The sequence below is a fragment of the Lynx canadensis genome, chromosome D4 (assembly GCF_007474595.2).
Source record: "Lynx canadensis isolate LIC74 chromosome D4, mLynCan4.pri.v2, whole genome shotgun sequence".
Taxonomy (NCBI): domain Eukaryota; kingdom Metazoa; phylum Chordata; class Mammalia; order Carnivora; family Felidae; genus Lynx; species Lynx canadensis.
The window spans coordinates 86,505,855-86,574,938 of record NC_044315.2 but is presented as its reverse complement, the minus strand read 5'-3'; the positions used below and the strand labels follow the sequence as shown (position 1 = coordinate 86,574,938).

At 52.0% G+C, this 69,084-nt stretch overlaps 3 protein-coding genes and 1 long non-coding RNA gene across 6 annotated transcripts; 3 read left to right on the top strand and 1 right to left on the bottom strand.

Moving 5' to 3' along the window:
- Positions 1 to 3,873: 3,873 nt before the first annotated feature.
- On the top strand, positions 3,874 to 9,162 carry PTGES2 (prostaglandin E synthase 2). Its single transcript, XM_030293968.1, has 7 exons — positions 3,874 to 4,146; positions 5,388 to 5,585; positions 6,271 to 6,329; positions 6,721 to 6,870; positions 7,148 to 7,348; positions 7,756 to 7,873; positions 8,541 to 9,162. The coding sequence occupies exons 1-7, from the start codon at positions 3,877 to 3,879 to the stop codon at positions 8,661 to 8,663; spliced, it is 1,119 nt and encodes a 372-aa protein (XP_030149828.1). The 5' UTR covers positions 3,874 to 3,876; the 3' UTR covers positions 8,664 to 9,162.
- A 9,742-nt stretch (positions 9,163 to 18,904) lies between these two features.
- On the bottom strand, positions 18,905 to 54,257 carry SLC25A25 (solute carrier family 25 member 25). 3 transcript variants are annotated; one of them, XM_030293042.1, is made up of 10 exons: positions 53,926 to 54,257; positions 26,700 to 26,826; positions 26,521 to 26,608; positions 25,462 to 25,573; positions 24,134 to 24,292; positions 22,473 to 22,625; positions 22,086 to 22,193; positions 21,805 to 21,972; positions 21,135 to 21,285; positions 18,905 to 21,031 (listed from the first exon to the last, which is right to left on the bottom strand). In XM_030293042.1, exons 1-10 carry the CDS (start codon positions 54,178 to 54,180, stop codon positions 20,847 to 20,849), a joined length of 1,506 nt encoding a protein of 501 aa, XP_030148902.1. In that variant the 5' UTR covers positions 54,181 to 54,257; the 3' UTR covers positions 18,905 to 20,846. The 3 variants fall into 3 exon arrangements, with proteins under 3 accessions (XP_030148902.1, XP_030148904.1, XP_030148905.1); XM_030293044.1 differs by lacking the exon at positions 53,926 to 54,257 and adding an exon at positions 35,807 to 37,297; XM_030293045.1 differs by lacking the exon at positions 53,926 to 54,257 and adding an exon at positions 29,232 to 29,465.
- A 1,098-nt stretch (positions 54,258 to 55,355) lies between these two features.
- NAIF1 (nuclear apoptosis inducing factor 1) lies at positions 55,356 to 60,117 on the top strand. The gene is made up of 3 exons (XM_030293046.1): positions 55,356 to 55,892; positions 57,579 to 59,294; positions 59,378 to 60,117. Exons 1-2 carry the CDS (start codon positions 55,382 to 55,384, stop codon positions 58,049 to 58,051), a joined length of 984 nt encoding a protein of 327 aa, XP_030148906.1. The 5' UTR covers positions 55,356 to 55,381; the 3' UTR covers positions 58,052 to 59,294; positions 59,378 to 60,117.
- Positions 60,118 to 67,545: 7,428 nt separating this feature from the next.
- On the top strand, positions 67,546 to 68,799 carry LOC115499928. Its single transcript, XR_003964322.1, has 3 exons — positions 67,546 to 67,632; positions 67,978 to 68,196; positions 68,762 to 68,799. It is a non-coding gene; the product is annotated as an uncharacterized LOC115499928 (long non-coding RNA).
- The last annotated feature ends 285 nt before the right edge of the window (positions 68,800 to 69,084 follow it).

The window sequence follows — 69,084 nt, the reverse complement described above, 5'->3', positions numbered from 1 at the left end:
GGAGGCCAGTCACGGCAGCAGGAACTCTTGGTGTCCACCGATGAGCCCTCCTTGCTCACTGCAGGTCCAAACACACTGGAGGGGGAAGGCCTACTCCTCCAGAGCCTTGGCTTGAGTTTCTAGTTTTCAGGAGTCTTCCAACTCCCACGCCTCACCTGTCATACTAGGGCTCACCAGGGGGCCTCAAGGATCTCCCGGCTCCTGCCCCTTCCACGGTTGGGGACCGTGCCTATGGAAAGGCTCTGAAAGGCAGTCCCTCCCTACCTCTCCCATAATACACCCACTGGGTTCCTCCCTCTGCAAAGGTCCTTTGGGCCCACAGGGCAGTGGGGAGCGGGCCCTGCCATACAAGGTCTGGGCCTTGTCAGTCTGGGCCTTAGGTACCTGGTCCAAGCACGCCTCCTAGCTGGACACTCCTGCCTTTCACTCCAGGACCTGAACTCCCACGCAGGCTAGAGGGCCTATGAAGACCACAGTGGGGACTAGAGGCCACTGCCCTGGGCAGGGTCTGCGGTGGACATCCCAGTGCTTAGTTTATCAGGTCTGTGGCTGAGCCTCTCCCTCTGGGGAAGGGGGTCATGAGCAAGGTTGTGACAGGCAGTAAGGACAAGGTCAGACCCCCAAGGGAGAGCTCGTCCAGCTTTAAAAGAAGGGGCTAACTTGGGATCAGTGGAGAGCGGGGTGAAGGGCCAGGAGGCTGGTGCAGGGGGTGGAAGAAATGCCGAGAACATGCACTGAATCCTCTGCAGAGGCCAGAGTACAGAGCACAGGTCTGGGTGCCTCCCTCTGGGCCCAGCATCCTTCAGGTCTTGGGTGGGCACTGGCCTCCCACCAAGGCAGTGCAGCTGCAAGCATCCCTCCCTAATTGTTTAGCCGGGTCAGCCAGGACTGGAGTTTCCCATGGCTCCTCGCTTTCTGCCCATACCCCTTGGTCCCCAATTACGGGACTGAAAGCTTAAGTCATAACCAGCCCCCCGAATTCATATGTTGGAACCTAATCTTCGGTGTAGTATTTGGGAGTGGGGGGGAGGGCCTTTGGGAGGTAATTAGATAATAGGGGTGGAGCCCTTGGGAATGGGATTAGTGCCATTGTAAGAGACCCCAAAGAGCTTCCTCGCCTCTCCTGCCATGTGCACAATGAGAAAGCAGTCATCTATGAACCAGGAATCGGCCCTCACCAGACACTGAATCTGCCAGTGCCTTGTGGCAATGCCTTCCCAGCCTCCAGAACTGTGAGAAATAAATTTCAAAAAAATTTTTGAGGGGCACCTGGGTGGCTCAGTTGGTTAAGCATCCAACTTCAGCTCAGGTCATGATCTCACGGTTCATGAGTGAGTTAGAGCCCTGCATCGGGTGAGCTCATGCCCCGCTCTGGGCTCCACCCTCTGCACTCTCTCTCCCTCTCCCTCTGCCCCTTGCTCACTCACACTCTCTCGCTCTCAAAACTAACTAAATAAATAAATTTACTTAAATAAATTTTTATTTGAGTAAAGCTGACACACAATGTTACATTAGTTTCATGTGTACAACACAGTGATTCAATGTCTCTATAAATTACCTTATGCCCTCAAGTGCAGCTACCATCTGTCACCAATCTGTCGCCATGCAAGATCACGGACTCTAGTCCCTATGCTGCCCTTGAGAAATAAATTTCTGTTGTTTATGAGCCACCTAGTCTGTGGTATTCTGTTAGAGACTGAGATAGTCACCTCCCCATGCCGCTGGATCTCCCTGTCCTGGGCCACCTTCCCTCCAACGCCCCTGGAGACCCATATTGGGCCACCTCTTCCCCCACATCCTTTGGTCTCCTGTTTAGCCCATACCCTTGACCTTCTCTCCAGAGCACCCTCTCCAAACAGTGAATTTCCTACTTTTAGGATCTTCTGGAGAGGATGCTTATTTCCCAATCATCAAATCACTGCAAAAAATCACCACGAACTTTTTAGGTTACATTAACACATTCCAAAGGCCAGAATCGAAAATCAGAAGTTCACTGTGCTGGGGTGCCTGGGTGGCTCAGTAGGTTAAACGTGGACTCTTGGTTTCGGCTCAGGTCATGAGCTCACAGTTCAGTAGTTCGAGCCCTACATTGGGCTCCGCGCTGATGGTGCAGAGCCTGCTTGGGATTCCCTCTCTTTGCCGCTTCGTTGCTCTCTCTCCCTCTCAAAATAAATAGTCTTCGAAAAGAAAAATAAACAGTTCACTGTGCCAAATCAAGGCGTGGGCAAGGCCGCACTCCCTCTGGATGTTCCAGGCGGTTATTCCCCACCTCTTCCAGCTTCTGGTTGCTGCTGGCCTTTGTTGGCTTGCGGCCCCACTGATCCAACCTCTGCCTGTCTTCCCATCACCTTCTCCACTGTGTGTGTAATCTCACTCGCCTCTCTTCTGAGCCCACCCAGATAATCCGGGATGACCTCCTCCTGTCACAATCCCACCTCATTTAAAAGGTGGAACAACAAAAGGCAAAGAAGTAAGGAAAGAAAGTAGGAGAAGGAAAAGAAGGGAAAGGCCAATCATTAGTTTTGAATACCTGTCTTCTACTATCAAAACATCCGCGAGTTATGAGAATCATTTTCTTCTTCTCTTAGACATTTAAAAACCGAATGCACTCTGGGTCATATTATGAATCCGGGGTGGGAGGGCTCTGCGGTCCCTTCCATGCCCCCAGCGCGGCCCAGATTCCCCTTCCCAAGGAGGCAGCCCTGAGAAAGCGAAGGTCCGTGTCACCTGCTTCCCCGAAGCCACCATTCCCGCCTTTCGCGCCCGCCTCCGCCGGCCCGCCCAGGTCCCCGTCGGGGCCCGACATCGCGGGCTCCGGTGCCGCGGCGACCATCCAGCCGACAGCCGGTGGCGGGCGGAAAGTGGGGGCGCCTGACATAACGCGGAGCGCGGAGAGCGAGATGAGGCAAAGGAACGCTACCGCACCGCCATGTCCGCGCAGCACCAGCCCCGCCCTGCTCCCGCCAGACTCCGCCCTTCACGCCCAGCGTTCTGTCCCGCCGCAGCCCAGCTCTCGCGCTTTTTCCCGCGAGCCAAGCTCTGTCCCCGCCCCGCCGTCAGACTCCGCCCCTCCCCGCCCACAACGTGACCCGCCTTTCGGATGGCAGCGTATTCTCCAAGCCCCGCCCCTCCCCCGGGTGCCGGGCGGGGCCATCCGGGGCTGCCCGCCGAGAAGCCTAGGTGGTGGTGGGCCGGACCCTCAGCTATGGCGAGCGAGCCCCGCAGAGGGGCAGAGACAGCCTCCACTCAGCCCCTCCGGCCGCTGGGGACCTACGGGTCAGTCAGTGAGCCGGCGCCTCCACAAGGGCGAAATCCGAGACACGTGGTTTCTAAGGCCCCTTACGTGTATGGAAGAATTTATGGTTCGGGACGCAGAAGAAACCGTGCAGCAGCGCGGGAGGGCAGAAAAAGCCAGAGTTGGGGCACCAAGTCCGGTTCGGCTGTTTCCGCGGCCCTCCTGGACCAAATGCTGTGGCCCTTTTTCTGACACTCTGAAGGGTTCAGTATCTTTCGATTGGGTGCATGAGGTAGAAGTTAATAAACACACATTCCGGAAGACCCTGGGATCCGAAGGCCACACGGCGAGTTCCTGCATTCGGCCCGGGGTCACCACCGAGACCAGTTATATCTCATGTTCAGAAGCCGGGCCTTTAGCGACTTCCATACATCCCAGGGTGTGTTTGAGCGGCTCTGATGGGTGCGTGGAAACTGGGCGCCCGGGACGCAAGCCCATTCCCTCCAGAGTTGTCCTTCCCCGCTCGGCGTCACTGTCACCCCTAGCAACCCTCCCGCGACGGAGACCCGTCCCTTTAAGGGGAGCCTGAGCCCCGGCGATCTTCGTTTCGCGCGCCCGCCCGCGGCGCCGGCGGAGCGAACATGGCCCAGGTTGCGCGGGCGCTGTGGCCGGTCCCGCACGCTCTGGCCTGGAGGCTGGGCGGTCGCCTCCAGTCGGCACTCCCCGCGCAGAGCCGGGCCGGCTTCGCAGGAGCGGCAGGAGGCCCGGGTCCCGCTGCTACCGCCCGCAAGGGGAGCCCGCGGCTGCTGGGGGCGGCGGCGCTGGCCCTGGGGGGCGTCCTGGGGCTGTACCACACCGCGCGGTGGCACCTGCGCGCCCAGGACCTCCGCGCAGAGCGCTCTGCCGCGCAGGTAAGCCCGGACCGGATCGAGCCGCGGGTGGGGGTGCTGGGGGGCAGCAACGAACTTCGGGACTTCTGGCGGGGTCAGGTATCGCCTCCTCCGTCCGTTCGTGACCTTGGGCGACTGACTTGGTTTTAAGTCTCTGAGCCCTTAGCGTCCTCATCTGTGAAATGGGGTCGCTACTAATGCCTGCTAACTAGAATTGTTGTCTTTGCCCTAAAGTCGTTTTCTAACGTGTTCTTAGACTTTTTAACGGAAAGCTTTGGAGATCACAAGAAAGGGAAAGAAAGCTTGCGGAGTTTATTATTTTCCATACTTTTTTTTGTCATTTGTCATTTGGAAAGTAATAAACGTTCCCTAAACCCTTCCACTGCCTTCAGATCCTAAAGCTGTGTATTTATTAGTGTTAGTGTTTTTAGGGAGCCGATGACCCTTAGATTCCAGGCCCCCGGAGACAGAGAGGGACAGGGAGGTGTCCCATAGCCGAGTGGTGGCCCAGCTGCCCTCGCAGTGCTCCATACCCATCACCAACACAGCCTTTCTCTGCTGTGGCACCCACCATCCATCCACAGATGCCCCTTTTCTGGACCCAGGGGGAGCAGGATGGTGGGAGGGGAGTGGCCTTCTCTGTATCTCTCTGCCCACCCCCATTGGCCAGCTGCAGTTTCCCATCTGAATGGTGAGGAAGGTGGACTGCCGCTGTGGCTTTCCAACATGAATACGCAGCGGCAAAAGCTCACCGGGGGCTGCGGAACATGCAGATCCAGGGCCGAAGCCCAGCTACAACCCTCCCCACTTGGAGATCTGAGCTAGACCCCACTCTGACAAGTGCTGGGCTCCGCCCCCTCACCCAGAGTCCCTTGGGCTGAGGGAGTGGCGGTGGGCACTCCAAGTTGAAACAATTGCTCTGCATCTCGGGTGGCACACCTGGGAATGTCTGATGTCCCCTTGGGATAGGAGGGAGAGGAGAGGTATCTAATGTTGAACAGAGACCGGAAGATGCTGCCTCCCCATACTTCCTACCTGGGTGGGGGGGGGGGGGCGCTGGATGGGCGCTTGAGGCTGGAGTGCCCACTGCAGGAGCCTGCTCCCCACCTCCCTGTGCCTCCCTTTCTCTCTGTCACCTACCCCGGTTCCTCCTGATGTTCCCTAGAAGTCATCCTAGAAGACTTCCTTGGGAAAAGTTTGCTTGGGGGTGGGGCCTGGGCGCCAGGCTTCAGAAGCCCCTCCTCCCTCTGCTCCCCACCCAGCTCTCCCTGTCCAGCCGCCTGCAGCTGACCCTGTACCAGTACAAAACGTGTCCCTTCTGCAGCAAGGTCCGCGCCTTCCTCGACTTCCATGCCCTGCCCTACCAGGTGGTGGAAGTGAACCCCGTGCGCAGGGCCGAGATCAAGTTCTCCTCCTACAGGAAGGTGCCCATCCTGCTGGCCCAGGAAGGAGAGAGCTTGGTGAGCCTCAGGGAGCGACCCCCCATGTCCTGGGTTTTCCTGGAGTACCCCCGAGTTAGGCCCTGCTGTGCAGCTCTGGAAAAATGTGGGGTCTTTGGACCTTGTTGAGGATTATGAACCAGCTGGGCCAAAGGAGGCAGAGCATCACAGAACTCAACAGTGAGCTCTGAACTCAGGGTGGTCTGGGCTCAGGGTGGGGCTTTGTCACTCCCTGGTTGTGTGACTAAGGGCCACTTAGTCTCTCTGGGCTTGCTTGTTCATTAATCAAAGGAGGACAATACTCTCGGGTGGTAGGAAATGGTTGGCACAGTGCTTGGCTCCTAGCTTGTAGCTTCTAGAGTCCACCCTGCCCCCCACTGTCTGGGAGGCCGGACAGGCAAGTGGGGAGGTCCAAGATGTTAGGTCCTCCCCATACCCTCCTTCCCTTCAGTCACACTTGGGCCTCCCTTACCCAAGATGGGCCTCCCTGAGGATGGGGACTAGGTCCTTGGGGAGGAGAAAGCTCAGAGTGGACATCAGTTTGGGGGACGAACCCCCAGGAATGGATATAAACAATGCCAAGCTTCCCCCCGACCAGTTTCCTCGAATGCCTGGGGGTTTGTTTTAAGAGGACCCTGGTGACCCTGCTGGTGGCCAGACAACCCCTACCCACGCCCCCAATTTAAACCAACCTCTCGTTCTTCAGCAACAACTGAACGATTCCTCTGTCATCATCAGCGCTCTCAAGACCTATCTGGTGTCGGGGTAAGGAGCCCCTCAGAGGCCCAGTCTGGGGTCACATTTCATCCCTTTCATCTCCAGGGAGGCCTCACCTGGGTTCCTACAGGGGCGCAGGGTAGGGCTGCTGCCCGGGTTTCCAGAATGAGCCATGGGCTTTTTACTCTGAGATACCCCCTTCCTTTCCTCTGCACGTCTCCCTCCACCAGGGAAGTGCTTCTGGTGTTTGCCCCAAGTCCCTCTTGCTGCAGGACCTCCTGTGGCACCCACGAGAGGGTGAAAAGTTTTGCGGGTTGGTGCCGGTTCCATCCCGGAGCTGGGTCAGGCTGGGGTAGATACTTACCCTGAGGAGGTCACGGCTCAGCCCCCGCGGAGGAAGAACTACTTGGGATGAGACTCTGGATGTCGTCTCCCAAAGGCAGCCCCTGGAAGACATCATCACCTACTATCCACCCATGAAGGCCGTGAACGACCAGGGCAAGGAGGTGACCGAATTCTGCAACAAGTATTGGCTCATGCTAGATGAGAAGGAGGCCCAGCGAATGTATGGCGGGAAGGAGGCGAGGACGTAAGTGGGGTCGGCGCAGGTCCCAGGAGGTGGCAAGGGCGGGGCCTTCCCAGAGGGGACAGGCTGAGCGAGACACTGTAAGGGGGGAGCACTATGGGAGACCAGGAGGGCTGGGGCCACGGCCAGGGCTGAGTCTCCTTAAGGACCTCCTGCTCGGGCCTCAGCTTCCCATCCGCACGCTGCGCGGTCTAGACAGCGTACCTGCTTCCGCGCCTCCCAGGCCCCAGGCTTCCTAAAAGCCCACCTGGCCTGCCCTCTGTCCCCACTTTGTCCACAGGGAGGAGATGAAGTGGCGGCAGTGGGCAGATGACTGGCTGGTGCACCTGATCTCCCCCAACGTGTACCGCACTCCTGCTGAGGCCCTGGCCTCCTTCGACTACATTGTCAGGGAGGGCAAGTTCGGGACAGTGGAGGGTGCCGTGGCCAAGTACATGGGTGCAGCTGCCATGTACCTCATCAGCAAGAGGCTTAAGAGCAGGTGATGATGGTGGGTGGGTGTGTGTGTGTGTGTGTGTGTATGTATGTGTGTGTGTGTGTGTGTGGCCTGCTGTCTCTCAGTCCCTAGTATAAACCGAGTCAGGACTCGAACTCAGAACTTCCAGTTGCCTTCACCACCCCAGGGGAAGCAGGACTGGCCTCAGAGTCCAGAGCTGGGTGCCTGCCTTCTGCCTTCTTCTGTTTCCTTCTCTGTGGTCGGATCTCTTTCCTCCTCTGCCCACGGCCTCCCTGTCTGGGACAGGATGATGACTGATTTTTGCAGGGGTGATGCCCCTCGGGGGAGCAGCCCTGCCCCCCCCCCCCCCCCCCCGCCGTGAGCCTTGCTGCTGTCCCAACCTGGGCTGAGGTTTGGAATTCCCCTGATGGACTTCCCCCTTCCCCACCCAGGCACCACCTCCAGGATGACGTTCGTGAGGACCTCTATGAGGCTGCCAACAAGTGGGTGGCAGCCGTGGGCAAAGACCGGCCCTTCATGGGGGGCCAGCAGCCAAATCTGGCTGATCTGGTGAGTGTGGTGGTGGCAGGGGGTGCCCGGACCTGAGGGGCCTGTCTGGGCAGAGAAAGCCCGGATGTAGGCAATACCTCCATCTCAACAGCCCTCCCACTCCGGAGGCACCTGGCTCCCTGCAAGGAACTGTCTTGATTTACATAACTGACAGGCTCAGAGGAGGGGTTGGCTTCAGGCCCAGCTTGATCAAGGGGCCCAAATGGTATTAGGTCTCAGCCTCTCCTGTTTCATCTCAACCCCTTGGGGTTGGCTTTAGCTTGAGGCAGGCCTGGGTCCAGCGCTCCAAGCTTGCACCCAGCAAAAGTCCCGGGACGGTGTCTTGTTGGTCTGGCTTTGATGCCAAGCCTTGAAGCCGTCCTTCAAGCCAAGGTGGAATATGTTGATTGCCAGGTCCGGGTCTTAGAGCTGGGGGGCGGGGGGGGGTCCCCTCTCCTCAGCACATTTTCCCAAAGGAATCTCTGGAGGTGAGGGTTCTTGCCCAGATGTGGGGTGTGGGTGAAGGGCAGGCAAAACCTATAGAAATCCCACACACTTCACTCAAAGCCCCAAGTGCAAAATTGGCTGTTCAGTGAGCGCTTTCAGAGAGGAGAGGTGACGGGCCCCAGGGCACACAACTGGTGGAGGACAGGGCAGGTCTGGACACCCCCTCTGTACCCACCCCCAGGCAGTATACGGCGTGCTGCGCGTGATGGAGGGCCTGGAGGCTTTTGACGACCTGATGCGTCACACCCACATCCAGCCCTGGTACCTGCGGGTAGAGAAAGCCATTGCTGAGGTCCCCCAGTGACCTGAGTGTCCCAGGAGGGGTGCGAGACAGCGAAAGACACCAGCTGCCAGGACCAGGACCATGGGGTCAGCACCTGGTGATGCTGTGCGGTGGGGGACAGGATCGTTCTGCATCTTGCCCCCCCCCCACCCTCCCAGCCCCAACATTCTAGCATTGGACACCTGCTGAGGCCGTGGGATGCTGGGGGACAAAACCTAGGTTTGATTTCTGTTCGTAGTCCCCCTGAGGGGCACCCCGGCCCCAAGGAGCCAGCCCCCACCCCTGCCTCCCGTCCTGGGCCTCCCTACTTTCAGCCATTCTCGGGGGCTCTCAGTGGCTGCTGTGTCCACACCTTGTGGGTGGGGATTGGGTCGGGCTCCTGCCCTGGACGGGGGAAGTGGGAATAGTCCGGTTCGCAGAGGATTTCATCCCTGGCTCCTCTTGGCTCCTGCCCTTCCCAAGTGCCCCCGAGACTCTGTGTCATGTTGGCAATAAAGAAAAGGTTTGCGGCTGTCGTGGAGATCTGTGGCGAAATGCTGCGTGGGAGGCTTCAGAAGGAGGCCATGTCCAGCCCTGGTGGTAACTGCTATCTGTCCAGTGCCTTCTAGGTGTCAGGCCTGGGGTGAAGGACTTAGCAGGCTTTGTGTCACATAAACCCTGGCACGCCACCACAGGATAAGCAGCAGGGAGGCTTGAGGTGTCCCAGGGCACGGGTCCAGCTCTGCCCCTCGCTGACCGTGGGACTTTGGGCAGTGGCGCCCCTCCCTGAGCCTCAGTGTCCTCATCTGTCGAGTGAGCATAATGATAGTCTCCACCTCGAGGGGAGGTGGTGAGGGTTTGATGGGGAGGTGCAGGTCAAGTGTGGAGAAGGACACCGGGCTCAGAGCAGGGGCTGGACGGATCTCATCCTGCTCTACACATCAGGAGAGAAGGTTCCAAGAACACTGTCCCTTTCAGGGCCCTCTGAGGCAGATGGGCACCCAGGCTTCAGTCCCAGGCCTGCGACTTCACAGGTAGGGGACTCTGGAACAAGGGGTCTAGAGGGAGAAGCCAGCTCTAGGAGCAATGGTCGTTGGGGGGGGGGGGGGTTAATGAGTGGCGCCCCCTTCTGAGCAGAGCACCCTGGTCGGGGGTCCCCATTCCCCTGGTTTCAGCAAATGAAGAGCACAGTGGCCTCCCCAGGCCAGACAGGTGGCTAGTGGGCAGAACTCTACTCCCTGGGCTCTCCCTGCCAGGGCAACTGGGCAACCCCTTCCCCCAGACCCCTTCAGGAGAGTTTTAAAATTTTATTTTCTTTATTAGTTTTTTTTTTTTAAACGTAAAAATAATTTGGGGCACGTGGGTGGCTCAGTCAGTTGAGCGTCCAGCTTCGGCTCAGGTCATGATCTCACTGTTTGTGAGTTCGAGCCCCACATCGGGCTCTGTGCCGACAGCTCGGAGCCTGGAGCCTGCTTCCGATTCTGTGTGTGTGTGTGTCTCTCTCTCTCTGCCCCTCCCCCACTCGCAATCTGTTTCTCTCTCTCTCTCTCTCTCTCAAAAATAAACATTTAAACATAAAAAGAATTCATGTGCCTTGTGACGGCAGACGTTGAAATAAGAGGCCTGAGGAGCATTCTGGAGGCAAAACAGCCTAACATTTGGAAGCAGCGGCCTCAGTCTCTCCTGCAGAGCTGGTCTGCTACCTGCTTGTTCTCATTCCCATCACAGGCTTCTGTCCTTGTCAGCACATGTGACGCTGGCTTGTTGTTCACAGCTGCAGAGTGCTTGCTGCATGGATAAGCCATAGCCCGCTGGCCAGGCCAGCCCCCCTTCCTGTCTCCTGGGAGTGCCTCTCCTGTGGGAGGAAGCAGAGAAGCCAAGGCCGGAGGCCACATCAGTCTGTGGCATGAGGCCACCTCCAAGAGCCACGCTTGTGTCCAGAATACTGTTCCTCTGAATCAGTCAGGCCTTAAGTCCTCAAAGGCCTTTGCTCCAGGGACCCGGGCCTGCGGATCCCAGAGCCTCCCTCAGGCAGGATAGGAACTAGGCCGGCAGCGCTGTGGGTCCCCCGGGGAGGGCCTTCCCTGCATCCCTGTCCCTCTTCCCATCTCTTCACAGACAGCCTTCTCCTGCCACCCAGCTGTCCGTGACGCCGTGGCCAGGGGAGGGTCTCACCGCCCACATCTCCACCCTATGCTCCCTGCCCCTTCTCTCCTGCTCAGCCCAGGGATCGTGTCTCCCAGCGCAGCCTTCCCCACTTGAGGCCTGGTCTGGCTAAGGAGGCTCAGGTACAGGCCAGGCCCCGGCTTCCAGCTACCTTCTCCCTGTTTTCACAGATTCAGATATTTTCTTCTGTCTCTGCATTTCACAGAGGAGGATATGGTTGTGGCAGAACCATGTGCTGGGGACAGGGACCTGGCTGGGGGCTTTTTCCCTGGGGCCGCTGCAGGCCGAAAGGCACCCAACCGGCACCCTCCACACCCTCCTCCACTGACTGGTCACCTTGATGAAAAGGCCAAGGACGATAGTAGCTAGACCTGTTCCCTGCGACTGAGGCTGGAGAATGGCCAGTCAACCCAAGGCCACCGTGGGACACCAACTGAGTGTGCTTCTTTCCCTGAGTATCCTCCACCGCAGGTGACAACCCTGCCTCAGTTTTCCCAAATGCTCCTTGGCCAGCCCCTGGGTATATTTTCCCATAACCACCAGAGGGCAGTAGAGGATGCGAAACAGGGCCTCATGCTGCCACCTCGTGACCAGCTTCAGAATCGCATCTCTTGTCTGGCTTGTCTTTGTTATCCAGCGACTCTTGGCTCATCTATAAAATGCGTTGAGCAGGTAAGGGTCCGAAAATGGGCAGGCAGGAAAAGCCACACCTCTCGGAGGAAAGGGCCCCAAGCCAAGAACCTCTGCCCCATTTTGGTCAGGCTCAGATCAGGGCAGATGCCCCGTGGCCTTGATGACAGCAGAAGGCCTGAGGTGGGAACCTTGTCACTACCTGCTGTGACCTTGGACAAGCCCTCGGAGGTCAGTTAACCTTCATGGGGTTGATGTGGTTGGAGATGGGAGCACTACACAGAGTCAGCGTGCACAGTTGACATGTGATGGGCGTTTTATGCAGCCGGTGGGGTCTGCTGGCCTCAGAACACTCTCTGTTCCCAACTGGGCTTTTAGGTCAAGAGCTCCAGGAAATAAGAAGAGTCGTGAGAACAGCGAGATCCTTCTGCCCTGGGAGTCAGGGAGGTCTCTGGGGAGGACAAGCCACAGCTGGGGCTTCAAGAGTCAGGAGGATTCCGGTTTGCTTTTTTTGTTTGTTAGACTGTTAAATTTTAAAATTTCACTTTGATTATGCAAATGATGAATGTTTATTGTACATAAATAGAACTTTCAGATAAGCAAAAAGTTGATACCAATTATTCATGGTCCCACCAACCTAGAGATATGAGCACTCAAAATTTTTTTGGAGTACAGCCTTCTAGATTATTTTTTATGTAGCCCACATATAGTGCATATGTGTGTGTGTGTGTGTGTGTGTCACACACACAGATAGGTATAGATAAAATTTATATTTTATAAATAAATATCAGCTAAATGGGGCCTATTTTACGGCAAGGATTGTTTTGAGCACTTTACATACTTTACCCCATTTAAGCTTTGCTACCCCACGTTACAAATGAGGAAACTGAGCCATCAGAGAGGTTAGGTGACTGGCCCAGTGTCACACAGAGCTAGTGGGTGGCAGAGGTGGGATCTGAACCCAGGTCTGGCTCCAGAATCTGTAATCTATTTAGGTATGTATGTATGCATGTCTGTCTGTCTGTATGTATTTTAATGTTTATTTATTTTTTGAGAGAGAGAGACAGAGACAGAGTGTAAGCCAGGGAGGGGCACAGAGAGAGGGAGACACAGAATCCGAAGCAGGCTCCAGGCTCCGAGCTGTCAGCACAGAGCCCAACAGGGGGCTTAAACCCATGGACCATGAGATCATGACCTGAGCCGAAGTTGGACACTTAACCAACTGAGCCACCTAGATGCCCCTCCTTTTTTTTTTTAAGTTTATTTATTTTGAGGGGGAGAGAGCGAGTGTGAACAGGGGAGGAGCAGAGGGAGAGGGAGAGAGCATCCCAAGCGGGCTCCTCACTGCCAGTGCAGAGCTGCATGTGGGGCTTGAACTCATGAACTATGAGATCATGACCTGAGCCGAAACCTAGTCGGACACTTCACTGACAGAGCCACCCAAGTGCCTCCCCCGAATCTGTGATTTTTTTTTTTTTTTTTTTTTTTTTTTTTTTTTAAGAGAGAGAGGGCCCAAGTGAGCAAGGGGCAGAGAGAGAGGGAGAATCCCATGAGGGGCAGAGGGAGAGAGGAGCGAGGCTCACCTGAAGCGGGGCTTGTGCACACCCAATGGGGAACTCAGACTCACAAACCGTGAGATCATGACCTGAGCCAGTCAGATGCTTAACCAACTGAGCCACCCGGGCGCCCCAGAATCTGTGATCTTAAAAAAAAAATTTTTTTAACATTTATTTATTTTTGAGACAGAGAGAGACAGAGCATGAACGGGAAGGGCAGAGAGAGAGGGAGACACAGAATCAGAAGGCTCCAGGCTCTGAGCCATTAGCCCAGAGCCCGATGCGGGGCTCGAACTCATGGACTGTGAGATCGTGACCTGAGCTGAAGTCGGACGCTCAACCGACTGAGCCACCCAGGTGCCCCCAGAATTTGTGATCTTAACACAATGCCTTACTGCTCCTCTCTCTCTAGGTAATTTCTTTTTTTTTTTTTTTTTTCAATTTTTAATGTTTACTCATTTTTGAGAGAGACAGAGTGCTACTGGGCTGGGTTGGGGGGTGGGGGGCCGAGAGAGAGGGAGACACAGAATCGGAAGCAGGCTCCAGGCTCTGAGCTGTCAGCACAGAGCCCGACGTGGGGCTTGAACTCACTGACTGTGAGATCATGACCTGAGGTGAAGTGGGACGCTTAACCGACTGGGCCACCCAGGTGCCCCAAGTTTTTCCCTTTTTTAAAATAAAAATTCAGATCGTGAACATATTCCGGATCAGTAATTGCTCTACAAGCCTGAGTAGTCCTCCACGGTAGCCACCTTCCGTGGGATGACTGTTCCCTAATTTACTTCACCAGTCGAACGGGAAGGATTTTGAGGGCTGAGTGGCAGAAGGGGGTAACGGGGAACAGGGTGTGCAGCGGGGGAGTGGCGTGGTGGATTGAGTAATGGCCCCCAAATGTGTCCAGGTCTTTGTCCCGGGAACCTGTGGCTGTTACCTCGTTGTGCTCAGGGGAATTTGTAGATGTGATTAAATTAGTGATTTTGAGATGAAGGGATTTTCCTGGATGGGGTCTCAGGATTCGGCCCTAAAGGTAACATGATCACAAATGTCCTTGTAAGAGGGAGGTGTGACTCCAGAAGAGAGGAGAAGGAAGCAGAGGCCAGCGGGGGCGGGGGGACATTCGAGAAAGCTCGACCAGCCAAGGGATTCTGAAGCCTCCAGAACCGGAAGGAGCCAAGAGGCGGACTCTCCTCGGGAGCCTCCAGAAGGAAGCAGCCCTGCGGGCACCTTGATTGCAGCCCAGTGAAATAGAGATCGGACTTCCAAGCCTCTAGAACCGTGAGAGAACAGATGAGATGAATCTGTCATAAGACACCACGCTTGTGGCACTTTATAACAGCAGCTATAGGATACTAATACATAGGATAGAAGCCAGTGTGGCCTGGGAAGAGAATCGGCTACTGGGAGGAGCCTAGTGACCTCCGGCAAGTCCCTTGTCCCGTCAACTCTGTGAACTGAGAGGTGGGGCTGGGCTGTGTGGTGAGGAGGGGGCGGAGCCACTGAGGGGTGGAGCCAGCCCCCTCGGTCTTCAGCATCTACATCTGCTGTGGGGAGATAACAGGTCGTGTTGATGGGCAAACGGTGAAAAGAGATGGCTCCTGGGTGGCCGCCCCAGCCAGCTTCGGTTCCAGGAAGCTCCGAGCAGGAGGCCCGGCTCAGTCTTGCTCCCCTGGGGGAACTGCGGCAGGCCTCTGGCCCTCCCCCAGCCTCAATTTCCTCATTCTTGGTTCTTACCTGGCCTAGCCCATTGTGTCCCTCCTGCTGGCCCTTCCTAGCCAGCCCTGGCCAGCCAGTGTGACCAGGCCTGGCTGGTCTGCTCCGGCCTCCTCCTCATCAGCCCTGGAGGGCAGGGACCAAGGTTCACACCTGGGCAGCTGGGCCCGGCACGCAGGTGCTCCCCTCTGCCTTCCCCTACATTCCAACCTGCTCAGACCAATGAGATCTGGATGGGGGGCGGCCCGGCCGGGAGCCAAGGTTGAGAACATGGCTTCAGAGTGAACGAGCTGGTTTGAATCTCACTTCAACATATACTTACCCTTTGTATGAACCCGGACAAGTTCCCTCTCACTCTAAGCCGTCAGGAAGGTTCTGTGCCCATCTTGCTTGTGAGGAAACTGAGATTCAGGGAGGCATGAGATTTGCCCAAGATCATATCACCAGGTGCTAGGATTTAAGCACAGGCTTGCCCAACGAGTTCTAGGTTCTCTGTGGCCTCCAGGCTCAGGAGAATAACCAGGGACCGGGTGCCACCTGTCTGGAATCGAGACAGAGTGCTCCTGGGTGAAAGTCCCCACGGGTGGGTCGCAGCATGGGCCTCCTGGCGGGCAGCCTCAGCAGAGCCCAGGGGTCAGCTGACGTGCATTTGAGGCCCTGTCAGCTACTCACAGTGAGGCCTTGGGCAAGTCATTTTTCCTCCAGCCTTAGTTTCCTCATCTGTAGAATGGGGCCGTGGTGACAGAAACACCTCCTAAAACCACTGAGGGCTAAGTCCTGTGTGTGCAGTGCTCCAGCTGGTGCCCTCAGGATTAGAGATGGAAGGGTCCATCTAGCTTCAGGAGGGAGACGGGTAGAGGAATCACCAGGCCCTGCAGCACAAATTGCAACCCCCACCCCACCCCCAGGTTGGGTTTCTTCAGATGCCAGAGACCCCAGGCCTGCACGAGCCTCCCAACACTGGAGGCTAGAATGACAAGCGTTGAGGGGGTTACTTACTGTGTGTTTGGCTGGGGAAAGGGAGCTGTTTTTTAAGGACCAGTCTTGTCTTTTCCTGATCTCATTTCAACTTTTTGTTATTATTATTTTTTTTAATGTTTATTTTTAAGAGAGAGAGGGAGAGGGAGAGAGAGAAAAGGAGACACAGACTCCGAAGCAGGCTCCAGGCTCCGAGCTGTCAGCACAGAGCCCGACACAGGGTTCAAACTCAACAACCATGAGATCATGACCTGAGCCAAAGTTGGACGCTTAACCGACTGAGCCGCCCAGGCACCCCTAATTTCAACTTTCTTTTTAAAAGAATTATCATTGGGGCACCTGAGTGGCTCAGTCGGTTAAGCATCCAACTCTTGGTTTCAGCTCAGGTCATGATCTCACGGTTCATGAGTTTGAGCCCCAAATTGGGCTCTGCATTGACAGTGCAGAGCCTGCTTGGGATTCTCTCTCTGCCCCTTGCTTGCTTGTGCTCTCTCTCTCTCTCTCTCTCAAAAGTAAATAAATAAATATTTAAAACGATGATCATTGAGGGGCACCTGGGTGGCTCAGTCAGTTTAGCATCTGACTTGATTTTGGCTCAGGTCATGATCCCAGGGTCATTGGGATCAAGGCCTGAATCAGGCTCTGAGCTGAGCCCAGAATCTGCTTGAGATTCTCTCTCCCGCTCTGCCCCTCCCCCTGCTAGTGCACATACACCCACTCTCAAAAAATTTTTAAAATGAGTATTTTTAAAATTTGAGTATAGTTGACACAATGTTAAATTTCATCCCAATTTTATTTTTATAATTGATGTCTCACATTTTTTTAAACAATTTGCTTTCTTTTTTTTTCTTTTCTTTTTTTTTAGAGAGAGAGGGCACCAATGAGCAAGGGTGGAGAGAGAGAATCCCAAGGGAGGCAGAGAGAGAGGGAGAGAGAGAGAGAGAAAGAGAGAGAGAGAGAGAGAGAGAGAGAGATAGAGAGACAGAAGCAGGGCTCGTGTTCACCCGAAAGCGGGACTCAAGCTCACGGACGGTGAGATCATGACCCGAGCCGAAGTCAGATGCTGAAGCAACTGAACCACCCAGGCGCCCAAGATTTGATTCTTAAGTAATCTCTACACCCAGCCTGGGGCTCAAACCCACAACCCTGAGCTCCAGAATCGCACACTCCATTGACTGAGCCAGCCAGGCCCGCCCCCCCCCCCCCCCCCCCCCGTCCCTTTCCAGCTTTCTAACAGCCCTTCCAGGCAAGTCTTAATTCTTTTTATCTAACAGACAGACAGGCTCAGACAGGTGCTGTGACTCTCCCAAGGCCAACCTGGGCCACACTGGGGCAGGGATTTCCACTGTCCCACTGTCAACCCATGAAAAGTCAGACAGGCTTTCTATATTTGTTCCCTATTGCTGCTGTAACAAATTAGCACAGACATAGTGACTTAACCAATATAAAAGTATTACCTTGCAGTTCTGGAGGTCAGAAGTCTGAAATGCGTCTCACCAGGCTAAAATCAAGCAGGGCCGTGTTCCTCCTGGAGACTCTTGGTGGCGAATCCATTCCTTGCCTCTTCCAACTCCCAGGGGCCACCCACATTCCTTGACTCGTGGCCTTGACAACGACCTTGGGCCGAGTCCTTCCTGTGCCGGCTCCCTGACTCTCCCTGATCCCCCATTGAAGGACCCGTGTGATTACATGGGGTAATCCAGGATAATCTCTCTATTTTAAGGTCAGCTGATTAGCAACCTCGATTGCCCAGTGCAATGTAACCTAATTCACAGGGTGTGGGAATTAGGACAGGGACCTCTTTGGGAGGGGGCGTAATTCTGCCTACGGCACTCGGGAACATTTATTTGGTTGGGAGAGCAGGTTCTGGGTGAGGGGACCCACTTGCCAAGACCTGGTCAGGAAATGGTTTATGCCCGTTACCCTGGCAATGAACAGCTGAAGCAGGTGCCATATTAGTTTCCCAGCTGCTAACAAATCACCACAAACTTGGATGACCCCGAACAACAAAAACTCATTCTCTCATAGTTCAGGAGGCCCAGAGTTTGGGATCCAGCTGTTGGCAGGGTTGGGTCCTTCTGGACAGTCTGAGGGAGAAACTGCCTGCCACTCTCTTTGCCTTGGGTGGCCCCCTGCAATCCGTGGTATTTCTTGGCTTGTAGATGCATGCCCTGTGGTCACATGGCCTTTTACCTCTTTCTGGGCATGTCTGTCCAAATCCTCCTGTTCTATAAGGACACTACTCATTGGGCCTGGGGCTCACCATAATCCAGGTTTTGTTCTTTAATAAAAATTTTTTAATGTTTATTTTTGAGAGAGAGACAGAGTGTGAGCGGGGGAGGGGCAGAGAGAGAGACACACACACAGAATTCGAAGCAGACTCCAGGCTCTGAGCTGTCAGCACAGATCCCCACACGGGGCTCGAACCCACCAACTGTGAGATCATGACCCAAGCCGAAGTCGGATGCTTAACGACTGAGCCACCCAGACGCCCCCACTGTAACCCACTTGATTACATCTGCAAAAGTCCTATTTCCAAATAAAGTGACATCCTGAGGTTCCCAGGGGACATGAATTTGGGGGGGATGCTATTCAACCCAGTACAAGTGGTATATACCAGTTTCAAAAATGGGCACACTTCCGTGCCTCCCTACAGCCTCTGAATGCCACAGCCCCCTGATGGAGTCCCCAAGCTGCTTCATACTGTCCCCTGCTGCCCTGACATACCTGGGGCCATCAGGGACAGAGTGTGGATTGTTATTTAATGAAAATGGTACCAGGCACGGTCTTAAGTGCTGGAGACAATGCTACAAACGCATTCCGTGCCCCAGAGGGCCTCACCCTCTCCCGGGGAGACAGGCAGAAAGCAAATCGAGAACATCAGGCAGGGCCCCACAACGTCTCTGTGTGCCAGCTGGGTGGGAATGAGCGGTGAGGCTGGGGAGGGGCACCCAGGGCAGTGGATGATGGCACTGCAGCACCTGGAGGGGCTTCAGGGGCAGGGAGTGACCAGCTCTGCCCGAGACTCAGAGGAGGCCTGAGGAAGAAACATCAGGCTCAGGGGGCTCTGGTGACCTGTGCAGAGCACCCCCAATCCCATTTTAAAGAGGGAGTGCCTCCGAGAAGCCCGGAGAGGGTAGCTTTCTCATTTCCTCTGATGAGAAAGGTGGATTCTTTCTCAGACGTGCAGTTGCCCCCCCACCCCCCCAGCCCCTACCAGAAAAAAGTCACGTGGCTCCATCATCAGCTTTGAAACAACTTTATTAGAAGGCTGTTTTAAAGGACAACTTCCAATTCTGTCTTAATTTGCTTTTTCACAAATTCCAGTTATCCCTAGATTTAGATAAAACAGTAATTTTTGCATTGATCTTTGCATCCTATTTGAGTTGTCCTCACCAGGCCATTCTGGTGGAACAGAAGTGCGACCGTGAAGTCGCCAAGTTGACCAGCATTGCTGAGCAGGAGTGGTGGGGGGGAGGGGGGGCCTGGGGGGGAGGGAGCCCACTTCACAGGGGGGGGCGGGGAGCTGGCCGCCCTCTCCTGGAGCCCCCACCCCAAACTCACAGTGATAGGCCCCTCAGCGCCTAGTCAGTCTAAAGGCTGAAACAAGAGATCCTCCCAGCCCAAGAAATGATCTGGACTTCCACGCTCAATGGAGTGGAGATTTCTGCCACTCTTCCTGCCCCCGGTCAGACCCTCAGATCCTGAGGCTCTTCCTGGGTGCAAGCCCTGCTCCAACCTGCCAGGAGCCACCTCCCCATGACCAGGGCCCTCCTGCCCTGACCTTTCTTCTGTCGCCAGTTCCGAGGCATTTCTTTGGACAGACTTGACGACAGTGCGGCCAGCGGCGGGAAAGATCACTCCCACGGCCCCTCCTTCCTCTCCCCACCCCACCTGGAGGGTGCTAGGAAGGTACAATCAACCATGAACATAAATATGAATACAAAATGAACTTGAAAATGACAGGCTATTAATTAAACAAATCTATAAAAATAGTTAGGACAGAACTCTGTTCAAATAAATATGAAATAAATAGGCTCCAAGCACTGTGACGCCCTGCATCGGTGGAATGTGAGGCTGGTCCCACTTTGCCCCGATTGGGATTGGACACAAATCCCCAGGGGGCGTCAGAAACAGACTTTAATGCAGTCGGCCAGGCTTTCTACCCCCTTTGTCTTCCCTCTGGAAGCACAGAACTTGCACATTTGTCCAGTGTGCCCTTCTGAACAAAACCCTTTTCCCAACGATACATAATTAAGGCCTTCAAAAACCTTTTCCTTCTCTCCCCAGGACGCGCGGACCCCCGGCAGCGGCTCCCCTTCCCGCAGCTACATGACGCCTCACCGCTCTCACTCCAGAGCAGGGGACGGGGGTTGGTTCTGAGTTGGTGCCAGTCCTGACGGAGTCTGGGGCCCGCTCAGAGCACCAAGACACCCCGGCAGCAGGAGCAGAGGCTTTCTGCGTTGCGAGACCCAGCGCGTGCCTTCCGTGAAGCCATGCACCAGGATGCCAGGCGGCCAATGGCGGGGCGTGGCCTTGCCCCCTGCATGCACACGCACACCCAGGTACCCGTCTGTTGGTGAGCTCAGAAGCCAACAGCAGGGCTCAGATGAGGGTGCGCACAAAAGCCAGACTCCTCCCTCTTCCCGGCACAACCTGGCCAGAGGTGACACTGTGGGCCAGGAAGCCAGGTGTGAGGTCCCCACGGACTGAGGCGAGAGGAGCAAGCAGTAACATGGGGAGTGGGCTGGTAGCCCTCCTCCTACCATATTAACACAGCAGCGAGGAAGGAAGGAAGGCGGGCGCGGGGTAGGCGCCCAGCAGGCCAGGGGGCAAGGCCCGCGGCTGGTGGTCTGGCTGCAAGATGGAAGAACCGAGCCGGTTCCGAGCCCTGCTATCTCGGCAGGCACCGCAGGAAGCGTCCTGTCCCTGTGTGCGTGTGCCTGTGTCCTGCTACCCCCCCGCCGGAGCGGACGTGACGGTCGGCCAGGGTCAGCGGGACACAGCCGGTGAGCCTGCCAGGCCTTCCCCTACTCCCTTGCGGGCGCACCCCAGGCTTTTCACAGCTTGGCTTCAGTCAGCTTAGTGTTGGCACATTCACAGAATGAGACGGCTAAACATCCCGGGGCTGCAGGCCCAGGATCCGTGAGTCTGCCGAGCGAGGCGGGGTCGCACCCCCGTCCCATCACCGCGACTGCACGCCCAGGGTGATCTTCAGGTTCTCGTAAACCACGTAGCTGATGCTCACGGCTGGGATCACCTTCATGAAGTTGGGGGCCAGCCCCCGGTACAGGCCAAAGGCGCCCTCGGTCCGCAGGATCTGTCTGAAGAGGCTGCTCATGGTCACCTCCGGGGCGCCCTCGATGGAGGCTGTAGCGAGAGAGGCACCCATCAGAGGCTTGCCAGCTCCTCCCGAGAGCCTGACCTGCCCTGGGAGGTGGGCCCCTGGGCACTGGCCCAGGACCAGCATTACCTTGGGCCTGCATCCGGGTCCTGACCAGGGCCAGTGGGTAGCTGGCCAGCTGCCCACAGGTGCTGGACATGGTGCCACAGGCCAGGAGCACAAATACACCAGGGTCGGCGCTGTTTACCGCATAGCGCTGCAGCCAGGCGTTCTTGAGCGTCTGAAAGGGGAAAGGGGAGCAGGGATGAGCCCAAGTGCCTCTGAGCCTCACAGAGACCTTGTGAGGCCACAAGAGACAGGGGCGCTGGGGGTGGGGACACAGTTACTGGATCCACACAGGAGGCACTTCCTTGTCACATGGGATCCTCGAGGCTATTGTAACCTGATTCGCTTGGCCTGCCTGCCCTTTGTTTCTGCCCTCACTGGGGGCTCCTGGATAAGACTGGGAGCAGGGATGACGCAGGGGCAGCAGCACCTTCCCTACACAGAGGGCCTGACTCCTGGGGTCTGAAGTCTTCCGGGGGCACAGTGGACCCCCACAGAGTTGTGCTCTGACAATGTGCCCACTGAATCCCTGAGGGCGTAGGACTTGGGGGCTGCGGTGTGACAGGAGACCCTTGCAATGACTTGATGACTCTGGGAGGAGACACTGGTGTTCCTTGTCGCAGTCATCCCCAGTGTCTTTCAGGAAGTGTGACAACAGATGGGGGGGGGGTCCTGGCTACTAGGGGTTCCTCACCTCGTAGACGGCTAGGTCTATCCCAGCGTAGGGGATGATCCCCAGCATGTTGGGAACATAGCCTTTGTAAAAGGCGGCCATCCCTTCTCTGGCCAGGATCTTCCTGGCACAGTCCAGCATGCCCGAGTACTGGCCTGTCTTGCGCAGGGCCATCCGGGTCTTCAGAACCTGGAGAACCCAAAAGGAGCGACGGGAGGGTGAGCATGGTCCCCTCCTCGCCCTCAACCCCGCGCACACTGCTTGTTCTAAGAGGCTCTACCACAGACCAACGTGGCCCTCACCTCCATTGGATAGATGCTACTCTGCGCGATGGCCCCAGCCAAGGACCCTGCCACAAGTCTCTCGTGAATCCTCAGAGTCTCCTGGTCACTCCCCACAAGACGCTTGATCTAGAACAGAGAGCAAACGGACTGATACACCCCAGAGATCAGCGCACTGGCCCCTGCCCCACCGTTCCTCCTAGAGCCAGTCAAGTTTAACCAAGACCCGGTGTCCCTGGCACCTGTGACACCGCCCCAAAATAGAAGGAACTGACCCACAGTGGAGCTGGCAGCAGGGTGGGGGCCGGACCCAGCCGCCTGCCCCGCCCTGCTGTCCCCAGTGACTGGCTCCAAGTTCCAGGGCATCAGCAGGGCAGGGACCTCAGCCCAGGGAAGCTGGGTCCTCACCTGTTCATAGGCCATGAATTTGATGGCCGACTCAGGGGCAATTTTGAGGACATTGATGCCGTTGCCCCGCCAGAGGGATTTGGCCCCACCTTCTCGAATCATCTGGGTGAACCCGCCCACGATGCACATGTTGTTGCTTCGGGAAGCGTGGACCTGAGGAGGGAAGGACAAGCGGTCAGAAAGAACCCTGCGGCCAGAGGGCTGCCATTGATGGACAAAGAGGCTCTATCACAGGCCAACACACCGAGGTCAGCGGGCAGCTCTCTGTTTCTCGGTTTTCAGAAGGGTAACGCAACACCGTGACAATCAAACACGGCTACCCCAGCTCCTCACTGTGCACCCACTGTGTGCCAACATTGTGGTAAACACCTTCACAATGACTACCTTAAAACGTTTCTTGGGGCGCCTGGGTGGCTCAGTCGGCTAAGCGTCCGACTTCGGCCCAGGTCATGATCTCACGGTTTGTGAGTTCAAGCCCCATGTCAGGCTCTGTGCTGACAGAGCCTGGAGCCTGCTTTGGATTCTGTGTCTCCCCCTCTCTCTGCCCCTCCCCAGCTCATGCTTGCACTCTGTCTCTGTCAAAAATAAATAAACTTTAAAAAACAATTAAAAAAACAAGTTTCTTAAACTGAGCTTTTTCTTATCGCAAAATTTCAAACACATGCAAAAATGCACAGAGATATCATGGGCTTTCGTGAGCCCATAATCAGCTTCAACAAGCATGAAACCACGGCCACTCTACATCTGCGTGCGCTCCCCACCCCCACCTGTTGGATCGCTTTAAGGCACATCCCAGGCACGATCATTCCACCCACGCACCGCTTTTCATCCCTACCTCGTTTCCTGGGAATTCAGTTAAGAAACACAAATCGATGAGGCAATTTGCTGGAGCCCCTTGGTTTTTTTTTTAGAGGACCTGGACGTCCCGGCACTAAAGTGACTTGCCCAAAGTGCCACGGCTCTGAGGATGGGGGACCCCCTAAAGCTCTTCTCCCCACACCATTCCGCCTCCCCACTTGGGCACAAGAAGAGAGTTCACATTTAACAGGCTTCAAACCAATGCAGGCTCAGGAGGGCAAGGAGAGGGGCGCGGGGGAGGAAAGGATGGCACCTTTTCTGAGCAGGGCTCAGAAACACAAGTGTCAGCACACAAGCAAGGGGACAAGCAGGTGACTGGCCATATTCAGGTGACACTGAAGTCCAACAGGGCGTCCTCGTGCAGGTCGATTTCACAACCCTGTCCCTGACACGGGCCTAGCTTATCTCTGCCCTGTGGACGTGGAGTCAGGCACCCGGCCAAGGTAAAGGTCTCCGGGCCAGGTGGGGGTCCACTTACTCCGACCCCGTGTGATGTCTGTGCAAGATGCACCCAAGGAAACAGGTTCCTGTCACACCCGGTTCTTGGTGGCCTCACTTGCCCCCATCACGGCCCTGTAACGTGACCCCTGGCTTGCTTGACCCAGATAAAATGAGATAAACTATGTGCAAAAGGGCACCTAGATCTGGATCTTATGCTACCCTGTCTGAGCAGTAATTCCGATCTAATTTAATGGGTTAGAAAACTGTAAGCCAAACAGGGTTATACAAAGGAGGGGAAAACCAACCCGCTGAGGAACCAGGGGATAGAACCCAGGCAGTCTGAGGCCCGCTTCCCCACATACCTGCATAAGCACCTTGAGTCTGTCCAGGGGTGCCGTGCAAGTTCTGGACACGGCCCCTGCCCCGCCTCCAGCCACGAGGTGTCTCCACCACATCCCCGTCTGCCTCTCCTCCACTGTGAATTCGTCGGGGACCGTCAGATTCTCACCCACATCGAAGATCTGCGAGGAAGACCAACAAAGATAAAATAAGCAGGCTCCCGACTCTCGTGGCCAAGCTGCTGGCAGACAGCTAGGTCCGTAACGTTCCACCGTCTAGAAGGGCCGAGCCTGAGGGGCCACACAGATAGTGAGAATGCCAAGGGCCCAGGGTCGGAGACGGGTGTGCCCCTCCCCCTTCACCGTGTGAAGGTGGCACAGCTCCGATCCCTGTCGGAGCCGTGCAGAGGCCCAGGGATAGAATCTGAGAGTGCAGCTGGAAGAAAGCAGTTATAAAACCACTTGGACGGCTTTTCAGATACTGCCCCTGGCTCCTGTAAGAATGGCTTACAGAGGCATTTCAGCTGAGGATCACCAGACTGCCTGTACTGAAAGGGTCAAGTCAGGGGTAAAAATTCTTCTGAAACCCGATGTGTAACCAGATCACGCTGGCAGAACATTGTGCAAGGGCCTCAGCAAATATCAGAGGGGTTGCGATGCCTACGTAATGGCCTCTCTCCTGGGCGGCATCCTGCCGAGTCCGCACCAGCTCTGCTCTGACGCCTGGAGCAGGGCACCTAACTTCCCCCATTGAGAGCCAGGCGCGCCCTGAGGGTGAGGCCCTGACCTGGACACAGTGGGAGACAGATTGGAGGTGAACCCCAAGCGAACGGGCTTGCAGGCGGGGCACCAACATGGCCACGACCAGGGAGGTGTGGGTCTTTCTGAACAGCGGCGCTGACAGGCGTGAAGGAACACTATGAACAGGACCGTGGGGATGTTTTCTTTTGATAGAGAGAAAGGACACAAAAAGTGGGGAGGGGGGGAAGAAACTTAATGGCTCTGTATTTGTTCTCTGTACAGTGTCCCCCGCCGCCCAAGGCACACTCCAGCTTTGGGAGAATAAGCCGGATCGGGGAAGGGGTGTTAGGAGTGGACCCTGAAGAACAGGCGGTGTGTGGGGCAGGAGGGCACCCCTGGCAGAAGGAACCCATGTCTGGGGAACGGCTGCGTTGGCCGGTATGTGGGAACGGAGGGTGCACGTGGAGGGCTCTGGGGGGCCGCCGGCGGAGTGAGCAGGAGGCAAGCCAAAAACCCCGCCCTCACCCCCACGCCGGGGTGGGGGCTGACGCCACACGAGGGGACCCTTGAACGGAAGAGGCAGAAAACGCCTCGGGGGACAAGGGACTCACCGTGGAATGCTTCCAGTACAGGATGATCTCGGGGATGTTTTCCACGGGATGCAGAAGGTGGTAGTCTCTCCACTCGTTCCAGTCGATGGTCATCGTGCCGTTTTTATCCATGCTGCAAGACAAACGCACGGTCGGTTTCCCCTGGTAAACAGGCCCATGTGCCAACTGCACATCCCCCCTCCAGGCGAGCCAGGGGCAGGCGCGGGGCCACTGACGAACCCACAGGAGGTGCCTCTGCCCCAGTGAAGAGGCGAGGTGGCTCCACACCCCACTTTGCACAAAAACGGGAATTATCGTGGCCCACAAGAACCCCGTTCCGATCAGGCACAGAGGTCAAGGAGGGAGGCAGTCACCAGGGTGACACGGATACTTACTAGGTGACAGGGCCCCAGAAGTGGCCCGTTCGTATTCTGACAGACAGACAAAGGAGGATGCAGAGGAGAGAGGAGAAACACAGATAAGTGCTCGGAGCAGATGTTAGTGAAGCAGACACACGCCACAGCACAAACGCCCAGGGAGCGGTACGAGAGGCAGCTGGCCCTGACCAGCCCCTTCCGGCCCCGGGGATCTGGAAAAGGCGCAGGCAGGACGGGAAGCCGCTCCTAACACAAACCTGCATGACTTCCTGGCAGAGTCACTACGCTAACCCCCCAGGACCAGGGCTCCCCTGTGAGCCGTCTCGGGGCAGCACATCTGAGGACAGTGGGGAGAAAAGTCGGCCTTCTCAGGAAGAAGTCCACCGTAAACAGGCTGCCCGAGCCCCTTCCCCGCCAGGCAGTGCTCGCCCTTCACCCACTTGAAACGCCCCCAACTAGTCTTTGGTCTTCACAGGCCACCGGTGAGCGGGCACGCTTCCAAGTGATCTGTGACCCTGGCCTGGAACCCGGGGAGCAGCGGCTCTCGGGGAGAGGCTACCTGGGGCTCGCGTCAAACCACCAGAAGCCAAAGTTCAGAGAAACAGGGTCAGTACAGTGAAGGGCACCACAGAGTTGGTCGGAGAACGCCTTTCTTTTGTCACACGCTTGTTAAACCAAACGCGGAGGCTGACGAAGCGCTCACCTCTTGAGAATTTTTTCTGCCTGCTGTTCGGAGATCTTGACTCCCAGGTCCCGCAGGGACTGCATGATCTCCTGAGCGTCGATTCGTCCTGCAACAACAACAAAGGCTTCAGCCGGGGGCCGGGCCCCGCAAGAGGCCTGAGACCCGGGGCAGCCACTGGCTCTGGAGGCAACGCTCACCATCATTCTTCTTGTCCAAACTCTTGAACACCAGCCTCAGCTTCTTCTCATGATCTTGCAGATAATGGACAAATTCTTCAAAGTCGAGTTGCCCGTCGAGGTCTTTATCTCCAGCTTGCACAATTTTCTACAAAACAAAAGGAAGGTTTGGTCCATTAGCTCGTGCACTAGCTCTCCCTTGTCCCTCACGGTGCCCCGTCCCCAGGAAACAACTGTGCCAGCCCACGAACAGAACAGAGGTGGCCCCAAGGACCTGAGAGGCTTCCCTCGCTCTACTCCCAGAGCCACCATTCAGACTCCTGGGGGCTGGCCAGAATCCAAGCAAGAGCGCATCCTGCTTCCCTCACAAGCAAAGAGGAAAAAGCACACCCAGGAGAAGCCCTTCCGCAAGAGGCTAACAGTGGCGGGCTTGGCACTTTCTCATCCCGAGTGTCCTGAAGACTAACTTGTTGTACCCCAGGGTCAGCTGCGTGGCTCCCCGGCAGCACTGTCCCTGGCACCAGGCCTCAGCCTGCATGCTCTCTGCCCAAATGTGGGGACGGCCCTGGGTGCTCCAGATTCCCCCAGCAATGCTGTAGCCTGCTCTTTATCCCTATAGGTGGCACTGGCCCAAGAACAAATGGGTGACCAGGGTAAAGGTATGGGGCAGAGCTGGTCCCTGCCAATGCCTGCTTGCCGGAAACACTGCGAGAGAACCCTGGTATGAGCCAAGGGGGGACTATTCTGGGGCTTGGGCTTCATGGCACCTCCGGCCTCTGATCCCAGGTGACATAACGGACCTCAGCTCCCTCAACGAGGTACCAAAAGGCAGGCCAGCTCTTCTTAGTAGTTTACTGACCCAACAAGGCTTGAAGAGACCCCGTTCCTTAACAGCACTCTGTGCCTGCCCTTAGAGGTGAGCCTTGCTCAGCAGCTGCCATTGGGTTTTGGATGCCCAGCACCTGGAAATTCTCCCCAGACGAGTGAGCACTTGGCCTGTGCCATAGGACCTGCTAAATGCTTTACTTCTAGTAACCTGCTGAACCCTCTCAAGCAGCTCTAGGAGGCAGGTACTGTCATTTCCCCCATTTTACAAAAAAAGGAAACAGAAGCTCAGGGAGGTTAAGTAATTTATCCAAGGTCACACAGTTAGGGAAGTGGTGGGCGGGATTCAAGCTGGGCCTGCTGGACTGCAGAGCCACCTCCCTAGAGATCCTGCTGCCGCCCTAAAAGTTAATCTCAAGAAGGTGGGGGACACACATGAGTCACTGCAACCCAGCAACACCCCAAAATCTAGACCGAGAATCCCCTAAGGAAAATGGTTATAATCTTCCTGTGTTGCCCAATTCTCTCAGTGAGAAACACATTCACCATTCACGAACCAATATGGCTTTAAAAGTCTCTGAGCCAACGGGTTAGGAAATGGATGGACCATTGGGCGAGCTGGTGCCCTCCAACGATTACAATCAGGGTTACTCTCCGAACTAGCTGATGGCTCTTTGCGACCGCTCAGCCACTAAGGGTGCTAGGAGGAGGCCTGGACAGATACCATGTCACCTAACATGATCCAAAGAACAACTCTGGGGGTGTGGCTGGAATGTGAGACAGATGCTGGTACATATTTTATCTGTTATCTGGAGTTAACTTCCTGCGGACATTTGCGCTCTCAGCCAAGAATGGTACGAATTACATATAGGGTTATCAGTCTAGATTTATGACAGAAATGGAAATAGACTCTAGGAGGCTTTGGCATCTGGGCTGTTCTGCCACCAACGCAATCCATGTGCCTTGGTGTGCGGGGTGCCTTGTGATACAGAAAACCCAAGGTTGTGTTCATGGCAGCTGATTTCAAGATATCTTCAAAGTCATTGGTTCTACCTCAGAACTACTGGGCCTACTTTCTGGCTCCTTCCTCGGATATGCTAATCACCACCCCTGGCACACCATCCGGCCTCCACTGCCATCAGGAGCACTGAAGGGACAGCGTGAGATGTAACAGAGAAGTCAGGGTGCCCCTTCAGGAGGCAAGCAACCCCCACAGGCCGCGTAGCCATCTCCCCGTCTTTAAAATGTAACGATTTCTGCTGCCTCCCTGCTCCCAAGGGAACTCTCCCCCCTTCCCAGGGCACAGCACCCCCGGCTCCGACCTCTGTAACACGACTTCCAACTCCTGGGCATCCAACAGGAGCTTCTCTGCCTATCCGTCCCTCCGTTCCCCCAGCTCGGAGAAACAGCCCCACAGCATGTGGGCTGTGCCCCCACCCCCGCCTGCCCTGTACTTCTCCGGAACTACCCCCCCCCCCCCCGCAAGAGAATTCCTTTCCGTCTCCCACAAGTATCTTCCCGGTAATTCCGGCCTTCCTTGGAAGTCACATGAAAGCCAGTCATTCCCGCGACGTGACATAGCCCTTTCCCGGCTGCAGCCGCAAGAACTTGCACATTTCACACATTCTTTCCCCCACGGCGGCGGGGAGACCCGGCAGTTAGCGCACGCGCACCGTCTACCACCACTCGCGCATTCATTCACTCCGCCGGCCCCGAGGCCGCACAGACCTGCTTCCACTGGCGGTAGGTGGAGAACTCCTGGGAGGGGATAAAGACGCTGAGTTTGAAGATGGACTTCAGCTCGGCGGGAAGCCCCTTGGACTCGAAGTACTGGAATTCGGTCTGGGTCTCCCCGATGAGCGGCACGTAGAGGCACAGGCAGAGCATGCTGACGGGGAGCCGGGCGCGCCGCCGCCTGCGAGCCAGGGAATGCTTGCCGGCCGGGCACACACGCACCAGATCTGCCGGGGCGCAGCTGTCATTGGCTGCTCAGGCCCTGCCCTTTTACTTAATTGAGAAAAGCCTGCCCACAGGAAGCCCTGCCCACAGCCAATGAGCACCGGCCCCCGCGAGGAGGCGGCGATTGCTCAAGCGGAGGCGTGTAAAGATCAGGACTGACGTCACCTGCGCCCCGACTTAACTCTTCGCCAGCGGGCCGCGAGAGCTGTCGGTCGGAGCGAAACTTCACCCTGCGCTGCCAAGCCCGCCAGATGAACAAACAGCCTTCAGCATGTTTTTCCACAAGGTCCCCAAACGCGTCACACAATACAATGGTTTTCTCCCCTTTAGTAAATCATTCCCGACAGAAAAAGAAGCGGGTGTACAGACTGGGTCGATGCTAACTGGCAATGGGTCTAGTTCAGCTGTGAGGATAGCAGTTGGCAGGAGCTGCCCGAGAGCCGGGTGCGCAGCCATCCTGGAAGCGGCCCCATCGCGGGCTCACTCATCCGCAAGGGGGCTGCCCCTGGGCAGGCTGTGCCCTGGACTCAGAGTGCCTTAGTCGCGCCACCTTCCAGCTGGCTCCAGTGACCTTTTCCAGGCCACTCTGCAATGGGAGCACCTCAGAACCGACCCATTCCCCTGCAGGCTTCCTCCTGGGGGTCCTACAAGCACCGGGGAGCTGACATGATGGGGGCGGAGGGGATCCCCGCTAAAGATCGTTGTGCTGAGGGACTTCCCAGGAGCATCAACCTGGGGTCAGCCAGCCCCTCACTAAAGCCTCCAGATGGCCTTCAGGGCCCACCCTCAGAATACTTCAAAGTTCGGTATAGTCCTAGCTTTCTGGCCTAGGTCTGTCCTATTCAAGAGGGAAGTTTTAATTTTTAAATTAATTAAAATGAAATAAAAAAAATTCAGTTCCTCAGTTGTGTGACCACATTTCAAGTACTCCACAGCTACGTGGACTCACTGAGCATTTCCATCCCACAGAAAGTTCTGTTGGGCACACAGCTCCAGAAGATCCCTTTTAGGCGAGGATAAGGGGAAAATCTCAGGTCCTGGAAAGTCAGGTTTGGGTCATCAGTTAAGGGCGATCCATCCTCTTGAGGCCGGCCTACCACCTCCACATCATCCCCTTCCCCAAGGAGAAGTGTCAGAGACTCGTGCTGCGGAGGCAGACCACATCACAGAGATGTTCCTTCTATAGTGCGCCATTTCCTAATATAGACTAAATCTCACTACCAGGATGGATAAAAATGGATGGTTATTATTTAGAAATCACAAAAGTAAAAGGAATTTATCAACTCACTAAAAAGCTTTTTGCTAAGAACTAGAAAAAATAATTTTAAGATAAGATGGGGTGCCTGGCTGGCTCAGTCAGAAGAGCATGTGACTCTTGGTCCCAGGGTCATGAGTTTGAGCCCCACGATGGGTGTAGAGATGAAATAAATAAGGCTTAAGAAAAAATAAGATGTTAATGCTTACAAGTAGCATTATGAAACATTTTAATAACTTATATGACATCTCAGCCCCTCTCAAAGAGACCTGATGATGAGTCTGTAATGACAGGTCTTGGACTACACTGGAGAGGATCTGATGAGGACTCCAGAGGCAGCTTGGATTATCCAGAAGATTTCTGTTCAGCCTCCACCTAAATCCATGGCACTCAGCTACCTCTAGAATTGCGCCATCTAGAATTTCTGGTTTGGGCTATTTTCACATACAACTTATCTCTGCTACTGGGGTCCCTGAAGGCAGACTATTGTTTTGAACCTTTGTACCTTGACTTGGTCACGGAGGGTGCTGATATAAATAGCATGATCACTCGTGATGAAGACCTCAAGTGTGTTTTTCTGAGTGTCTGCAAACATAGTCGTTGGGGTATTTCATCCACCTCAACAAGGTCGTGTATTATTATTTTTATTTTAAAGGAGGCTCACACTTACAGGGGTGCCTGGCTGGCTCAGTTAGTAGGGCATGTGACTCTTGATCTCAGGGTTGTGGGTTTGAGTGCCGTGTTGGGTATAGAGATTACTTAAAAACAAAAACTAAAAAAATAATAATAATAATAAAGGAGATTCACATTTATAAATACAGGAGCTAAATTTTGAAATGCTGATCTTCCTTTGTTAAATTATTCATGTTCGCCTCTGAAATAAAAATAAGTTACAGACATGTTGAAATATCTCATTTCTTGATGACTGCAGTCATTCCAATATGGCTTTTTTTTTTTTTTTTTTGAGAGGGCACATGAGCAGGGGAGAGGGGCAGAAGGAGAGAGAGAGAATCTTAAGCAGGTTCTATGCTCAGCACAGAGCCCGACAAGGGGCTCAACCCTATGACCCTGGGATCATGAGCTGAGCCAAAATCAAGAGGTGGGACACTCAACCAACGGAGCCACCCAAGCGCCTCTAGTATGGCAAATATTTTGGTTGAAAAAATAAGTTGTTCAACTTGGGAGATGTTCATTTTCTAACAAGTAAATATAACTGTACTACGGAATTTTTCTTTGTGTACTATCGAGTTTCATCATGTATTTACAGAACATGCGAAAATGTTCAAAAACAATACCAAATAAAAGGAAACCCATATTCTATATTTTAGGGAAAAACTGATTAAAGCATTACTAGATAACAGCAACTGTTTTCTAGGGAAAAAACAACAACAGGACGAAATCTCCTTGGTTATAACAGAGCTTGTTACTCCACAGCCCAATGGTATCATGGGGGTCAAGAAATGTTCTCTGAAAAGCTCTGCATGTGCTTATCAAAATGTTATTTTCCAATGCTAACGTTAATTCTATTCCAACGCTGATTTTAAAAAAGGGTTCCAACGTATTTTTATTGTGCAACTGTGAAGGAGTCCAACAGAATGTTTTCATTAGACAAACTGGAATTGGGTGTTTGCTTACTTATTTAAACCAGCCCTCCTCTTGAGTCCCACAGGTCAGGCAGAATTCCACTGTCGCACAGAAACTGGAAATCCCACCCAAGTGAGCCAATCTCGAAGCACCTGGGATGCAAGGTAAGTGCTCTACCCCTGGGGTTACAGACGGCGGGGCCCAGAGGGGCTCTGGGGTCACCCCCTTAATCTCTGAGATGAGCAAACAGACCTGGAGAGGCGCCCTGGTTCGCCCGGGGCCCAGAGCCTGTTGGCGGTAGGGCTGGGCCTCACCCAGGACCCAGCTCTTGTTACATCCACGGAAAACAGCGCCCAAACCTGACGCTGCCAGGAAGAGATTTTAGAACTCAGTTTCCAAAGAAAGCCTGTACACGCCTGACATGGAGAATTACAGTACACAATGCTTCATACTGGAAGGTGGCAGGTGTGTAGGAAAGGTGTGTGACCTGAGCGAGTTCAGGCTTAGGCTTAGCTTTAAAAAAAAAAAAAAAAAAAAAAAAAGCAAACCCAAAACCGATCTGTGTGAAAGCTTCTGAACGCATACCAGGGAAATACAAATACGGAAGACTGAAGCAGGGCTCATGTTCCGATCCTCCTGAGTCACACCGGCTCACAGCGTCACGTGCCATCCCTCTCCCCGTCCTGCCATCTACCATTCTTTGCTCTTTGGACTTATTTGAGTTTTGTGGCCCAGATCTACTTTTGCGGGCCTCTTCTGATGTCCGTTCCTTAACAAGTGGCATGCAAAGCCAATGACAGCAACTCTGGATCCCTTAGGATCTAGCAGTCTCAGGTTCCATTTCATCTGAAAAGTAGAAGTTCCTCTCCCCAGCATCCTGTTCTCCTGGAGTCTGCCAACGCCACTAGAGGCTGTCTGTCCCTGTTCTACTGCTCTGGTTCATGCCCCCAGAACAGGTGCTTCCTGTAAGCGCTGAATACCGTGAGTAGGAGAAGAGCAGGGCAGGTAGAGTGCCTCTGGGAGTGGAGCATTAGGTCATAAAGTATCTCTCCCTCTTCTGCAATGACTCAGACCTGGCCAAAAATATTAATGTGCAAAGGAGCCCCGCCAGCATCCAGCCTGCTCTAGCCCCACCCACCCGTAAGGTTCTCGAACCTCATTTGCCGCTGTGGATGGGAGTGTCATTTGATGATCAGGTTGCCATGACAGCCCAGCGTAGCTGGGTTTCCAATGAAACCTGCCTGCACTTGGCAATTAGACACACAATGGGCAAAATTCTCTGAGCTTCTGAGGAGCAGGCCCCTCAGGATTTGCGAGCTTGAATGGCCCTGAGGGCGCCTCTCTCGCGCCACACTAAATGGCTTTCTTCTCCAACTGCAGATTAACAGTTAAGACAAAGATAAAGGGGCAAACTGGAACAGCTCCTAGAAGAAAAGCCTGCAGGAACCTGACTCCCTAGCAGACAGGAGGAAGTGACAGCACAACAAAGTAGTGGGAACTGAGAAGCTGAGGTCCCATCGGCCAAGCATCGCAAACCCCAAACGCCACCTTCAGGAGTCGCTGCACTGGCCAAGGACACACGCTGCAGAAACACTATTCTGTCCGTTTATCTGCAGAAATGCTCCTGCTATTCCCAGTTCTCAGTTTACCTGCTTCTCAAGAGTCCACACTGCCCAGATGTGCTTGCTTTCTTGCTTCACACCAAACTGGCTGCTCTGTCTCACCCCTGGGGCTGCCCCCACCCCCAGCCAGCTGATCTGTCTCCCTCTTGGAGAAAGGGAAAGGTGTGGGTCTCTGGCTGGGCCCCGTGACCCCACCCCCTGGCCCCACTGGCAGGCCAGGAATTAAGCTGTTCAGAACAGAAAGTCCTGACATGAGGCCACCCAGGGGCAGGGCTGGCAATAGGTGCCAGGATGAGTTTGGGAAATGGAGCAGTTAATTATTAAAGTCCAAAGTAGGTGAATTTAAAAGGGAGCCAGCCAGTCTCTTAATCCCTTGGCCATCAGGCAAGCAGGTCTGTAGATCTAAAAAAAAAAAAAAAAAGGTTTGGGGCACCTGGGTGGCTCAGCCGGTTGAGCGTCTGACTTCAGCTGAGGGCATGATCTCACAGCTCCTGAGTTCGAGCCCGCATGGGGCTCTGTGCTGACAGCTCGGAGCCTGGAGCCCGCTTCGGATTCTGTGTCTCCCTCTCTCTCTGCCCCTAACCCACTCGCATTCTGTCTCTGTCTCTCTCAAAAACAAATAAACGTTAAAAAAACAAAAAAGGTTCTCACAAAGGAGAGCGCCACCGCCATTTCTGAGCTCGTCCAGGATGACAGAAAGGTAGAAAGAGACGGGGCTCGAAGCACGCCGCAGGCGGAACACGGATTCTGAGGCCCCTGCCCACCAGGACAAGCCCGTGGCCTACAGAGGCTTCTGCTCAAAGCTTGCACCTAAATGCCAGCAGGAGCTGTTGTCCCTCCCACTTGGCAGAGAAAAACCCAACATTTAATTCTCTGATACAGCAGTTCAATTCAAACAACATTTTTGGGGAATCTACAATGTGCCAGACACAGGGCAGAATCTCCTTCTCTCTTCTGGTTGATTTTTATCCTGAGAAAGGAGAACAGATTCAAAACAACCACAACTCAGGAGGTCAGCAAGGCTGCTCCTAACGCAGGCAGGAGAAATCCCAGGCAAGCTGCACTTTCCATTCTAATCCCAAGAATGCACCTTGGTCCTGTTAAAACTGCTTTCTTCAGGGAAAGCGAGGCCAAGTACAAGGCAAAGTTCCATACAGATTTCGGGGTGAAATCTCACCTCTACCCCTCTGGAACTGTTGAATCCTGGGTAAATTATTCAGCCTTTCTGCATCTCCGTTTCCTCATCCATGAAATGGGGGTGCTACAACTTACCTTGGCTCTTGTGAACATGAGGCGAGGTGACCCACACTCACAGCACCAGATGAACAGATGGCCCTGGGAGACCCGCAGACCCGCGAGGGGACCGGCCTCGGCACCTTGGGACTCCAGCCTCTCCTGACTCCTCCTTCTCCTCCCTTCCTTACAGACCCAAAGGTCTGACCTTAGGGATGCAGGACAGGCTGGCCCTCCCCAGCTCCAAGCAGTCTGGTTCAACTTTAAAGGTCCTCCCTGCATTGTTCAGACAAGCTAAGACACAAGACATAGCGTGATCGTTTGTGTGATCGTTTGTCTCTTCCTTTCAAACGGCTTTCTGGGACCAAAATGACAAATCCTAAGGTAAATCCTCTATGGCCTTCAACCTTCCTTCCCCAAATGGCCACACTGAGCCGGTCATGATAGGGTGATAAAGCTTTTATCATGGCCACAGGAAGATTCTAAACTGGAGACTTGGGTTTCTTCATTGTCTAACACTTCTCCCCAGGCCCCAATACCAAAGTGATCGATTTCTAAGTCCTCTCTTCCTCCCCACACTCCAGTTTTCTCCAGGGAACCGATCCTAGAACAGCCCCTAAAGTAGGAGGTCCTCTTGAGGTTGCCATTACCTTAGGAAATTGCTCTGCAGGTCCGACCACCAGCAAAATGGTGGGTCTCTTTTCCGTGGCCTCAGCCCTTCCGTCCTGTTTCCCCAAAAAGCTTGACATCTGGTCTCCCCGAGCTGGAGCCGGGGTGCCTCTGACTTCATTATCATTCCCCTCTCTGGAGCCTTGGCACCCAGCCCTAGGGAGAAAGCTGGACAGAAAAGGCCACAGCATCTGCAACATCACGGCTTCCTCCCAGTGTCGCCGGCGGTTGACTGTTCCACTTGTGAGGAGGGATGTGACCACAATACCAAAGATCTCTGGCTACGCGGCTGCTCGGAAGACTAGCCTGGGGGGGCTGTGAGGCTGAAAGCTCGGCATGCAGTGGCTGTTTCCTGCTTTTTCAAATTTCCTAGCACTGCTGTCCTGCCTGGCCTGAGAAGGGGCTCCCTCTAGGAAGAGCCCTGCCGCCGAGCTGCTGGCGTTGAGAGAGAGCAAGCAGACGGAGCTACTTCAATAAAAACTCACTCTTGCAGATGGATGGTGATCGAATGTTTGGCTTTTTTCAAAAAGCTAAAAGCAATAGCCCAACAGATCTCTCCTGGAGGCAGAAGCAACTCGGAAGTCCCAATTATTCAGCAGTCCTCGCTCAACTAATGATCATCACACGAGCCAGGACCCGGACCCGAGCACCCCGTCTGCGTCTGCAATCTCACTGCAGCAGGGCGCGGCCAATCACCTCTGCCGACACTACCGAGTTCATTATCCCAACCAGCAACGGCCCTCCAATCACAGGCGGCCGATTCCCTGCATGCGGCCGGCAGTTCTGCAGGGAGGTGCTGATGGCAACCGCCAGATGAGCCTCCCATCTCGCAGGACCCTCCCGGTGCTGCACCCACCGCCCCCACCCCCGCGGGAGCCCAACTTCCTCCTCTCCGCCTGCTTGCTTCCGGGATGACTTTCACCATCAAGGTTAACATGATCAATACACCTTGGCAACACCTCCTGACGCAGCTAGCAACGCTCTTGGTTGCCCCATTAGCCTGTTCTCTCCAACTGCCGAGCACAACGCACGCCATACCGGCTACTCACTCTCCCATGTCTTCCTCTACACCACGAGCTGCTTAAGGACGGGGGCCAAGTCACACATCTTTCTCCCTCTAGTACCCAGAACCAGGCACAGATGAAGTCTGTAGACTGGAGGGAGTGGATGATCGTGAATAAAAGTGAAGTTACATTTGTTTAAATGTTTCTCAATTTACTAGCCAACATAAGCAGTTATCAGTCCCCCCCACCCCTGCAAAGCGACGCTTTGATAATGGTGTTCACAACCATTCTTTTAAAAACACAAGCGTGAGAAAATTTTCATGAACTGTGTTGGGGAGAGTGTACGGAAACACACACCCTCACACGCTGCCGTGAGCGTGTAAATCAGTACAACCTCTCCCACGAGGAAGTTAGTCATGGCTTCCAACATGTCAAAAGCACAAATCCTTTGATACAACAATTCTGCTTTAAGGGGCGCCTGGGTGGCTCAGTCGGTTGAGCAGCCGACTTCGGCTCAGGTCACGATCTCACGGTCTGTGAGTCCCGCGTCGGGCTCTGTGCTGGCAGCTCAGAGCCTGGAGCCTGTTTCAGATTCTGTGTCTCCCTCTCTCTGACCCTCCCCCATTCATGCTCTGTCTCTGTCTCAAAAATAAATAAACGTTAAAAAAAAAATTAAAACAATTCCGCTTTTAGCGATTTATCCTGCGGATACATTTGCACCTACGGGAAATCACATACCCATATATGATATATGTGTGATACATACACATGTAAGGATAAAATATGAGGATATATATATTTTTTTGCAGCTGTGTTTATAACAGTACAAGTTTGGGAACAACTTCCAGGTCCTTGACAAGAGGAGCAGGTACTAAGATTCAGGCACACCCACACCTATCCAACTGTTATTAAGACATTTCTACCTACTGTTATGGAATGGCTTGAACATATCTTTTTAAATGAGAAAAGCAAGGTGCAGAAGAAAGGGGGTAATATGCTGCCATTGATTTCTCAGTGTGTATATGTGACAAATTATCTCTGGAAAGACACACTAAAAATTAAAGAGGGGCGCTCTTTTTAAATATTAATAAATATTAATAAAAATTAAATGCGTGTTCTCTCAAAAACAAACATTAAAAAAAATTGAAGTATGGTCTGGGGCACTTGGGGGCTCAAGAGGAGAAAGGCAGGTGGTTTATTTTCACCAAATATCCTTAGATCTTGTGAAACTGAATCATGTGCATGTTATGACCACACATGCGTGCATATGTACGTAACTACAATTGTTTAAAAAGAAAACACGAGAAGCGAAAGCAAGATGGCCAAGCTTGCTCTGAAAGCTGAGGGGCCTTCATCAGTTGCCTTCTCACTGGAAACATGGACCAACCTTATTTTGAAGCAGTTTTGTGTGTTGACTAGATGAATAGTCTTTGGAGCCAGACCCTACATGTGAATACTGGCCACCCCTTACTAGTCGCGTGAATAATGTTGGTCAAGCTACTTTAGCTCTCTGTGCTTTAATATCTGTGCAAAATGGAGATGGTAAAAGAACTGTATTATTACTTCACAGAATTTGTTAACCATGAAATTAGATAATTAGCTCTCAGGACATCTGGGTGGCTCAGTCGGTTAAGCGTCTGACTCGATTTCAGCCCAGGCTATGATCTCAAGGTTCGTGAGATTGAGCCCTGCATCCAGCTCTGTGCTGAGTGCATATCCTGCTTGGGATTCTCTCTCTTCCTTTCTCTCTGCCCCTCCCCTGCTCACGTGCTCTCCCTCTGTCAAAACAAGTAAATAAACGTTTAAAAAATGTATCTATAAAGCATGTATAAACAGTACATGCTATTTTATTTTTTAAAAGATATTATTTTTAAGTAATCTCTACACCTACTGTGGGGCTCGAACTCACAACCCCGAGAGCAAGAGTTGCGCACTCCACTGCGTAAGCCAGCCAGGCACCCTCACACTAGCTATTTTATTGACAGAAAGTGATTGCGAGTTCATGAAATTAATAGTTTTAATACTGAAGAAGAATCAGTCCAGAGCCCCAAACCCTCAACAAATTAGTAATCCTTTAATGAAGATGAATCTTGTTTTTAGGCACAAGGGGTCTGTCGAATTGGACATAGCAGTGTTTTGGGCCCCCATGTGCAAACACAAGAGAAATCGCTTATGTAATAGATTACTGGCGTTTCATTTTATGGGCTCTTCCATCCCACAGAACTGAGCAAAAACTCTAAGGCTTTCCAGCCTAGATGGAATAACAGGGACTGATTCATCTTTCTGCCAACAGGCAACGAGACAGTGACTCCTGAGAGATCCACACAAATGAGGCAAGCCCTACAACCTGCCCCAGCTTCATGGCTGGAGTTACCAGGCTGTGATGCAGGGAGAAGGCACCCAGGTAGAGCCCAGCAATCTCCCCATGCTGAAGGCAAGCAGCTGGGGGGCCAGGAAGGTCAGGGCAGCTACAGCAGGACCAAGGACCGGGGAGGAAGGAACTGCACAGACAGTGAGCTCTGGGGAGCTGCTGAGGGCCCTCCTAGAGTCACGCAGCCTGCCTGTGAGGACACTGCCTGAGGGTGGGAAAAGAACCATCCAAAGGCATCCTGTTCCCACAGGACAGAATAGAAAACCTCACAATATAGGGAGGTATGGGAAGGGAGCCCCAGAGTGAAGCTCAAAAATATTCACAGTAATATGAGACTATCCAGCACCTAGTAAAATAAAATCCAATGAAAAATTAACAGGAATGCAAAGAAACAGGAAAAAATGACCCATATGGAGGATTGAAATCAACCAGTTGAAAGTGACTCAGAAATGACATGTATGATAGAACCAGTACACAAGAATACTCATAGGGGCTGGGTGGCTCAGTCGGTTGCGTGTCCAGCTTCGTCTGGGGTCATGATCTTGTGGTCTGTGAGTTCGAGGCCGGCGTCAGGCTCTGTGCTGACAGCTCAGAGCCTGGAGCCTGCTTCGGATTCTGTGTCTCCCTCTCTCTCTGCCCCGCCCCTACTCATGCTCTGTCTCTCTCTCAAAATTAAATAAACATTTAAAAAAAAGGAAAAATAAAAGAAAAAAGAAAAACACACTGGATGGTTTTAGCAGCAGATTAGACGATGCAAAATAAAAGAATAAATGAGCTTGAAGACACAGCAATCGAAACTTTCCAAAACGAAAGAGAGAAAAAAGGCAAAACCAAAAATGAACAGAGCATCAGCAAGCTGTGGGACAACCGCTAACAGGTTAATATGAACCAGAGTTCACGAAGGCAGGGACAGAAAAAACATTTAAAGAAATAATGACTTGGGGCGCCTGGGTGGCGCAGTCGGTTAAGCGTCTGACTTCAGCCAGGTCACGATCTCGCGGTCCGTGAGTTCGAGCCCCGCGTCGGGCTCTGGGCTGATGGCTCGGAGCCTGGAGCCTGTTTCCGATTCTGTGTCTCCCTCTCTCTCTGCCCCTCCCCCGTTCATGCTCTGTCTCTCTCTGTCCCAAAAATAAATAAACGTTGAAAAAAAAAATAAAGAAATAATGACTACATTTTTTCCCAAATTCATTGAAAACTACAAATCCACAGATCGAAGAAACTCAACAAACCCCACGGATAAGAAATATAAAACAAACAAACAAACTACATTCAGGCACATCAGATTAAATTTCTGAAAACCAGTGATAAAGAGGAATATCTTAAAAGCAGATACAGAAAAAAAGATCCAATACATACAGAGGAACAAAGATAAGAATATCTGGGGACTTTCCCATCAGAAACTGTTAACCCAAAAAAAACACCTACTGAAAGGAAGGCAAAATAAAAACTTTTCAGACTTGGGGCGCCTGGGTGGCGCAGTCGGTTAAGCGTCCGACTTCAGCCAGGTCACGATCTCACAGTCCGTGAGTTCGAGCCCCGCGTCAGGCTCCGGGCTGTGGCCCGGAGCCTGGAGCCTGTTTCCGATTCTGTGTCTCCCTCTCTCTCTGCCCCTCCCCCGTTCATGCTCTGTCTCTCTCTGTCCCAAAAATAAATAAACGTTGAAAAAAAAAAATTAAAAAAAAAAAAAAAACTTTTCAGACTTATGAAAGCTGAAAGATTTTCTCACCAGCAGATTTGCATTACAAGAAATATTAAAGGAGTCCTTTAGGTAGAAGGAAGATCTAGATTTACGCAAAGGAATGAAGAAGACCAAAATAGTAATTGTATAGGTAAATATAAAGGACTTTGTTCTTATTATTTAAATCTCTGTAAAAGATAAATTTAAAGCAAAAACAAAACAATGTATCGCGGGCTGATGACCTATGTAGAAGTAAAAATATATGAGAACAACAGCCCAAAAGCTAGGAGAATAGAAATAAAAGTATGGTTGGCCCTTGAACGATGCAGAAGGTTGGGGCTCCAACCCTGAGCAGTTAAAGATCCACTTTTGGGGGGCCTGGGTGGCTCAGTCGGTTAAGTATTCGACTTCGGCTCAGGTCAGGATCTCGCAGTTCATGATTTCAAGTCTGGGGTCCAGTTCTGTGCTGGCAGTGTGGAGCCTGCTTAAGATTCTCTCTCTCTGACCCTCTGCGCCCTCTCTCAAAATAAATAAATAAACTTAAAAGAAAATTCCACTTTTAGGGCACCGGGGTGGCTCAGTCGGTTGAGCAACCGACTCTTGATTTCGGCTCAGGTCTTGATCTCATGGTTTGTGAGTTCAAGTCCCACATCTGGCTCTGTGCTGACAGTGCGGAGAGCCTGCTTGAGATTCCCTCTCTCCCTCCCCTTCTCTCTCTGCCCCTCCCGTACTCACTCTCTCTCTCAAAATAAGTACAATAAATTTTTCAAAAATCCACTTTCGATTCCCTAAAAACATAGTAAGTCTACTGTTGACCAAAAGCCTTACCGATAACATCAACAGTTGATGAACACATATTTTGTATATGTATTATATACTGTAGTGTTAATAAAGCTAGAAAAAGCAAATGCATTAAGAAAATCATAAGGAAGAGAAAATATATTTACAGTACTGTACTGTATTTATTTTTTAAAAATTCATGTAGAAGTAGACCACCGCAGTTCAAATTCATGTTGTTCAAGGGTCAGCTGTATACTAAGATTCCCCCCCACCCCTTTTAAGTTCATTTATTTATTTCGAGAGAGAAAGAGAGAGGAAGCACGGGCCCAAGCGGGGGTGGGGCAGAGAGAGAGGGAGAGAGAATCCCAAGCAGGCTCCATGCTGTTAGCGCTGAGCCCAGCGTGGGGCTCCATCTCATGGACAGTGAGATCATGATCTGAGCTGAGATCAAGAACTGGATGCTCAACCAACTGAGCCACCCAGGCCCCAAAGATTCTTAAAGTATTTAAAGAATTTTTTGTCATGTTTATTTATTTCTGAGAGAGAGAGAGACAGACAGACAGACTGGGAGTGGCAGAGGGGCAGAGAGAGAGGGAGACACAGAATCTGAAGCAGGCTCCAGGCTCTGAGCTGTCAGCACAGAGCCCAGTGAGGGACTCAACTCCACAAACCGTGGGATCATGACCTGAGCTGAAGGCCGGTGGGTAACCTACTGAACCACCCAGGTGCCCCTCTTCAACTATTTAATATAATATCGGTTAAGTTAGGCCGTGGTAGGTTAAAAATGTATGTATATTATAATCCCTAAAGCTACCATTAGAAAGAGAGTTACAGCTAGTAAGGCAACAAAAGAGACCAAATGGAATCATAAATCATACTCAACTGACCCAAAAGAAGGCAGAAAGAAAGAGAGGAGTAGATGGCACACATAGAAAACAAATAGCAAATAAAAAGGTGGTAGATTCAGGGGCGCCTGGGTGGCTCAGTCAGTTAAGCGTCCGACTTCGGCTCAGGTCATGATCTCAGTTTGTGGGTTCGAGCCCCGCGTCAGGCTCTGTGCTGACAGCTCGGAGCCTGGAGCCTGCTTCGGATTCTGTGTCTCCCTCTCTCTCTTCCCCACCCCCACTCTCACTTTGTCTCACTCTGTCTCTCAAAAATAAATAAATGTAAAAAAAAAAAATTAAAAAAAAAAAGGTAGTAGATTCAAACCCAATCATATCAATAACAACAGTGGATACAAGTGGTTTAAACATCCCAGTTAAAAGGTAGAGATGGTCAGTTGGGATTAAAAAAGCAAGATCTAGCTATACGTTGCCTACAAGAAACATTTTTTTAAATACAGAGATACGGGGCGCCTGGGTGGCTCAGTCAGTTAAGCGTCCGACTTTGGTCCAGGTCATGATCTCACAGTTCATGAGTTCAAACCCCGTTATCAGGCTCTGTGCTGACAGCTCGGAACCTGGAGTCTGCTTCAGATTCTGTCTCCCTCTCTCTCTGCCTCTCCCCCACTCGTGCTTTGTCTCTCTTTCTCTCTCAAGAATAAATAAACGTTAAAAAAATAAAAACATATATATATACCTAAAAATAGGTTAAGAATAAAAGAATGGACAAAGATATACTGTACCATGTTCATATTAATCCAAAGAAAACTGGAATGGCCATATTACATTAGACAAAGTAGATTTCAGAGCAAAGGATGTTATGGTGGGCATTTCATAACAAAAGGGTCAATGCATCAAGAGGACATAAGAAGCCTAAATGTTTCTGAATCACATTGTAGAGCCTCAAAATACATGAAGCAAAACCAACAAAAGCGTAAGGAAAAGGAGACAAATGCACCATCATAATCAAAGATCTTAACACCATTCTTTCAGTAACTCATAGAACAAGTAGACAGAAAATCAGCAAGGGCACAGAAGGCCTGGTTGGGCAACATTATCCACCACCTTGACCTAACTGGCATTTATAAAACACTCTACCCATCAAGACTGGAATACACATTCTTTCAAAGTATCCGCAGAACAGATTCTGGCTCACAAAACAAGTCTCACTAGATTTCAAAGGGTTCAGCTTGTACCAAATATGTTTTTTGACCACAGTGGAATCAAATTAGAAATCAATGGCAGAAAGATACCTGGAAAATACCTAAATATTTGGAAACAACGTAACACAACTCTAAATAATCCATGCGTCAAAGGAGAGCTCAAAAGAGAAATGAGAAAGTATTGGGGCACCTGGGTGGCTCAGTCGGTTAGGTGTCTGACTCTTGATTTTGATTCAGGTCATGATCTCACAGTTTGTGAATTTGAGCCCCGTGTTGGGCTCCGTGCTGACAGTGCAGAGCTTGCTTGGGATTCTCTCTCTCAAAATAAAAAATTTTTTAAAACTTAAAAAAAAAAAAAAAAAGAAATGAGAAAGTATTTCAAATGGTGTGAAAGCAGAACACATAAAAATCTGTAGGATGTTGCCAAAGCAGTACTTAGATGGGAAAGCCCATACTAGAAAAGAAAGCCCTCAAATCAGTGACGTCAACTTCCCTCTCAAGAAAGCAGAAAAGAACAAAATAAACCCAGACTAAGCAGAAGGAAATAATAAAACTAGGGAAGGGAGGGGCACCTGGGTGGCTCAGTCGATTGGGCATCTGACTTCAGCTCAGGTCATGATCTCACAATCCAGGGAGTTCGAGCCCCGTGTCGCGCTCTGTGCTGACAGCTCAGCCTAGAGCCTGCTTCGAATTCTGTGTCTCCCTCTCTCTCTGCCCCTCCCCTGCTTGCACCCTGTCTCTCTCTAAAATCAATAACCACCACCAAAAAAAAAAAAAAAAACAAAAAACAAAAAACAAAAAACAAAAAACAAAAAACTAGGCAAGGGAGAGACAATGCCTTCTTTATCTTAAAATCTGCACCTAAGACAGATCAATGAAAATTTGTTCAATTGCATACTTTGCCAGTATTTTTATTTTAAAGCACTTTCTCTTGTATCTTTGGTTTCCTTGTGGGTTAATGTGGTACACTGCTCTCCTTATATCACACATCATCACCGAAACCAGGGGTACCTGGTGGGCCAGTAGTTTCTTTTGGGTTACATGCAATTCCTATAATACAATTCTTCCACACTTAGCTTTCTTGGGTAAGAGAGCTCACCCATATCCAGAGACCGGGCTAGCAAGTATAACCCTCCCATAATTATTGCTTATACACATCAACAGAACCTAGTGAAGAGGGGGCTAATCACCAGCAGAAGTTACCCACTCTTCCAAGAATCCAGAAAACCAATTTTGCTGGATAAAAACAGGATCTCCCATACTTTTTTTAATTTTTTTTAATGTTTGTTTATTTTTGAGACAGAGAGAGACAGAGCATGAACGGGGGAGGGTCAGAGACAGAGGGAGACACAGAATCGGAAGCAGGCTCCAGGCTCCAAACTGTCAGCACAGAGCCCGACGTGGGTCTCGGACTCACGGACCGCGAGATCATGACCTGAGCTGATGTCGGCCGCTTAACCGACTGAGCCACCCAGGCGCCCCTCTCCCATACTTTTCAAAGAAAACAGATTCCAATGGAATCGACGCCCCCGTGGGAGCCCATTCCACGTTATCCTAAGGAACTGCCCAGGGTGCAAAAGGCCCCTAGAGCAGGGCACAGAAGAACAGCTAGAGATTCCTGAGGAGTCTTGTAACAAGGCAGAGAGGGATTTCCCACGACTGGCTCCAGAGCCACGTTCCACGTCTGTGTCTACCAGTTTAACTACCTACTACCTATCTTAGCATTATTTACCATTCAGAACAGCTGTTGCCAAAGGGAAGCCTATTAACACTTTTTTTTTTAACTGAAAAATGAAGCCAGATTTTATTTGACAGAAAGCCAGACCGATTTGCCTTGAAAATGAGGACTGGCTTGGCCAAGTGGGTTATATGGAGACAACGAGGCGGAGCCAGGCACTTGCCTCCTTTGGCATCCGTGAAACCAAGGCATCGAAGATGACAGTTCTGCAGTGATGACAAAGGTGAAATCCCCCAGTTTATTTCCATTTTAGGAAGTAAAACCAAAAACGCTAGCTTTGGCGAGAAAAAAAAAAAAAAAAAGTCCCCGAAGGACACTCCTTTGACTGTGGGAAAGCGAAGTGCACTTCTGGAGAAAACTCCTGGGAGGGCTTCTGTCTACTCCTGGTGAACAGCCAGTCCCCACTGAGGCCCCAAGTTCAAGGTCAATGCCTACAAAGATGTCTTTTTCTCTTCTCTAAAAGAAAGTCAGAGGCGTACAAGATTAACCCGATTTTCAAGCATAGGATTTTGAGATGTGACCCGTAAATTAAAGGTCTATGGAAGCAAGAGATCACGTGGAAACATGGCATAATATTTCTGGGGTGTGCTTTTAGAAGGGCAGGATTCTCCTTGCGGCAAGCGTTAAGGGGGAGGGGCAGGGTGTGGTACTGAGGCCAGCCAGTGAAAACCCAATCACCCAAAATGATCAGAAATTTCTCAACCAATCCAAACTTGATCAGTGGGAGCCAAACCCATGGGCACATGCTGAGTCAAATTTCTGCACCCACTTTATCTTTATCCACACCTTCTCTTCTCCCACTCAAAAAGGCAAACCAGCGGATTTATTATTAAAGCAACATTAAATGTTTTCAGTTTCTTAAAACTGATTTCAAGATCACAGACTCAAACTGAGATTGGATGAATGGTGCAAAAATAGCTCTCCCCAGCTGCTTGCTCTGTACCGAGTGAGGACTGCAGAGAAGAGCCAGGACAGGGGTGTGAAACCCAGCCACCCGCTGCCTTCAGCAAAGACACTGCTTGAGGTGTGAAGGGCAGCCTTGGGAATTCTGCGTAAGCATAACTGGTTTATACCAAACCAGTTCTTAGGAAACAATTCAGAAAAGGCATATTTTAGCTATAGATTTATTAGATGCTACCTCTTATATTGGTTAAAGAAACTCTAGCAAAAGTAATAGCATCTCCCATGTGAATGAATGAAATAAGGAGTTAACTGCATCCATAAATGCATTATCACTAAGGGGTGCTCCAGGGACCTTACCTTCCCCCCTCTAGTGCATCTGTTGACCCTGGACAAGTTGTATTAGCCTCTCTGGGCTGCCAAGAGGGGAGACCGAACTGGACAAACCTTGAAAACCTTTCCAGTTCCAACATCGCATGGATTCAGACTCAGCCTAAAGGCATTAACCAAAAGGAGAAGCAGGTTTTGCACACGCGGGACGGGGGGAGGGGGGGGGAAGGCCAACAGATTAATGAAGGTGGGGGCTGTAGCCGGCTGGTTTTAACCAACAGGACTATTCAACTTTGTCACCCACAGCCAAGATTTCACAGTTTGTGCTCGTTCTAAACTATCCTCTGCCCGCCTCTTTTCACCATTGGCATTTCAATGGCCTTTGAGAGTTTTCCAACACAATATAGGTGGTTTTCTTTGTGTTTTGGTAAGAAGAGTCACACGCCGAGGAGGGAGGGCTGGAGGAAAGAAGGCATGAGGCCAGGGGTTATTGGGAACAACGTGGAAGGCTTCACAAAGCAACAGCAGGAACAGGGACAGCCACCATCTCCAGTTTCCCCTTTGGCCCTAGAAAATGAGTCATGACTCACCTCCTTTTCAAGCTTCCTGGCCTAGAGTTTAAAGCAGATAAGAATCTCCTTAAGCTCTACCTTTGTATTCATTTATTTACTTTATTTTTTTTTTTTTTTTTTTTTAAATTTTTTTTTTCAATGTTTATTTATTTTTGGGACAGAGAGAGACAGAGCATGAACGGGGGAGGGGCAGAGAGAGAGGGAGACACACAATTGGAAACAGGCTCCAGGCTCTGAGCCATCAGCCCAGAGCCTGACGCGGGGCTCGAACTCACGGACCGCGAGATCGTGACCTGGCTGAAGTCGGACGCTTAACCGACTGCGCCACCCAGGCGCCCCTACTTTATTTTTTTTTTAAGAAACTTTTTTTTAAAGTTATTCAGTCCTGAGAGAGGGAGACAGAGCGGGAGCAGGGGAGGGGCAGAGAGAGCGAGGGAGACACAGAAGTCAAAGCAGGCTCCAGGCTCTGAGCTGTCAGCACAGAGCCCGACCCGGGGCTTGAACCCATAGACTGCGAGATCATGACCTGAGCCGAAGTTAGACACTTACCCGACTGAGCCATCCAGGCACCCCAACTTGGAAGGTACACCTTATTTAAGACAAAAATTTCTCCTTTTTTTTTTTTTTTTTTCCCTTAAGGTATTGTGTTGAGTCTTTTATATCTCATACTTAGGAAGAGTTTACCTATCATTTTAGTCACTCCTTCCTGGGCACCATCAGGGGTCCTAAAATGCTGAGCGGGTGTTATAGGCAGATGCGTCAATGTCATGAACTGGGAAAATAAAAGTTGCAAAGCCTTGAGGTCTAGTGAAGTATCCACAGCCAAGGAAGCAAGGAGGCAGCGCGTGCTAAGCTAAATTAGGCGGAGTCAAAATCCTGCACTCTGCTACTGCCTTTGCCTTAAGCCAGCCTGACCTCTGAGTCTCAGTCCCGCTTTTGCAAAATAACGAGGTTGGCGAGCTTATCTCCAAAGGTTTGAAGTCAGCTCCACTTGAGCTTCCATTTTCACAACTTCAAAGTGAACTTCAGACGTCAGAGAAGGCCATCCATGGCTCACGAGGCGGGCAAAAGGCTTGTGAGAGCCCATAAGGGCCCAGTGCCATCCAGGGGAACATCTGGGCTAAAAAGACTTCCTTAGCTGTAGAGTGAGTCTACCATTTCAGTAACTTCTTAAGAGATTTCCTGCCAGCAGGGTTTCTTTGTTTCCATCTTCCTCAAGTCTGCCAGGCCCAGCAACCCACATTCCTTCTCGAAAACAGAAGGCCCTCTCAGCTGAGAGGAAGGAGACCTGGGTGCTATACAACCTTAATTACCGATGTCCCCAGACATTCTCTTTCCTTCTGTTCCGCTCTTCACCTAGGCAATCTGGGAGACGCTGTAGCTGACTACAACCAACGCTGGGCATCTTATTTTCAAAGACTCAGTGGACGAGAAAGTTACTTTGTGTTGAACATCTAGGTATCAGACACTCTGCTAGGCTCTTTATTTACTTTATCTAATTCAATCGCACAACAACCTTAGGAAATAGGTATTCATACCGCCGTGTGTCTGATACGGAAACTGAGGCGTGGAGAGGTTGAGGGATGTGTTCAAGGTCACACGGCTAGCAGGCAGCAGAAACAAGTTTTGCACCCAGGTTTTGTACCACAAATCCTGTGCTGGGCTTTTTGTTGTTGTTGTTTTTAAGTTTATTTATTTATGTAACTAATCTCTACACCCCACGTGGGGCTTGAACTCCCAACCCCAAGATCAAGAGTTTCATGCTCTTCCAACTGAGCCAGCCAGGCGCCCCTGTACTGAGTTTTTGAAAACAGTTTTATTGAGATAAAATCTGCACACCATACAAATCACCCATTTATACAATTCAGTGGTTTTTAGTGTATTCACAGATAGGTGCAACCATCACCATGGTCAACTGTAGAACATTTTCTCACCTCAAAAAGAGCCCCCAAGACCTTTAGTTATCATCTTCTTATCTCTCCGTTCCCTACCCCTCCCAGGCCTAGGCAACCACTAGTCTACTTTCTGTCTTTATAGCTTTCCCTATTCTGGACTTTCATATAAATGGATCACATAATACATGGTCTCTGTGACTGGCTTCTTCGACTTGGTGCAATGTTTCCGAGAGGAGTCTGTACTCCCATGGTATCCTGCCTCACATGAGGGACCCCGAAAGGTACAGACAGCATATCAAGAAATGCATGATAAAACCTGCCTTTAGCAGCAGCAGAGATTATAGAAAGATAAGACAGCTGTTTTCAGATACTTACAGAGTCCTTGGATCACTTGGGGCAAATGGGTAGCATTTGCAGATGCGAGCAGACTGTCTGACATAAGAAAGAACTCACAATGACCCCGACGAGGTCCACAATGGAATGAGCTGGACGGCCGTCTATGAAGGATGCCATAGGAGGAAAGCTCCCCACACTAGGTGGGGAGGCTGGCCTCTGATGGCCAGTGACTCTCCCAAGACTAAATTCTTTGATTCTGCCAAATTCACATTAGTATAAGAAGAAATGGTTAAAAATGAAAAGTCTGCCCAGATTTAGGTTAATGAGACTAGTCCAAATGGATAAGTAGAGTTGTGTTCACCAGATTCACCTTGAGGCTGTACTCAGCAGGACTGGAAATGAATACCAGCAAAGTTACTGTTTCTCTCAGTCCCCTGTGGTTTCTGTGAGGCTCCAACAATTAATGACTCTTTGAACATCAAAGGAGGCCCACTCTGGTATATTCCTGTTTTATCATTTGGTCTTAGGATCGGGGTACCTCATTCCACCTTTCCAAATGGTAATGAATTAAAAAAAAAACCAAAAAACCCTTCCAGTTGACTTGATAATTACTGCAAGCCAGGAACCAATTTTGCAACAATAAAACACAATCAGTTTAATATACGAATTCAATCCAATCTGCAAATAGCATTTTTCTTTTTCTAATGGGCCATTATATCATATTATATCATATCATATCATATTATATATTATATTATATTATATTATATTATATTATATTATATTATATTATATTATATTATATTATATTATATTATATGTTGTCCATCCCCTTTCTATGATAAGGCAGATGATCTCACCTAAGTCTGGCTATTTAGGTAAATACCTTCCTCACAAAAGGCCAAACATTTAAAAGGTATAGAGTTCGGGGCGCCTGGCTGGCTCAGCGAGAAGAGCGTGTGACTCTTGAACTCAGGGCTATAAATTCAAGCCCCACATTGTGTGTAGAGATTACTTAAAAATAAAACCTTTGGGGGCGCCTGGGTGGCGCAGTCGGTTAAGCGTCCGACTTCAGCCAGGTCACGATCTCGCGGTCCGTGAGTTCGAGCCCCGCGTCGGGCTCTGGGCTGATGGCTCAGAGCCTGGAGCCTGTTTCCGATTCTGTGTGTCTCCCTCTCTCTCTGCCCCTCCCCCGTTCATGCTCTGTCTCTCTCTGTCCCAAAAATAAATAAACGTTGAAAAAAAAAAATAAAAAAAAAAATAAAACCTTTGAAAGAGAATAAAGTAAAAGGTATAGAGTTCAACAGTACCTTCTGGGATTAAGCAATACCAACTTGACATAGGTAATCTTCTATTCAATTATTTCAAGTCAACAGATATTGCCTCACTATATGCCGCTCAGGTCAAGGGGAGAATTAGGGCAGGGTGGATTCTCAGTTTTGGATAGGATAATCTCTGGATAATCTTGAAATCTATTTGGGGAATAACAGATGTGGTTCTAAATGGATCTCTCCTCATCTTTTGTGAGTCCGGGACGGAACTCTCTGTGTGTCCCTCGGAAACAGGTAGAGTTAGAGAGGAGTGGAGCAGGAATCAGAAGACAGTTCCAGTTGCTTCTCTGGCGTAATTCCTCAGTGGCCAAATGGTCTTTTCGGACCTCTGTTCCTTGCTCTGTAAAATGGGGTGAAAACACGGTCTTGCTTCCTTCACCACGTCATTGTGGAGCTCAAACTCCATGGCGCATATGCCAGTCTTTTGAGTGAGCAAACTCAACAGGTCTTCTGGAATCCTCACCTGCATGAAACACCAGTCCCTTAAGAGGGCCCACAAGCCTCAGCTGAAGGGACAACTGTTTCCATGTCACCCAGTTTGCGTTCTCTAATTGGCTGCCTGAGCTCTAACCGAGGTTTCAAATTTGTTTTAAAACAAAGATGGTGTTTGGTCACATGCAACTGCCGAAATAGGCAATCTATAATTAGCTCCAGCTGAAGCCTCATCTCCCAAAGTCACTACTGTTGTCGTCATCCCTTTTCTTTCTTTAACAAGCCCTGCCCCTCTTTTGTCCTAGGACGGGCTTCTGGCTCACATGCCCTTTACAAAGAAGATTTCCCTGGCTGGCTGCCATGGGTTTCTCTGCCCACTTCCATTTTAAGTTATTTTCCCTCAGCTGTCCCAGTTTCTTCTGAAATAAAGGCAGGTGCCAAAAAACGGCTGGTTCGTGTCTAAAGAAAACTTGGCTTGACCTGTTGTAAGCCAGCAAGAGGCTTTGTGTAGTCACATGGCCTGGGTTCACCACCACCCACTGATAAGCACTCACAGTGGATTCCTGCACAAACCCTTGCATCTCAGACTGGCCCTCTGGGTCACGTGAAGAAGCTACCAAAATTTGATATGGTGTTTTCCAATGCCCCGTTTCAGACAGAAGGGCTCCCAAATTCTCTTTTGGTTTTGCTAGTTCTGCAAAACTGCAACACCGCTTTTTCTGTATGTAGCATTAGCTGATAGAATTTCGACAGGAAGTGGTATGGGGGGGGGGGTTCACGAGGGAGTATGTCTTCCTGTGGCCCACTTATTTACAAAAAAAGGAGGTTCTCTAATACTTCAACCATTTGCCACAGGATTAACTTGGATGTAAGTGGCTCTTGGATGTAAGCGGTAACTTGGATGTAAATTGGTTCATTCTGTGTCTCTCAAGCTGAAAGAGTTGTAGAAATAGAGTTCACACTAAATCTACACACCAAAAGAGTAATAAGGAATTGTTCCATGTCACAGAACTGAGATAAGCCAGAGTCCAAGATTTTAGAGCCAATGTGACCCCAAGGGGCAAAGCTCCCTTTGGTAAATTGAAAAAGTTTTCTTTTAACACCTGAAAGAAAAATGGTCACTTTCTCCTTATATGCCCTTACAAATTTACTACCAAAAAAAAAAAAAAAAAAAGATGAGCATCAATATCAGATGTATCATGAATTACAGTTGTGGCACAAAGCATGGCATAAAAATATTGAGTAACTCCTGCAGCCAGATGCCCTCGATGTGCCTGGCAACATATGTCAGGTGGGTAGGTCCACGAAAGCAGAAAGGTTCACAGAGGCTCACACTTCACTGAGCCCAGACCCTCTGAGTTTAGCCATCCTGTCTTTCCAAGTGACTTATTCATCAGATATGTATGGGAAAATATCTAGCTCACAATGCCATTTTGTGTAAAACTCAGAAGAAGAAAAAAAACTTAAACTGGTCTCTAAGCCTCTTGGACTTACCCTCTTGCACATTGTTACTTTTGGTCTTCCTAGGCTGATCCTAAGTGGGTTAAATACCTTAGATGTTGATCCAATATACTGTGGGCAGGAGTTAAAAACACCTTACAGATACCCACCCAACCAACAAATGGATTTAATTCACTGGTGTATTATCAGACTTTTTTTTTTCATACTTGGCGATGAGAGATTCTCCAATTGTTTTACGTGCAAATGGTCCAAACAAACTAAACTCACAAGAGAAACAGGTTACTAGGTAAAGCACTCGGAAGTTCTAGTCCAGGCTGGAAATCAGGTTAAGCCACACTGAATCAAACACTTGGGAAGAGCGCCTGAGACTACCAAGTCAGGCCGGGCCGGGAAAACACCATGAGAGACAGAAGGGGAAGGGACAGCCTCTGCTTGAGGTTCTTATAAAGAAAGGACAGCACTTTTCCTTATGGCCCCCCATCCATCTTCTGTCCCCCCATCCTCCTTGGCCAAAGCCCACTCCAGAAGAGGAATAACAACATCCTAGGTTTGCAACACTTTCACTTTTAGGAAGACTTTCCCCCCAGATTCTTTCACTCTAGATCACTATCCCATCTTCTGGAAAAGCACGTCAATGGGGAATGAGCCTAAACGATGAGAACTGTCAGTCTTCACCCACATCCTCACAGAGCTGCCTCAAACCCCAGTTCCCATTTTTTCTAACTCCCACATGCTTCTGAGAGGAACCAGATCAGGGCCCACGGCTGGCATGGAAACGAGAAGGGAAGGGAGGGGTGCCGCTGGAGGATGGATGAAATAGTCCATGGGGGGTAGGGGAGAGCATCAAGCTTAGCTTGGAAGGTCAGTGGGTGACAAAAGGCGACTCCCGAGACTTGGCCTTCTACTCTGGGGAAAGCCTAAGCAAAAAGGGCTATTGCCCACCAGACAGCCCCAGACGGTGCCCACCTGTGCCCACGGAGAGCCTTTCCCCCTGGCCCTAGCACCCACAGAGGTCAAGAAGCAGCTCCACTCCCACCAAGGCACAAATTGGGTGTTCTACCCAGCCCAACAGGCGGTCCACCAGACCTGCCACGCTCCCAGGGGCTGCTCAAGAAGCCGGGCTATTCAGACCTGTCACCAAGCAGCCCAGACCTGTCACCCCGAGCCCCCGGAGCTGCGGCGCGAAGAAGCCCCCTCCCAGACCGCGCGGACTGTGCGCGCCGCCTACCCGAAGCTCGCCCTCGGTGCGGTGCAGTCCCAGGCGCCGCAGTCCCACGGCCAAGTCGTTGACACACAGGCCGCCGTCACGGTTGACGTCGAGGGTCTGGAAGAGGCTCCACAGGCGCAGCCGGTGGTCCGGGCCCCCGCAGACGGCGCCGCCGCACGGGTCCACGGACGCCGGCGACGAGGCGGACGACGAGGCGGCGGTGGCGGCGTCCGGCGGCGGGGAAGCCACGCAGCGGCACAACACACTGCTCACCATCGGGCGCGAGACAGGGGCGCCGGGCGCGAGGCGGGGGCGGCTGGCCGGCGGGGAGAACGCGGAAGACACGCTGGAGTCCCCAGACCGCGAGCGCGGGATGGAAGAAGCCGGCAAGGGGGCGGGAGGGGCCGCTTCCGGGAGCCCCGCCCCGCCGCGCGCCGCCTTGTTGGCCACGCCCCCAGGCGCGCCGTGGGCCAGTCACAGGCCCCGACGGCCACCTGGGCGGGGCGGAGCCTCCCCGAGGACCGCGCACGCCGCGGGCACTGCGCGGATCAATGGAGAAGGCGGGGCGATCCCTGCTCAGCCTGCGGCCGATTCAAATTGAAAGAGGTGGGGATTGGCTGAACTGGGCCAGAGAGAGGAAGTCACGCCGTGATAGGCAGAAGTTATGTGACTACCAGGCGGAAGGCCCCGTGTCCAATTTCCATTGAGAAACGCTGTTTAGGCTGAGGAATCGTAAGGCTGGGAGGAGCGGTCATGTACGGAGATATCGTAGTCTCGGGTGGGAAGTAGGATTTGTGTGAAGAGCACTTGTGAGCTGAGGCTGCAAGGCAGAGTTGGCCCCCGTGAGTAGAATTAAAAATTAATTGGCCAGTGGCTCAAGGCCAAAAGCACTAGGTATCCTCAGGAGGCCGGGTTTCGGTAATCGAACTCCCTAAACCACCAATAAAATAGCTTAATTTAACGGCGTTTAATAGTCGTAATGCTGACGATTGAAGGACAGAACGATTTTCCAATGGAAGTGAATAAAGGCAGGTGGGCGGAGCGCTCTGTAGCGACAGACCAATGATCAGGCCAATTCCAGCAAATAGGCGTGTCCTTTAGCTGAGCGACAGATCACAAGAACCAGTGATCGACGTGATGCCTGAGCCGCGGCCAACCAGGAGGGCACGTTCCCCGGGAGAAGGTCTGGGAGGCGGGAAAAGGGGAAGTGGGCGGATCTCCGCACGCCCCGGCGGAAGAGGCAGATTCAGGAAGCCATTACGCAGCTGGCTGGCAGCGGCCGGGCCGGTCGGGGCTGGGCCCTACGCACTTTGCGTAGCGAGGGGGGTTACCAAAGGCCTGGTGCTTGGCCTTGGGCAAGCCCGGCCTATCCCCTGTAGGGGGGTGGGTGAGAGGCGAGGTTGAGGAAGAAGAGAAGGGGAATTGGGGCGGCTGGGGGGATTATAATTTCTTTAAAAAGGGAGGGTGGGGAGAGGCCATGGCCGTCCCAGCCAAGAAGAGGAAGATGAACTTCTCTGAGCGAGAGGTGGAAATCATCGTAGAGGAGCTGGAACTGAAGAAGCACCTGCTGGTGAACCACTTCAACGCCGGGGTCCCTCTGGCTGCCAAGAGTGCGGCCTGGCACGGCATCTTAAGACGGGTCAACGCGGTGGCCACCTGCCGCAGGGAGCTGCCTGAGGTCAAGAAGAAGTGGTCTGACCTCAAGACCGAGGTCCGTCGCAAGGTTGCCCAGGTCCGGGCAGCGGTGGAGGGTGGCGAGGCCCCAGGGCCCACTGAGGAGGATGGAGCCGGTGGGCCTGGGACAGGTGGTGGCAGTGGCGGCGGTGGCCCAGCTGTAGCCCCCGTCCTGCTCACCCCCATGCAACAGCGCATCTGCAACCTGCTGGGCGAGGCTACCATCATCAGCTTGCCCAGTACCACAGAGATCCACCCCGTGGCCCTTGGACCCACAGCCACTGCAGCCGCAGCCACGGTCACCCTGACACAGAGTGAGTGACCTCTCCCGCCCAGTCCGTCGTGCATAAATGGGAAGGGCCAGCCAGAGCTGGGGCAGCCCGGGGAAGGTTGGCTGCCAAGGGTCAAAGGTCAGATGGGAGTCTTGGAAGACCACCCGGCCTTCCAAGAGCTCCGCAGACAGAAGTGATCTCACTCTCTTTGGGACTTCCTCAGCACACAGTCTGGACTTCGGATGGGCTGGATTGCTCTCAACTGTTTTGCCATCATTCGTGTCCATGACTGACTGAACTCTGTGGTCCTTGAAGACAGAGACCATGTCTGTATCCCCACGGGACTTATCACAGGGCCTGGCACATGGTAGGCAGTCAGGACATATTTGTCGAATGGACAGATAGATGGGAATAATAATACCCAAGTAAGGCATCGATTCTGGACAAAGACGTTCTGGGTTTTCAGTGCGCCAAACGTTCATCAGGCATTGCTCAGAGACCTCATGGTTCCTAGCGTTAATCTGTTCGTTCACTCCTCAAACACCAGCACTTACTCCATTCAAACATTGTGCTTGGCACCGGGATTTGGATTCCCAAGGTGTTTAAAATATAGGCCAGCTATATTCTAGTAGGACAGATAAGACACACATGAATAACCGTAGTGTCAGTCAGGAGAACCTAAGGACTCAGAAGGAAGGGGCTTCCTGATCGGGGTGGGGACCCAGAGCTGATGTTGGCACTGAAGGATAGAGAAAATTGACCTTTCCCACAGGCGTGGAGGCCCAAACAGCCCACCCAGAATTCCTTCAAAGGTTCTCAGCTATGAATGACGATGGTTTGGTTGGATTTTTCAGTTCAGATAAGGGTTTGTACCAGTGACCGTGAACTGCTTGTTTGTGCTGGGCTATTGGCCTGTATCAGTCAGTGATTCTCAGTGGGGCTCTGGGGAATTGGGTGTGTGTGTGAGTGCCATCCCCCCCTGCGGCCATATTTTCTAAGGATAGCAAGGTGGGAAAGAGGATCGAACGCTCGTCTAAAGCAGTTGCTCCTCTAGAACAGGACGGACCTCTAGGTATTCCTTTGGCCAAGGAGACAGGAGGCATTTATTGGGCACTTCAGCAACTGCTTGGCCATAAAAGAAGGAGGGAGAGAAGGCGAGTGTGGCTGCAAACGCTTCAAGCAGAGTCCCACCCAAGATGGCTGCTGAGTGCTGGCACTGGAGAGCATGTGGCCCTGCCTTTATCGGCTGGAAGCATCCCGGTGCGGTGGTTCTGAGCAAGTTGGACTCCGGTGTTAGGGAGACCTGGGCTTGCTTCCTGGGCCTGTTGAGTGAACTGCGTAACCTTGGGCGAGTACTCCACGTTTTTAAGTCTGTTTCCCCATCTCCAAAACGGAACACGACAGTGCCTGCCTCTCTGTGTCATTCTGAGGATTCGTCGAGCTAACGCGTGCAAAGGGCTTAGCACGGTGCCTGGCACGTAGTAGGCGCTCTGTGCACCAGCATTGTTATCAGCATCTTTGCTTTTGCCTGATCTGGGACTGGTCCTGTGGTTACCAAGTAGATTCTAAACGCTTTAGATTCTAGATTTATGCAAGAAGAGCTCTAAAGCCAAAGGACCTGAATTCTCCCAGAATAGGGCTTAACGGCCTCCTCCCTGCCCTGTGTGGCCAGCGTCATTCTTTCCAGCAGGTGACCTGCCACTGCCTTTGCTCTCTCTTCCCCCACAGTCCCCACGGAGACCACCTATCACACGCTGGAGGAGGGAGTGGTGGAGTACTGTACCGCTGAGGCGCCCCCACCCCTGCCCGCCGAGGCCCCCGTGGAGATGATGGCTCAGCACGCTGATACCTCGGTCAAACCCCAGGCGCTCAAGAGCCGCATCGCCCTCAACTCCGCCAAGCTGATCCAGGAGCAGCGAGTTACCAATCTGCACGTGAAGGAGATCGCCCAGCACCTGGAGCAGCAGAACGACCTACTGCAGATGATCCGCCGCTCCCAGGAGGTCCAGGCCTGCGCCCAGGAGCGCCAGGCCCAGGCCATGGAGGGCACCCAGGCAGCGCTGAGTGTCCTCATCCAGGTCCTCCGGCCCATGATCAGAGATTTCCGCCGCTACCTGCAGAGCAACACGCCCAACCCCACTCCCGCCTCTGACCCTGGGCAGGTGGCCCAGAACGGGCAGCCCGACAGCATCATCCAATGAGGACGGGGGTGGCGCCAGCCTTCTGCTCTGTTTGGATGACGTCACTGTGGTCTTGTACGTGGGTTCTGTGACTGGCCACGTGGACAGCTCTCTCTTTGATAGACTGTTAGGGGTCCGCGGTTTCGGAGGAGTGAGGGAGACCGAGAAGAACTTGTTGGGCTCCTGGGGCCCGCACTCTCTTACCCTCACCACTTGAGCTGCCTGGCTGACAGCCTGAAGATTGGTTAGGTGGGCGGTGGGCGCTGGTGAGGCTCCGCACCTTGTCACGAGCCAGGGCTTGGGACACGACCCAGACCCTGTCTAGGACAACTGTAAGGGAGGTTCTCACTGAGGGCCGTCTCCCAGCTGGGGTCTGTGCTGAAATTCTCCCCCCTCCCCCCACCCCCCCCAACCCAACCCAGTGTCATCGTTTCGAATAAGATGTCAGTGGTGCTGGCAGTGACACAATACCTTCTTCCTCCCTAGGGAGGCAGAGTGACTAGGCCTGAAGAGGAAACTCCACCCTTTTCTCCTTTGCACTGTGCCTCAGTTCTCAGGGGATTCTAGTCAATCTGTGCTCTCCCCACCCCCCACCCCAGCCCGGGCCTGACAGGGGCCCCCTTGGTATATACCCTGAGCTGCCTCTGCATTACACCCAGGATGGGGCCCGCTGGGCTCAGGGATGCTGGGTGCGGTGGGGACAGCTTGGCCACCGTCTTGTCCTCCACTGCATCCCTGGGCAGCCCTTTAGTGGTTTGTCCTGACAGCTCTTGACTCAGGTCGGGCATCAGGCTTTAGGTGCTGTAAATCGAGAGAAAACAGACCGGCGTGGAAACGTGTTGTTCCCCCCCCCCCTCCCCCCACCCGCCCCTGCAGTGAATCTGAGGTGACCGGTTGGCTTCTTCCAGAAGGCTTGCTTCAAGCCAGTTGTCTTTATTCTGTACCACGGACCCCTTCTGGGAAAGGGGGGGGGGGGGGGGGGGGGGCAGCTCTGGCCACACCCTTCCTCCTTTCCTCTCTACTGACTCCACGATTCCGAAACTCATTGTGGGAAAAAGCCTCCTCAGCATCACGCCCCGGACTCCCTGTCCCCATTATTCAGCGCCTCGTGTTCCTGCGGGACTCCCACTGCCTGGCTGGGCGAATCTGAAGGCCTGATTGGCCCCGAGTGTCTGAGGTGGGAGAGCCAGAGCTGACCTAAGACGCGGGACCTTTGACTTCTGTGCTCGGGGAAGAGCAGACCGACCTCGGAGTGCGGAAGGAGGTAGTGTTCCCTGTTCCGTCTTGACGCTCTGTCACCTTCTGTAGGGAGTTTACCCAGATGGCATTTGTCTGTTTCATTTTCAGAATCGCCATCGATCACCGAGACGCTCGCATCTCCCCAGATCATTCCCCGGGATTGCCATTTTGCTGCCGGTGCCTTGGCCACGCGTGACCAACGGTTGCAACTCGAGGCTCCGGATCTCAGCTAAACCATGGAGGTGCTGCGCTTCTGGGCACGTACGTTTGGAATTGCTTGCTCTGCGGTTGCAATCACCGGAAGATGCTCCCAGAGATGGTCGGGAGGTGACCGCAGTACAGTACGGTCCGCCCCCCCCTGTGGAGCACGGGTGCAGCGTCGGCTACAGAGCAGTGGAGAGGAATCAGGCTGGTGAGGGGGTGAGTGGCGGAAAGAAAGCTCCGCGGGCTGGAAAGCAGCAGCCCCTGGCAGCCCGGGCACGCTCCCTCCATGGAGCCCGACAGCCCTGGCCGGGAAGCTGTGGAGACTTCCTGAGGACTTGCCGCTTGGTTTGGTTTTTCTCTGGGGTTGGCAACCTGAGCCAGTATTGGATCTGTTCCAATTGGGTATAAGGAGGAATCCTGGATCACTTAAACTGACTGCTTCTTTCCAGGTCATAATTTTAAATTAAAAAAATGTATCACTTTTTTTTTTTTTTTTTTTTTTTACACATATCCGTGTCTTTATTGGTTATAGGTGAAAGAGATATGGGCTGGCAGAGAGCAGGGGCTGGCACAGTATGGCCCAGAGGTCATATCTGGCCCACCACCTGTCTTTGTAAATAAAGTTTTATTGGACACAGCCACAACTCTTCATTTACTTAATGTCTGTGGCAGATTTTGTGCTACGATAGCAGAGCTGAGCAGTTGTGACAGAGACATCTGGCCCACAAAGCCAAAAGTATTTACTCTCCTTTATGGAAAAGTCTGCCTATCCTTGGTTTAGGGCAATGTTTCAGACTCTGGATGAGAATTACTTGGGTAAACATATCCCAAACCTGACCCCCACGTAAAACCTAAAAGAGACTCCTGGAAGGAGAGCTCTAAGAATCTGCTTTGTAAACAAGCTCTCTGGGTGATTCTGGTATTTCCTGAAGGTTACAGATGAACTTTGCTAGAAGACTTAATCTCAGCTGGAATCACAGATCATGGAATCATGGAGCACGCTTCAGTGAGGGTGGTTCTCAGGAGTTGCTGCTGACAGTTGAGAAGTCCTGCCTAGCACATATTCTCACTTAAGAGTGGCCTTAATTCTGGAGGGAGCCCAGCCTTCTTGGATGTAGTTATCAGTCTCTCCCGTAGTTAGTAATAATAAAAACAGAATTAACCAAGCCCCTGCTCTGTCTAGGCATTACCTCATTGGCTCCTTGCAATAGCCCCACGAATTAGGTAATAATACTGTTCTCAGTTCGCAGATGAGGACACTGAGGATCAGAGAGGTTAAGCCATTTGCTTAAAATCACACAGCTACCTGATTCTCTGGGGTGGCCTATGCTCTTAACTCTTGTTCTTTTTTTTTTTTTTTTTTTTTTTTCAACGTTTATTTATTTTTGGGACAGCGAGAGACAGAGCATGAACGGGGGAGGGGCAGAGAGAGAGGGAGACACAGAGTCGGAAACAGGCTCCAGGCTCTGAGCCATCAGCCCAGAGCCCGACGCGGGGCTCGAACTCACGGACCGCGAGATCGTGACCTGGCTGAAGTCGGACGCTTAACCGACTGCGCCACCCAGGCGCCCCCTTTTTTTTTTTTTTTTTTTAATTTTTTTTTTCAACGTTTATTTATTTTTGGGACAGAGAGAGACAGAACATAAACGGGGGAGGGGCAGAGAGAGAGGGAGACACAGAATCAGAAACAGGCTCCAGGCTCTGAGCCATTAGCCCAGAGCCCGACGCAGGGCTCGAACTCACGGACCGCGAGATCATGACCTGGCTGAAGTCGGACGCTTAACCGACTGCGCCACCCAGGCGCCCCGTCTTAACTCTTGTTCTTAACCATGCTAATCTTGCTGCCAGTCAGATGTGAAATCACCTAGAGACCATTTGAGCCTAACCTTGAGAAGTCTCTAGGTCAAATGAGGAGGCCTAGGAGGCACGATGTGCTAAATTGTTCTTGGCACTTGAAAGAGAAACACAGTGACCTCTCTAATTCTCTGCAGGCTTTGGACGTTCATATTAAGAGGGAAAGGGGTGGTTTAACAGAATTAAACCCACCTCGGGGCGCCTGGGTGGCGCAGTCGGTTAAGCGTCCGACTTCAGCCAGGTCACGATCTCGCGGTCCGGGAGTTCGAGCCCCGCGTCAGGCTCTGGGCTGATGGCTCAGAGCCTGGAGCCTGTTTCCGATTCTGTGTCTCCCTCTCTCTCTGCCCCTCCCCCGTTCATGCTCTGTCTCTCTCTGTCCCAAAAATAAATAAACGTTGAAAAAAAAAAAAAAAGAATTAAACCCACCTCACCTTGATGCTGCTACTGGAGAACTGTCACTTACATCGGGGGTGACTGTTTTGGAGTCCTTCCTGAAATGTGGGAGATCATCCAACCCACTGAAACTTACTGGTTCAAGGGGTGGAGACCTTTTGCGTTTTAAACCATTTTGATGGCAATCTTTCAGAAAGGTGTCCTTTGTGAACTGTAGTTTGCCCAGCAGGACCAAGGGGCCAGAAAAAAGCCCCTGGGCTCAGGCAGGTTTGGGCTTGAGCTGGGTTCCACTATTTACTCACTGTGTCTCTTAACTTTGCCGGACCTCAGTTTTCTCAGTTCTAAAGCGGGGATGATGAATTACAGTCCCCACGTGCTGGGGCTATTATGCAGTGTTATTCAATGGAAATGGCTACTATTTATTTTCTGTTGAAATTTTTAAGTTTATTTCTTTATTTACTTATTTTTGAGAGAGCTAGCATAAGCGGGGGAAGGGCAGAGAGAGAGGGGGACACAGAATCCCAAGCAGGCTCCCCGCTGTCAGCACCGTGAGATCATGACCTGAACTGAAATCAAGAGTTGGACACTTAACCGACTGAGCCACCAGGTGCCCCAAATAGCTACTGTTTATTGAGCACTTACCATGTGCAGACACTGTCCTAAGCACTGTAAGTATTAACCCATCTCATGAGATCAGGTACATAACACTTAGCGTGTGCCTAGGACGTGACGTGTGCTCAATAAATACTGGCTGCTGTCATCATTATTGCAGTGACTCGATACTCCAAAGGGGTAGCTAGTGAGTCTTGAGATCACAATGGGAGCTTTGTCAAAAGTGGTTTGGGCGTAAAACAACAAGCATTTATTTGTTTGTGATTTTGCAATATGAGCAGGGCTCAGAGGGAACAGCTTGTCTCTCTCAGTGTCTGCCGGGGCACCCTCCACTTCCAAGAGAGCTCACGCACATGTCTCACAAGTTGATGATGGACGTGGGCCGGGAACTCCATCCTCTCCATGGGCTTCTCCACGTGGCTGCTTGGGCTCCCTCACAGCATGGTGGCTGGGGTTCCAAAAAGGAGAACCGGAAGCTGCCTCTCCTCTGAAAGATTAGGTTTCCATCTGGCACAGCAACACGTCACTTTTTCTCTTGGTCATGCAGTCACCTGGTAGCCCAGATTCAAGGGGATGAAGGACGAGACTCCGCCTCTTGATGGAGCTGTGGCTCTCGCAGACGGGGAGGGGAGGAACGGATGGAGGCCATCTCTGGAATCAAGCTAACTTGCTGCTTTTATTATAAATGGGGGTCAGGACTCCTGACCCATGAAAGACAGCCTCTCCTCCACATTCCAGCATTCGACCAGTCAGGAGGGAAGGGAGCTCCCCAGATTTTGAAAGAGACCCTATTGAACCTATTTTCAATTTCCTGTAGCTTTGAGCCAAGAGGTTAGAAGCAAAAACCCTTGGCAGGTGGCAGTGCGGCGGGGCGGGGGTGGGGAGGGTGTACTTTGGCTCCTTCTACTGTGGAAGTCTTTGCACACTAGAAAGGGGCCCATCTGTGCAGACCTGCTCGGAGATCTCCCTGAAAAAGACTTCCTGACCCCTGGGGAAATTCCAGACAATTGGTCAGGGCTGGAGAGAGTGGCAAGGTGCTTGCGGAGAGGAACAGGCAGAGACAAACCCACTCTTTCAATTAGAGAAGATGAGGGGAGCCTGGGTGGCTCAGTCGGTTAGGCACCCGACTTCAGTTAAGGTCATATCTCACAGCTCTGGGTTTGAGCCCCGAATCCGGCTCTCTGCTGTCAGCACAGAGCCCGCTTTGCATCCTCTGTCCCCTTCTCTCTCTGCCTCTCCCCCCACCTCTCTGTCTGAATGAATGAATGAATGAATGAATGAATGAATGAATAAATAAATAAATAGGAGAAGATGAGCTGAAGTTGTCATGGCTGGAATGTGTTGGTTCTCTGTCAACTCTGGGCCATCAACCTTCTGTGCCCCACCTCTTCCTTGGCCAACTCCTGGGTGGCCCTTGGGGCTCAGCCTGGATATCACTTCCTGGGTAGGCTCCCCCACTGCTGTGCACCCCCATGGCTCCCCACACCATTCTCCCTAACTCTAGTCCACATGGACTCTCTTGTTTTCCAACGGTCCCCTCACTGGGAGCCACTCGGTTTCAGCAGCCTTGTCCACTTTGTTCCTGGCTTAGCCCAGCTCTGAGAATGGCACCCTTACGCCCCAGCTGCCCGAGCTAGAAGCCCAGGTGACATCCTTGTTTCCTCCCGTGGCCTCGCCCCTCACATCCTCCAGATGTTAAGGCTGCTTCTAACCCTCAAATCTATCCACCTGTCTCTCTCTCACCTGGGTTACCCACAGCAGCCTCCCTGCTTCCACACCCTTCCAGAGTCTTCAGAAGTAAATCAAACCAGGCCACTCCCTGTTCTATTCTTTCAAGGACTTCCCTTAACTCTCAGGCTGAAGTATAAGCTCCTGCATGTGACCTACAGGGGCCTTTCATGGTCTGATCCTGCCTCCCATCTTGTACTTCATTCCAGCCACCGTGAAAGTTTACTTCCTTATTGTGAGAAGTAAGCGATTCATTGTTAGAAATACCAAAGAAAAGTTGTGCTGTCTGGTTAACAATAGGATTACAACATATTGGAAATATGTACGAACCCCTCCCCGCTGCACAATGGAATCCCCAACCCTCAGATGCTTTACTTCCTGGTTCTTCCCCTTTCCACTTTGGGGGCTTATGTTTCATGGGCTTTGCAATAAGTGTGCGCCAAAGGACTTCAGCTCTTCCTGTGTCACCTCAAGGAATGTACATTTGTTCCAGTCAGATTGCTTTTTGCCTTACACGGGCATAGACGACACCCAGGTAAGGCTGTGACCTCTGCAGTACTCAGCCAATGAGGAACCAGGGGAGGGACTTGCCTCTGTAGTACTCAGCCAATGAGGAACCAGGGGAGGGACTTCATGCTAGGAGATAAATTGTCTGCTGTTGCCTCCTGGAGTGTCTGTCCATCAGACACCAGCTCTTGCGAGAACGCTGATTAAAGCTTCACTTCACTGTGCTCCGAGTCTCCGCGTCCCTCCTTTGATTGGGTCAGCGGGCTTATTTCTCACATTTGTCCATTGATTGTATCTCAATAAAACCGGAAGGAAAAATAAAGTTTACTTCCTTAAAAATGTCAGGCTCTTTCTACCCTCCAGACCTTTACCTTTGCTATTCCTCTTAATCAGAACAACTTTCTTCCTCATCACTTTCCTAATTTCTATTCATCCTTCACATCCGGCTTGGGTGTCACTTCCTCCAGGGAGTCTTCTTGAGTCACACCCTGTGCTTTCTTTCTCACCTATTTTTCGCATTGTAGTGCAATAGTATGTTTAAATGTCTGGGCCCTGCTGTAGAAGGATTTCTCAACCTCAACATGGTTTTTTTGTTTTGTTTTGTTGTTTTTTGTTGTTTTTTTATTTTTTATTTTTGAGCGAGAGGAAGGGTACAAGTGATGGAGAGAAGAGAGGGAGAGAATCCCACGAGGGGCAGAGAAGAGAGAGAGAAGCAGGGCTCACCCGAAGCAGGGCTCATGCTCACCCTTTGAAGGGCTCATGTTTACCCAAAGCGGGGCATGAGTTCACCCGAAGTGGGACTCGAACTCTCAAACCAAGAGATTGTGACCTGAGCCGAAATCAGATGCTTCACTACTGAGCCACCCAGGTGCCCAGCATGATTGTTTTCTTGGACTGGATCATTCCTCAGTCCAAGGAATATAGGGGGCAGCCTATGTGCTGTAGGCTGTTTAGTGGGATCCTGACCTGTGCACACTAGATGCCGGTAGCACATCCCATCCGGTGGTGACAGTCAGAACTGTGTCCAGACATTGCTAAATTGCCCCCCACCCTGTGCAAAATCTCCCTCCAGTTAAGAACAACTGCCCTATGGCAACAGCATCAGTTTTTTTTTAAGTTTATTTGTTTATTTTGAGTGAGAGAGATAGAGAGAGACATGGGAGGGCAGAGAGAGGAGAGAAAGAGAATCCCAAGCAGGCTTCACACCATCAGCAGAGAGCTTGATTGAGGGGCTCAAACTCACGACCCATGAGATCATGACCTGAGCCGAAACCAAGAGTCAGAACATCACTCTTCTTCATAGCTACTTTTCAAGCACGTGGGGCAGCTCACCAACAGGTATTTGACAGACTTTTTATTGCAAGCGTCAAGTGAATTGAACAGTGGCAGCATTTCCCATGAGATGTTTTGCATTTGACGGATAAAGAGACTAAAGCAAGACTCACCTGATGGCATGCAATTTGTAAGTGGTGGAGTTGGGAGTCCACCCCAGGTGTGCCTGGCTACACAGCCTCCTCTTTGTGAGTCAATCTCCCGTGAGCATGTGAGCGTGAATCAGCCTTCTGGAGCTGTGGCTTGGACCCCGGTCTTGTGACAGGTGCATCAGGAGCTCTGCCCTGAGAGGGCACACCCCACCTGAGTGCTGTGACCTTGGGCAGATCCCATCACACCACCTGGCTGTGGGGTTTCTCCTCCTGTGCAACCCCTGCCTGCGGGGTGGGGGGGGGGGGCAGATAATGAGAAGATTAAGTGAGGAAAACGAAGCAGATGAATCACGTGATGGCTGTGCACGGGCCGGGAGGAGCCCCAGGGCTCCACGCAGGGCATAGGAAGACATCAAGAGGCAGGAAGGGGCTCACCTAAGGACCCCTCTCAGCACGTTCTCCAAGGATTCTAATCCCAGGGTCACAAACTCAGGCCTACAACCACTCAGATAAGAGTCCTCTGGCTCAGTTAACAAGTCCCCTGCCGGCTTCCGCATCGGGTTGGCTGGATGGAGGCTGAACTCGGCCTCAGGCAGGTCTGACAGTCAGGAATGTGGGCCCATCCTGCCAGATATTTCCTTTTTACAAAAACAGCCAGAAATCTGGGCTTTCATGTGCAATCTCCCCGTTTAAACATATACTGACTACTAAATATTTGTACACTGTGTGCAAGCCAAACAAAACACACCTGTGGGCTAGAGTCAGCCCACAGAAATCAGCTTGTGAGCTCTGTACTTCACCCTTTGGGGCCAGCTTGTATCCCTTGGGAAGGGCCAGAGGAAGGCAGCTGTAGGCAGAGGTTGGTAAGCCGGAGGCCTGGGTGCCAAATTCCTGTTTCTCTCCATGCGTATGACAGGGTTGTCCATCCTAGCTGGAATGATGCCTAGGGTGAACCCCCCTCCGGGCCACCCCTCCTTTGCCCAGGCTGGGCCTGACTCACTGGGAGGATCTGGGTTGGGCTCTTTGCTTGGCTGGAAGCTGAGTCAGTCTTGACTTGTGGTAATGACATTCACATGCCACCTGCCTGTCAAGAACCAAGCGCAAATGGGGGCCGGTCATTGCAGGGGACCACCACGGAGGCTGAGGCTGGCAGAAATCGTTTCCAGGCAGGCCTCCAACCGGGTCCTGTCCAGATGGGAGGTTGGGCCAAAAGACATCCATGATCTCTGCGGGTTGTTTTTAGTGCCCGCTCAGCACCCAGGGTTCTTCTTGGTTGCGACACTCTGGTTTGGTCCTGACTACGCAACCCTCTTCCATTTGATTCCATGCAACATGAGGGAGGGATCCCAGTACGGGCTTCCGCGGTAGGACTGTGGCCCAGAATTGGTCCAGGAGAGCAATGCATCCCTCTGTCCGCAGTGATTGGTTAAGGGTGAGCACGTGACCCACCCGAACCTAGGCGAGTCTGCCCCCAGGAGGTCACCCCAAGGAGAAAGTGCACCTATTAACGAAACCAATCCGGGAAAGGCTCAGCAGAAGGTGGAACAAGATTTCAGTTGGGGTTTCGGGACTTCAATCCGGCAGTTCCTGGAACAATGATCTACCCTCCAGGATCCAGCCACAGCACCTGCAAATCTCCAGGTTTGCTTCCTCCATTTTAAGCAGGTGTCTGTCATTAGCAGCTGGGAGACCTAAGGCTCCCACCCTGTGGGTTCGCGATTCAGATTCCAGGTCCAAATCCCTTCGGAGTATCTGCCTAGAGTAGCTGTTTCTCAAGCTGTAACCCGAGGAGTTTGCGCTTTAGCTGTTAAGGCACATTGCTGAGCCCCCGTCCCGACCAACGGAAACGGATCCCAGGGTGTCGGCTGCGAGTGGGGCGGGTGAGCATGTTTTACAAGCTCCTAGGTGATCTTAAGGCTCAAGTTTGAGAGCACTGGCCGACCTCAGCTCTACCTTTCCACTCTCCTCCCTCTCGGTCCGAACCAGGTGATCCCGCCCGTCTGGCCACAGCTGATTGGATGAAGAGACGATACCCGTCCGAACCGAGCCAATCAGTTTGCTTTCCCCCAAACACGGAACTGGGGTTTAGGAACCCACTGAGTCTTGGAGGCTGTTTAAACCTCTCTCCCCAACCCACACCAAGAAGTGGAAAAGGTAGCTCAGCAGAGGCAGGCGAAGGAGGGAACAACTGAGAAGAGGCAGGACGTAAGTGACCAAGGTTCCATAACGTTCCTCATCCCCATCTCCGCCTCGCGAGCCCCCCTTTTGCCACTGACTGCGGGACCCCTGTGTTTTTACAGACCCTTCCACTTTTTGCAGTGGGTAACTAACTCGAGTGATGTCTGTTATTTGTAACCAAGAGACCCTTACCTAAGAATCAGTTTATTTCTGAAGATCTCGGTTTCCTTATCTGTAAAATGACCAACATTTTGTGATTCAGGACACCCCCTCCCCATATGTAGCAGGTGCTCACAGAAGAGGCCCCCCCTTAAACGATTCCTTCCTTCAGATAAGGTCTTGGTAACGTGGGGTATAGGTGGCAGAGACATTTTGCTGCAACAGGGCTTCTCGAGCTCTGGTGTGCATTGAAATGACGTGGAGTCTGTCTAAAATACAGATTCCTGGACCCCACATGTGCACGCTGTGATCATTGGGTAGGTCTGGTAGGGCCCAATTATCTCTATTTTACAGGGTTTTTTTTTAGGTATAACTGACAGTAAACTCCATATGTTTAACAATTTTTAAAATTTAATTAATTTTTTTTTTTTAGTAATCTCTACATGTACCCAACTTGGGGCTCAAACTCAGGACCCCAAGATCAAGTGTTGCATGCTCTTCCCGCTGAGCCAGCCAGGCGCCCTTAACAATTTAATGAGTATGTATGTGTATCTGTAAAACCATCGCCACAATTAAGACAATGAGAACTGCCATGAAAATCTCCATCACCACCAAGTTTCTTGGTATCTCTTTATAATCCTCCCCTCTTCCCCGCTGCCTTCCCCTGCTTCCCCAAGCAACCACTGGTCTGCTTTCTGTCCCTATAGATAGTGTGCATTTTCCAGAGTTTTACCTAAATGAAATCATGCGGCCTGT

Excerpts from the sequence above, each read along its gene's own strand:
- SLC25A25 (XM_030293042.1), bottom strand. The coding sequence starts at position 54,180 with ATGGTGAGCAGTGTGTTGTGCCGCTGCGTGGCTTCCCCGCCGCCGGAC. Across the intron at positions 25,574-26,520 it reads GCAGAAAAAATTCTCAAGAG|CATGGATAAAAACGGCACGA; the intron begins GTGAGCGCTTCG and ends TTTGTCTTGCAG. Across the intron at positions 22,194-22,472 it reads AATTCATGGCCTATGAACAG|ATCAAGCGTCTTGTGGGGAG; the intron begins GTGAGGACCCAG and ends TCTCTGTTCTAG.
- PTGES2 (XM_030293968.1), top strand. The coding sequence starts at position 3,877 with ATGGCCCAGGTTGCGCGGGCGCTGTGGCCGGTCCCGCACGCTCTGGCC. Across the intron at positions 4,147-5,387 it reads CAGAGCGCTCTGCCGCGCAG|CTCTCCCTGTCCAGCCGCCT; the intron begins GTAAGCCCGGAC and ends CTCCCCACCCAG. Across the intron at positions 7,349-7,755 it reads AGCAAGAGGCTTAAGAGCAG|GCACCACCTCCAGGATGACG; the intron begins GTGATGATGGTG and ends TTCCCCACCCAG.
- NAIF1 (XM_030293046.1), top strand. The coding sequence starts at position 55,382 with ATGGCCGTCCCAGCCAAGAAGAGGAAGATGAACTTCTCTGAGCGAGAG. Across the intron at positions 55,893-57,578 it reads CACGGTCACCCTGACACAGA|TCCCCACGGAGACCACCTAT; the intron begins GTGAGTGACCTC and ends CTTCCCCCACAG.